Consider the following 72,089-nt stretch of genomic DNA (forward strand, 5'->3'; position numbering starts at 1 on the left):
GTTTTTCCCCATTTCAAATATACATTGTTTTTAGTTTCCACATAGTACATGATTTACTTAGTTATTTTTCAGTAAGCTTGTTATATGCTAGTCTCAGGGTTGACTTGGGGTCACTCGTGATCCTAGGTCCCGTGTTACGTCTACGGAGCAGCATCGTGGCGTGATAATATATACATATATATATATATATATTATTATATAGTAAACATTTTTGTTTCAAGCTTTATCTTTATTATTATTATTATTATTTTGGTTTAATTTCATTCCTTATTTATTAATAAAATATAATTTGAACCCTTACTATATATGAATAAGTATAAATAATTTATAGTTAGTTGATATATGTTCGTTTGATCTCTTTACTTATGAATATATAGAACTACATAATTACTTTATATTTAGGGTGATATACTTCTCAAATTAATTCAAATATATAGATGGAAAAATTACTTGTATGGGTACATTTTGATAAATAATTACTTATGTTTGTGATACTTTTTAATTATTACAATTTATAGTGATACATAGAAATACTATAATAAATCTACATTATGTATTAAAGAGAAGTATTATGCAATATATATGTATTATAACTATTTTAAAAAAAATTATATTATTCTTGTTTAGTAAGAAATTGACACTCTATATTATAAATATACTAAAATAGGTGATAAATGTATTGTCTATCAATAAAACTTGTATTATATGTGTTCTATAAATTATTCTCTGTAATATGTATTAAAAGTATATTATAAATATATTAAAAGTGATCAAGTAAAACAAATGTTATTGCTATAAATGGTAAATATTTTTCAATATAGTATATTTATGTAAGTTTCCTATATATATTTCTTATAGGAAGAAACCAAATCAAACATGTTAATCAATTCAAAATGAAATATATTGTGTCACATACATCAAAGAATGTTGAAAATCTTACGGAAAATACATTCTCCATGAGTACATGTATGATATTCACGAAAGCTTGGGGTGTGTCAGAGACTTTCCTTAAGGATATTTCACTGTATATAGGTGTATCCCCCACGATTCAATAAACATTTCTAGTAGAATAAATAAAATAAAAATAATCATAAAAAAGTCTTTTATAAAGTAAATACATGACATATGTTTTCTCGTAATTTAACGTCAAAGGTCCTTGAAAGAATAAACCCATACTATACTTTCTACCATGAAATTAATTCATTATGCCTTTTTATGTGTAGAATAATTACTTTTTTTAAATCTACATACACTTTCAATTTCATTTATATTATATAGTAAATGGAGATGAGATGAAAATAAATACATGAAATATGGCTCAAGGAGTTAGAAAAGTTGTCTATGGTTTTGTCAAACCTAATCAATTAAGTCAAAATCATTTTTATATTAAGAAATTCATCAATTAAAGAAAAAGATCAAATTTTAAATTTAAAAAAAAACACAATTTCTTTTCTTGGATAGTGATACTTTAATCTCTTACTTTTAACTAATATTATTAATTTTTGTCAATGTGAATTTTTTTTTATCCATGTTGAATGTCATATAGCAATGTTTTGTTTCAATGAAAGAGAGATTAGTGTATTACACACATTACTGAGGTGTGATTTTTCAAATAATTTTGTAATAGTTTAGGTATGAAACTTCAAAAAAGGATAATCTTTAATATGTAGGAAAACATTTTTCAAATACTATTTTTCAACTTTTTTCATATTCGACTGGTAAGAATTTTTCAAACATGGGTTGTGGTGCCATGGTGAGACTAGAGCATCAAGTTCGAGCCTTGGGTATGAAGAAAATATTATTAGGAGTGCCACCCCTATATGGGCCCTTTAGTACTTCAATGTAGGCTCTAGATACCGAGTGGAAATCCTAAAAAATGATTGGTGAGAATGATTTGGAAAGAATGATCCTTAAAAATGAAAAAGTAAAAAGAAGAGAAAAACTCTTCTAATTTAAGTAGGTAAAACAACTGACATACCACATTTATTAAGTCCTCCACAACCTCGAACACACCTCATCCTACCCTTACCCTTGTATTCCCCACTACACCCCTACCCGGCCCCAACCTCATTTCCAATAGGATTATATACAGATAAATTTAAGATAATATTTTTTACTTACATATCGATCAAAAGAACTTACTTATTTCCGTTCATTTGGAACACACCCAAAGAGGTATAATGTAGTACCAACAGACCCAAAATGTTATTCCAAAATATATCATCAAAGGGTACATAAGGTTAGAAGCTAATTGAATATATACATTTTTTTCGTTAAGCCTTCTAATTAAATACATAATTTTGAAAACTACTAAATTATGGTACATAATTATTAATGTAATACCACATATGCTAGAATTACCAAAATACATATTTCAGAAGTTGTAGGTGCCACGGAAGGGCACCACCCACAGACCGTAGAGGACCCATGGTCCGTCCTAGTTGTATGTGTTTTACCACCGGCAGCCTCTCCTAGAAAATGCCTAGGAAAATCAGTTTAGGGTCAGCCCACACCAGGACATACGAACCGTAGGTTAGGCCACAGTCTGTGGTCTAGGGCCGTGGGTCAGACCCCAACTTTCAGTCCCAGAACCCCCATCGACGGTTGGCAGTACAGACCGTTGGTCCATCCATGGTCCGTCAATCTTGTCCGTCGGTGACCCCCGACAACTTTTATATCAGGTGTCGTTTGGTCTTTCCCTATGTGGGTAACCCCTAAACTATGTGGTTTTGTGAGTTTTAGCCAAGTAACTAAATTAGAACTTACCCTAGCCAACTCATTCTCCAAAAATTCATCAAATTGATGGAAAAGAAGGAGAGAGAGTCCACCAAGCCCTAGTCCAAGAATACAGGAATGTTTCATCTGTTCTAGCCCCGAAATCAAAATATTTCTCCATGAAATTCATCACCAGGTATGTGGGATTTCACTAGTGGGTTCATCTCACCCATTAGGTTCCTAGAATCCAGACAGATTCTTGATTCTCTACACCATGCTTAGACCTAGGGTTTCTAGAATTTCAAATTTATGTTATGATTCAATAGTTAGACTAATCCAAATAGGATTATCATGTTTCCGTGGAATTATTTCTCATTTCTTGCTTGAAACTCAAAACCCTAGTTGTTTAGATTCGTTTAGTTCATGAATTACACTTGCTATGTCAATTTATTCAGTTATACATGCCCCAGTTAAGAATGTTTCATTATCAATATATTAATGTTGCATTTTTAGTTAGAATGTCAGTATTTTTGAGTTATTCGGTATTACAAAAATTCAGTCATAATGTTTTAATCACATAATCAGTTGGGAGTAGGCTTCATACCAAGTGGACTAAGGGTCAGTCACCCTCATAGTCCTAGAACTAGGTGCCCCCATAGGTAAGTCCCCTCTGTGGGAATTATACATAGAGATCACGCCAGTCATCCCTCTATACCCTTGGCAAGCTATATTGGGTCCTTTCTATGGGGTGTATACATCGAACTTTACATTTAGCTCATGTGGTTTTATGTCGGTTATTAGTAGCTCCCACAGACAGACTATAGTGTATAGACCAGGTTATCTGTTAAAGTTCAATATTCAATTTTAATATGTTATTATAAACTTGATCACTTCACTTTGTTAGCTCATATTCAGCACGTTTATCATCATTTTTATGTTTATCTTATATCATTGATTTGTATGCTCTATTTCAGTTATGTTATATTGTTCAGTTTTATTCTATTATGCATGATCAGTACCTTCAAGTACTAATGCATACTCTGCACTACATCTTTTTGTGATGTAGGTTCAGGTCCTCAGTATCCATATCATGCATATATCGATGCCCGATCTCCAATTAAGCAACATCAATGATGAGTCCTCATTCTTTAAGGATGAGTGACATGTTATCTTTCCGTTTTCAGTCATCTAGTTTCAGTTTTTCTAAAGTTAGCTGGGACATGTCACAACATTTCTAGTCAGTAGAGTCTTTTATTATGACATAGTTTAGATTCAACTTTAGTATTTGAGTTATAGTTCATTATCTTAAAATCTTGTTCAGTTATATATATTCACACTTAGAATGGTTATTCCCCATCATTTCATTTTACGATATGTTTCTAGCTTACGGACAGTATGTCTATTATGTTTAAAATTTTTAAGTATGTTTATGATATGCCAACAGGGTTAGCTTGGGGCCACTACTGATCGTAGGTCCCGTGTCTGTGTCCTAAGGGTAGCTTCGGGGCGAGACAAACTTAGTATCAGAGCACTAGGTTTAAGAGTCCTAAGATGTCTAAAAAGCCACATTAAGTAGAGACCTTTTCTTCGGTGTAAAGTGCACCACATCTAATGAGAGGGAGGATACAAAGTGTTTTAAGATGCTAGTTGTACGAATGCTAGTTGTAGATCAGTGGCTATCAGGGTTCGTTATTTTTTTAAGATGAGTCTGCCTGAGTTTTTGGGGTCACAAATTGGTGAGGATCCCTAAAACTTCATAGATGAGGTGAAGAAGTTCTTTGGAGTGACGCAAGTGACTAGAAATGATAGGGTGGAGTTAGCATCCTACCAGCTTAAGGATGTAGCTCACATCTGGTTTACTCATGGAAAAAAAAAATAGGGGTACCGATGCAATTCCTATCACTTGGGAGTTCTTTAATCAGACTTTTCTGGACAGGTTCTTCCCAAAAGGGTTAAGGGAGCATGTCGGTCCAAGAGTATGGACTCAAGGTCACCTAACACTCTAGGTATGCTCCTCACATGGTTGCAAATTCCAGGGCTCAAATGAACAAGTTTCTCTATGGGGTATCCGACTTACTAAAAACATAGTGTAGAAATGCTATGGTGCAGGAAAATAAGAACATCTCTAGGCTCATGACTCATGCTCACCAGGTTGAGGGAGATAAGCTTAGGGAACATGCTAAGGATAATGAGAAGGCTAGGATAGGAAACTATGAGCATTCTCAACAGAAATAAGGTTGAGGAAATCACTCGGAGTTTCAGAAAAAGTCTTTAGCTCCAGCAGCTTCATTAGCTAGTGTTCCATCTTCAAGATTTTGACAGAATCATATAAGTAGGGCATCAGTCTCTAAGTCTCACGGGAGTATTTTAGGCACCAGAACCTACCCAACTTGTCCAAAGTGTAGTCGGAACCATCTGGGCAAGTGTCTTGTAGGAAAGGAAGGATGTTTTACATCTGGTCAGTCTGGCCACAGGTTGAAAAATTGACCTTCTTCTAAACAGGGTCAATGAGGCAATAATGGTAGGGCTTTGTCTACAACTTTAGCAGCACTAGTAGGTCGCCCAACTCAATAGGGTAACTCATTTAGAACAGGTGGTGGCCAGCGCCAAAATAGGTTGTATGCTCTTCAGGCTCACCAGGATCAAGAAGATTCTCTTGATGTGGTCACTGGTATGTTACGAGTCTTTTACTTAGATGGTTATACTTTGTTAGATTCAGGAGCTAGTCTTTCCTTTGTAACTCCATATGTAGCAGTCAACTTCGATACTAGTCCAGAAACTCTTTCAAAACCCTTCTAAATCTCTACTCCAGTCGGTAACCCAGCTAGCTATAGCTAGATAGGTATACAAAATTTATCCTGTCACAATCTCTTAGAAATTCACCTCAGTAGTTTTTGTTGAGTTAGAAATGGTAGACTTCGATTTCATTCTAGGCATGGATTGGTTACATTCCAGTTAAGCTTCACTCGATTATAGAACTAGGATAGTTCGTTTTCAGTTTCCATACTAGCCAAACTTAGAATTGAAGGGTAGTAGCTTAGCGCCTATGGGTCGATTAATTTCTTACCTTAAGGCCAGAAAGATGATCTCTAAGGGTTATCTCTATCATCTAGTTCGGGTTAAGGATTCAAGCTCCGAAACCCCAACTCTTGAGTCAGTTCCAGCTGTTAATGAGTTCCTTGAAATGTTTCCATAAGATATTCCCAGAGTTCATCCTGAAAGAGAAATCGACATTGGAATTGATCTCCTTCTAGATACCTAGCCAATTTCTACCCCTCCTTACAAAATGTCACCAACTGAGCTTAAGGAATTGAAACAATAGCTGAAAGACCTTCTAGATAAAGGCTTCATAAAACCTTGTATTTCCCCATATGGTGCACCAGTGTTGCTCGTGAAAAAAAAAGATGGGTCTCTTAGGATGTGCATTCTTTATAGACAGTTTAACAAGGTCACAATATAGAATAAGTAGCCTATCCCCAGGATTGATGAGTTGTTCAACCAACTTCAGGGTTCTAGTCATTTCTAAAAGATAGACCTCAGGTCTGGTTATCATCAGCTCAGAGTCTAAGATAAGGACATTCCGAAAAATGCCTTCAGAACTCGGTATAGTCATTATGAATATGTAGTTATGTCATTTGGACTAACCAATGTTCCTGATGCTTTTATGGATTTGATGAACAATGTGTTCAAACATTATTTGGACGTGTTCGTTGTCATCCTTATTGATTATATCCTCATTTACCTAGGAATGAGGAAGAACATGCGACTCATTTCAGGGTTGTCCTGCAAACTCTCAAAGATTGCCAGTTATTTGCTAGGTTTAGCAAGTGTGAGTTTTTGTTGCGATATTTTGCTTTCCTTTGGCATATAGTGTCTAGTGAAGGGATCCAAGTTGATTTTCAGAAAATAAAAGCAGTGAAACAATGGCCCAGACCTACCTCTTCTACAACTATTACTCAGTTAGCTCATATTCTGCATGTTTAGCATATTCTTCATGTTTATCTTATATCATTGATCAGTATGCTCTATTTCAGTTATGTTATATTATTCAGTTTTATTCTATTTTGCATGATCAGTACCTTCAAGCACTGATGCATACTCTACGCTACATCTTTTTGTAATGTAGGTTCAAGTCTTCAACATCCATATCACGCATAGATCGGTGCCTGATCTCTAGTTCAACAACATCAATGGTGAGTCCTCATTCTTTGAGCACGAGTGATATGTTATCTTTCCATTTTCAGTCTTTTAGTTTCAGTTTTTCTATAGCTGGGTACATGTCACAACATCTCTAGTTAGTAGAGGCAATTCTTATGACATAGTTTAGATTTAACTTTAGTATTTGAGTTATAATTCATTGTCTTAAAATCTCGTTCAGTTATGTATAGTCACTGTTAGAATTGGTTATTCCCCATCATTTTATTTTACGATATGTTTCTAGCTTACGGACAGTATGTCTAGTATGTTTTAAATCTTTAAGTATGTTTATGATATGTCAGCAGGGTTAGCTTGGGGTCACTCGTGATCGTAGGTCCCGTGTCTGTATACTAGGGGTAGTTTCTGGGCATGACAAACTTAGTACAGACCACTAGGTTTAAGAGTCCTAAGATCTCTTGAAAGTCGCATTAGATAGAGACCTTTTCTTGGATATGAAGTGCACCACATCTAATGAGAGGGAGGAAACAAAGTGTTTTTGGAAAAATTCACTTTCTTGATATTCTTATCGTGCGTAAAGTATGATCTCTTTCTAATCCATCGTTATGCGTTTCAGATTAGTCTTCCTCATAGAGTTTACAGAAGGAATGTGAATGCATGCAACGCTAACGCATCTCCTCCAGTCCTACATCATGTTGTTTCGAATGGTGAGTTTCGAAATGCCATTCAACTTTTGGCTCAAAGTGTGACTAACCATAACAACCAATAGGTTCTAGTTCCTACAAATGCTAGTTGTAGATCAGTGGTAGCCAGGGTTCGTTATTTTTTAGGATGAATCTGCCTGAGTTATTGGGGTCATAGATTGGTGAGGATCCCCAAAACTTCATAGATAAGGTGAAGAAGTTCTTTGGAGTGATGCAAGTTACTAGAAATGATAGGGTGGAGTTAGCATCCTACTAGCTTAAGGATGTAGCTCACATTTGTTTTACTCAATGGAAAGAAAATAGGGGTACCGATGCAATTCCTATCACTTGGGAGTTCTTTAATCAAACATTTCTGGACAGGTTTTTCCCAAGAAGGTTGAGGGAGCATGTCGGTCCAAGGTTGCATGTCGGTCCAAGAGTATGGACTCAAGTTCACCTAACACTCAAGGTATGATCCTCACATGGTTGCAAATTCCAGGGCTCAAATTAACAAGTTTCTATATGGGGTATCTGACATAGTAAAAACATTGTGTAGAAATGCTATGTTGCTGGAAAATATGAACATCTCTTGGCTCATGACTCATGCTCAGCAGGTTCAGGGAGATAAGCTTAGGGAACATGCTAAGGATAATTAAAAGGCTAGGACAAAAAACTATGAGCATTCTCATCAGAAATCGCTCGGAGTTTCGGCAAAATTCTATATCTCCAACACCTTCATCAGCTAGTGTTCCATCTTCCAGATTTCGACAGGATCAGAAAGGTAGGGCAACAGGCTCTAAGTCTCACGGGAGTATTTCAGGAACCAGAACCTACCCAACTTGTCCAAAGTGTGGTAGGAACCATCCAGGCGAGTGTCTTGCAGGAAAGTAATGATGTTTTGGGTATGGTCATTATGGCCACAGGTTGAAAAATTGACCTTCTTCTAAACAGGGTCAATGAGGTAATAATGGTAGGGCTCTGTCTACAACTTCAGCAACACCAGCAGGTCGCCCAACTCAATAGGGTAACTCATTTCGAACAGGTGGCGGTCAACGCCAAAATAGGTTGTATGCTCTTCAGGCTCACCAGGATCAAGAAGATTCTCCTGATGTGGTCACTGGTACGTTACGAGTCTTTTACTTAGATGGTTATACTTTGTTAGATTCAGGAGCTACTCTTTCATTTGTAACTCCACATGTAGCAGTCAACTTCGATGTTTGTCCAGAAACTCTTCCAGAACCCTTCTCAGTCTCTACTCCAGTCGGTGAACCAGTTATAGCTAGACAGGTCTAGAAAAATTATCCTGTCACAGTCTCTCAGAAATTCACCTCAGCAGATCTTGTTGAGTCAGAAATGGTAGACTTCGATATCATTCTAGGCATGGATTGGTTACATTCATCTTATGCCTCAGTCGATTGTAGAACTAGGATTATTTGTTTTCAGTTTTCAGACTAACCAATCATAAAATGGAAGGGTAGTAGCTTAGCGCCTATGGGTCGATTAATTTCTCACCTTAAGGCCAGAAAGATGATATCTAAGGTTTAGCTCTATCATCAAGTTCAGGTTAACGATTCAAGCTTCAAAACCCCAACTCTTGAGTTAGTTCCACTAGTTAATGAGTTCCTTGAAGTGTTTCCAGAAGATCTTCCCAGAGTTCCTCCCGAAAGGGAAATCGTCTTTGCGATATGTTGCTTTCCTTGGGCATATAGTGTCTAGTGTAGGGATCCAAGTGGATTTTCAGAAAATAGAAGTAGTGAAATAATGGCCCAGACCTACCTCTCCTACAGATATTAGAATTTTCTTGGGTTTAGTTGGTTATTACTCAGTTAGCTCATATTCAGCATGTTTAGCATATTTTTCATGTTTATCTTATATCATTGATCAGTATGCTCTATTTCTGTTATGTTATATTATTCACCTTTATTCTATCCTATATGCTCAGTACCTTCAAGTAATGACGCATACTCTGCGCTACATCTTCTGGTGATGTAGGTTCAGGACCTCAGCATCCAGATCACGCATAGATCAGTTCTTGATCTTTAGCTCAGTAGCATTAGTGGTCAGTCCTGATTCTTTAAGGATGAGTTACATATTATCTTTCCGTTTTCACTCTTTTAGTTTCAGTTTGGTTAGAGTTAGCTGGGGACATGCTACAACATCTCTAGTCAACAAAGCCATTTATTAAGACATAGTTTAGATTCACCTTTAGTAATTGAGTTATAGTTCATTGTCTTAAACTCTTGCTCAGTTATATATATTATGACTTAGATTGGGTATTCCCCAGCATTTCATTTTATCACATGTTTCTATCTTTCGCACACAATGTCTATTATGTTGAATTTTTTTAAGTATTCTTATGATATGCCAATAGGGTTAGCTTGGGGTCACTCGTGATCTTAGGTCCCATGTCCGCGTCCTTGGGGTAGCTTCAGGGCATGACAATTAAAAGGACATGACTTTGTGCAATAACGTTGTTTGTATCTTCTCAAATCAGTGCATAGTTTATCATCAAGAAATCCCCCACGGAATGTTGTCCTCCATTTTGTCACGACCTAGGGGTACACCCTAGATGTTACTAGGCGTATAGAACCCCGAAAGAATCCATACAAGATCCTTAGTCATCATAACATAAGAAATAGAACAATAAGAGTAAAACAACAATTAAGACCAAAACAGTTTTATAGAAAAATAGAAGTCTAACTCATGTCTCAACATAACCATCTATTATCATCAAATGAAAGTTGGTATATCCCATATATCATGTTCAAAAAGAAAATACGAAGGTGAAACTACAATAAGGAAAGTCCGTCCCCGAACCATGAGGACTCACCAAGTTCGGAATGAAATCAAAGTCCAAGCTCTAGCCACTAGAAGGGAAACTCTGCTTGTCGGACCCTACATTTGGGAAAAATCTTTGCAAGAGTATGTGTTAGTACAAGAGTTCACGAAGTATGATAGGTATGAATAAAAACATTTAAAACATGTTGTCACGCCTCAAATTCCATTAAGGCAGACAGGCACTCGATGCCCTAACGGCCCGAGAGAACCAACATGTGACATGTGCTTACTATGCATGTAACTATGAATGTTTTGTGACAACTTCACGAGGGACACAACGATATGAACCGACATAAGTAGACCCAAAACTTATATACAAGACTTGGCCATTGAGGCCACAACTGGATAAGATGCAACTGAACCATATACATAAGTCTACAAAGCCTCTAAAAGATAGAAACCCTTAGAGTAGGTCGGGACAGACCCCGCCTTACCCCTAGCTACGATATAATACCAAAATGAGTCTACCAAGGGCTCAGTAAAGCTCCGAAGCAATCTGGAGCTCACCAAAAGTAGCTGAGTGTCGTATGCTTCTACTGAGGAGGTCTACTAGTGAGAGTACCTGTGCCTGCAGCATGAAATGCAGCGTCCCCCGCGAGGGACGTCAATACGAAAAGTGTACTGAATATGTAAGGCAACTACATATATAAAAATAAGAGTTCAAACGAAACCAGGTATCAACGTATAAGTGCATAAATCAGAATAGGAGGCTGCCTCTGTTAACTCTGGTGGGGTCGTGTATGTTACATTCTTGTCTTTACCTTTATGTGTGTTATGCTCTTTATAACGCATGTGATATAAGTGACCAGCTGATCAGTGGTAGAAGAGGATGACCCATGCTAGGCATTTTAACCCCTGGGATGCGGTCCTCAACATTGCACAAATCGGGATCGGCCCATGCTAGGCTTTCTCCCCTGAGCTGCCACCCTTCTATACCCATTGGGATCGGCCCATGCTACGCTTTCGCCCCTGAGCTGCCACCCATAGTTATACATATTGCTTCACTTAGATTCTTTAATCTTTGAGATTGTTGTTTTGGTGGTCACAATCATTTTTGAGATTTGGAAATACGAAACAGTAGTAGGAGACATGAAAATAATACTTTAGGACAATAGCTACTATATAAGGAGCTATGTAACATTAATGCATTACTTGAGAGCTTGAATGACACAATTGACTTCAATTGACTATAGAGTACTGAACGTGTAACTAAGTAATTATGTACACTTAGGAGGGGGGGATATTGGTAGCTATTTGGATATCGTACATTGCCACTATGTTTCCTTTACTAGGAATAGAACTTAGGAAATTCACTTATTGACATTAATCGCAAGTATCAGATTTCATGCCAAGGAATATGGAATCGAATCACCCTACATACCTTATTTTCTGACCAATACCACTGTCACAATTCAACCTCCCTTCATGGATGCTAATCTACAATATAAGTCACAATTAAGCTAATGTCAGCAGCTAATCAAGGCCCTAAAAATAGTAGTTAACACTTGACGGAAAGTAGGCCCATACAACCCTTGCACCAATGGTGAACCACCACACCCTTCTTCTATACATTAATACAACTTCATACATCCTTTTCCAAGATACCCAAACAGCCCCCAACAACAATATACATAAGGCAGCCACTATCAATCCCTAAAAAAATTTCAGCATAATAGGAAATTATTAACTCAAATATTTATCACCATCTATTAGTTCTTGATAAATATATACAAAATTCCCACCCCAAATCTGTATTTAAAGAGAGGAAAAAATGGGCAGTAGTCTTACCTTAGTTTCTAGGAACTTATCCTCTAAAGTTGTACTCCAAGAACTGAAACTCTCCTTCAAAATTTTACTTGAAAATGGGGCAATACTTAAGGAACCAAGGTTTTCTAGGGCTGCTGATTGAAGCCAAGAGAGACCAAGAGAGAAACTTAAGAAATCTGAAAATTTTGCAAGTTAAAAATGAAGCAAAAGATATAATCTTTATCCCTTTAAAAAGGAGGTGTAATGGCCGAATTTCTTGACTAATTTTGGCCATATATTGTCAAGTAGGTGACCCACCTACTTGGCCCCACCTACTTGGCCTTTTAACTTGGGCTTTTGGGAACTTCAACACTTGCTGGGCCCTACTCCTAATTATCCCTCTATTTATGTCAATTTGGGCCATAATTAATGCAAGTAGGTGGTCCACCTATTTGGACTTTTCACTTGGGCCTTTTTGGGCTTAAGACTATTGGGCCTTGGCTGTCCATTTTTCCCTTATCCTTCTACTCAACTTGGGCCAAATTAATACAAGTGGTAGTGCATTTGGCCCAATTACCACTTTACTACCTCTAGTTTAAATACTTCCGTCGGAGCTAACTTGCAGTACACATGCTGAAACGTGCAAGGTGTTACATCACCTTGCAAGCTAGCTAGTTTAAACCAACACTAATCATATAAGAAGCACGGTCCCTCACCTATACTATAAGGCTATGTCAAGTATCACGTGAATAGAACTAGCATACGCATAATACATGTTGTTACACATGCTAAAAAGGGTATTTCATTTTATGATATGGAATTTACCAAGTTTAAACATCATAATAGAAATAGTTGGAAAATATAGGTCATAACTTCATGGTCAATGCAAGCTAAATCATCCTTAAGCCTATGAACACATATGAAATACTTCTTTAAGTAACCGTAGTTCATTAATCATCTTGTTGTGGACCAATTAGCCTTAACCGACATAGAGACCATGTGAGCTAAAACATGATCACCCAGTGTCTCCCACACCGAAAAGGGTTGCTCTACTTGACTACGGTAGAACCATGAACTTCTATCTTAAAGAGGATCCACTATCTAATCATCCTATGGGGGCACATAGGTTATGTCATAAGGAGATTGCTACTACAAACATGACCTCTACAAATGGGAGAGCTTCCATCTCATTAGATTTCTTCTAGAAACCCGACCTCTACTAATGGTAGATCTTCCATCTCAAGATCAATATCCACTCTGTACTAAGCATAATTCACACAGAATAGTATTTTCTTACTTATTCTCATTATCCATGAAAAGATATGTCATGTTGTCAATCCAAGCTAGTTCATTAGGATAGCTCTTATTCATTGATTCAATTAGGTGAGAATAGCCTAGCAACCTAAGAATCCTTTCTATGTGATAAAACCTTTCACATCATGGTTGTAAGTGTTTTATGAGAATAATATTTCAACAACTTACAACAACAACAACGTTGGCACTATACTCTCAAAGCACCCTTAAAACATCCACATAGGTTTAATAAGATCATGCACAAATTCATACTTTGCCCTTTCAAGTTCAAAGCTACTTTCAATCACAAAATCTAGAATTCTAGCATTAGATAGGGATTTCATCATAATTTCATGTAATCCTATTACTTCATGCCTTAGATTATAAAACTCATCTTTCATAATCAACAACTCAACTCTATGAGAACACTATTTGGAAAACATGGGGTTTACATGGGTTCATAGGGGAAAATCATAAAAGAATTATAAATCATCTATTCATGCATTTTTAAACATAACTCAATCATTAAGATTAATAATCGAAAGAACCCATGATATTTGAGGAAAACCCTAGCTTATTGGGAAATTCTACCATTTGACATAGAGGAATTTGGGGACTCTATGGGTGGAAGCAACCCATGGATAAAAGCTACCATGCCTCAAGTCCAATTGCCTATCTTCAATGGAGAATTTCGATCCTTAGCTTCAAACCCTAATTGAATCTTGTTCTTCTTCAAGTTATAGAGAGAGAATATTTGAGAGGAGATTTTGGTTTTCTTTTGGAATTTAGGAAGAATGAATTAAATGGGGTGAATTCGGCGTGTAAAAAGGCTTATATAGGGGTTCTAAATATAGGCAAAACAACATAGTATATGAATTAATTAATTAGGAAAAGACCCAACTACCCCTAAATATAACTGACAGATGACCATCCACGGACCCCAATCGACAGACTGTGGTCTTACCCACTGCCCATCCTAGTGGACCGTTGGTCATTGTCAGAAACTTTCATTTCGAGGATTCGAACCATGGACCCCCAACCCCGAACCGTGGTCTGACCAGCGGTCCATTGGTCAGGTTGTTTTCTAGACCTTCTAGATTTCTGAGGAGGGCTATCCACGGACCACACCTACAGTTTGTGGTCCCATCCATGAGCCATAGGTGGTCCTCGTGGTTTGGTTCCTGCAGAACTTGTAAAGCTGCAATGTGCCCCTTTTTGGATACGTAGTGTTACAATATCTCCCCCTTGCGACCCTTCGTCCTCGAATGAGATTTAAACTGGCTCTAAAAGAGTAGGAGAGTAACTAACAAGCCAACCTATGATGTAATGCATAATACCAAGGAGGAACTATCGACTCCAAGCTAAGACGTTCTCAAACATCACATGAGGGTAAATCTATCTCTCACAACCCAATATGTATGTAATGCACATAAATAGGGAGGAAACATCAACTCCAAACTCATCATATTTGAATGCATCAAAAAGGAAGTAGGAATGATATCTAGCAACCCAATATGCATGAAATTCAAAATTTCCCATATCTAAGGAGGAACTACCTTCTCCAAACTAATGCATCCTCAAAGAGAATAACTAATGCATGTTCAACTATAATCTCATGAAGCCTATAGGCAATTTATACCCAATGCACAACAACATGAGGAGAAATAAATCATACATGTCATTTCTATCAAAGCTTAAGCTTTTACATAAACATGCATAATCATAAGGAAATCATGGAAACATATAAATCACACATGGCTCCCTACACATAAAACAACCCAAGAGGAACTCATTACCTCAAGCTAGAGTAGGAGTAGAAGGAAAGAGATGAGGATATCGGGACTTCATATGGGACTCGGCCTCCCAAGTAGCACCCTCAACTAAATGATTCCTCCATAACACCTTCACGGAGGAAACTTCCTTGTTTCTCAACTTTCGACTTGCCGACCAAAAATCTCAATCGGTACCTCCTCATAAGCAAGATTCTCTTTAACCTCCAAACCTTGTAAGGAAACTATGGATGTTGGATCCCCAACACATTTCTTCAACATAGAGACATGGAAAACCAGATGCAAGGATGCAAACTCATTTGGAAAATCTAGCTCATATGAAACCTTGACAACACGCCTCAAAATCTCATATGGGCCTACAAAAAGGGGACTAAGCTTCTCTTTCTTTCCAAACGTCATAACTCCTTTCACGTGTGAGATTTTCAAATAAACTCAATCATGAACCTCATATTCAAGATCCCTTTTTCTAACATCGGCATAAGACTTTTTCCAACTTTGGGATATTCTCAACCTCTCTCTAATAAGTCGAATCTTTTCTATGGCCTCATGCACCAATTCCAGACCTATGAGAGCAACTTCACCTACCTCAAACCATTCTATAGGATATATATACCTCCTACCATAGAGATCTTCAAATGGAGCCATATATCTATACCTTAGTGATAAGTGGTAATATAGGAAAACTCAATTAACGGCAAATGGTCATCCCAAAAATCCTTAAAATCAAATGATCATCCAAAAATCCCTTAAAATCGATCACACAAGCCCTCAACATGTCTTCCAATGTATGAATAGTATGCTCCGCTTGCCCATCGATTTGGGGATGAAAAGTTGTTCTAAGCTTAACTTTTGTACCAAGACCCTTTTTGGAATGACTTCCAAAACTTTGAAGTAAATTGGGTACCACGATCGAAAATTATGGACAATGGTACTCCATGTAGCCTTACTATCTCTCTCAAATACAACTTAGCATATTTTTCCACTAAATAGGTAACTTTAACGTGAATGAAATGAGCAGATGTAGTCATTCGATCCACTATCACCCAAATCGAGTCATGTTGTCACCGAGTACGTGGGAACCCTACAATAAAGTCCATATTCAAATCTTCCCACTTCCAAGTAGGAATACCAATGTCTTGGGATAATTCTCCTGGTTTCTGATTCTCAACCTTCACTTGTTGACAATGAGGACACTTAGCCACAAATCCTGCATTATCCTTCTTCACCCCATTCCACCAATATATCTCCCATAAATCAGGAGACATCTTGGTGGCTCCCAGGTGAATAGAATACCGAGAACTATGCGCTTCTGCCAAAATATGTGCATTCAAGTCATCAATATCCCAAACACATAACCAACCTTTGTATCTAAGTACCCCATCAACCCCTTCGAGAAAGCCTAAACGGACTTTTTGAGCACTGCCTCTTTCAATTCCACTAAAATTGGATCCGTACCTTGCATATCCTTCACATCCCTCACAAAAGATGATTCAGACCCATTATGAACCATGACACCACCCTTGGGGAATCCCCTAGTTGGAGACCTAATCAAGCCATATTTCCAACCAATTCTTTCTTTTCATCATCAACATAAGCAACACTAGCCATTGATAGTCGACTAAAAGCATCCGCTACCGCATTTGCTTTACCGGGGTGATAAATGACAGTCATGTCATAATCATTCAATAATTCTTGCCACCTTCTTTGGCGAAGATTCAAGTCCTTTTGACTAAACAAATATTGGAAGATCTTATGATCGATAAAAACATCAACATGAACCTCATACAAATAATTTCTCCATATCTCTAAGGCAAAAACAACTGCCGCTAATTCAAGGTCGTGGGTGGGATAATTCTTCTCGTGGACTTTAAGTTGCCTCAAAGCATAGATAATAACTTTACCATTTTGCATAACCACACATCCCAACCCAACTCTAGAGGCATCACAATACACCACAAAGCCATTCGTACCTTCCGGTAATGTCAATAGCGGAGCGGACATAAGTAACTCTTGGAAATTTTTCTCACAAGCTTCCGACCATATGAATTTGGCCTTTTTATAGTCAAAGGTGAAGCAATGGAGGAAAAACCCTCAACAAATCATCTATAGTAATTGGCCAAACAAAAAAATCTTCTAATATTAGAAGGAGTTAGAGGTCTAGGCCAACTCTTGTCACATCCTTCTTTATAGGATCTACCTCAATACCCTTGCTTGACATTATATGCCCAAGAAAAGCTATGGACCCTAACAAAAATTCACATTTCCTAAATTTGCAAAAAGTAGTTGGTCCTTAAGAATTTGCAACACGATCCTCAAATGATCAATATGCTCTTTCTCATATTTTGAATAGATTAAAATATCATCGATAAACACAATTACGAACATATCGAGGTATTGTCTAAACACCCTATTCAACAAATGCATAAACGTCGCCGGAGGATTAGTAAACCAAAAAGACATTACAAAAAACTCATAATGAACATACCAAGTTTGAAAAGCTATCTTTGGAATATCATCATCTTTTACCATCAATTGGTTATAATTTGAACGAAGATCGATTTAAAAGAAATAACAAGCCCCTTGAAGTTGGTCAAACAAGTCGTCATTCATTGGAAGATGATATTTGCTTTTGATAGTCACCTTGTTCAACTCTCTATAGTCGATGCACATACGGAGGGAACCATCTTATTCCTTACAAAAAACTGAGCACCCCATGGAGAGATACTCGGTCAGATGAATCCCTTATCAAACAAATCATTTAATTGATCTTTAGACTTCTTAACTTCTGCCGGAGCCATTCTATAGAAGGAATAGAGATAGGTTCTATATTTGGGAGAAGGTCAATACCGAAGTCTACTTCCCACTCGGGAGGAATACCAGGCAAATCATTGGGGAAATCGTCCAGAAACTCTTTAACTATGGGGAATGACTCAAGAGTAGGGATTTCAGAATCTATTTCCCTTACCCTAACAAGATTGTAAAAGAACCCTTTCGAAATCATTTTTCTAGCTTTTGGTAAGGACACAATTTGACCTCTAGGCCTAGAATTTACCCCCTTCCACTCAAGGATAGGATTATTTGGAAAAAAAACTTACCACTCGAGTCCTACAATCTATGGAAGCATAGAAAGAATGCAACCAATCCATCCCAAGAATGACATCAAAGTCTACCATGTGAATTTCTACCAAGTGTACAACGGTAACTCTATGGGATAAGGATATGAGTCACTTTCTATAGACCCTCTTAGACACCACAGAATCTCCAACATGAGTAGAGATAGAAAAAGGTTCTAACAATATTTCGGGGAGCATATCAAACTTCATGAACACATAAGGTGTTACAAAGGGGAAATTAGCCTCGGGATCAAGCAAAGCATACACATCATGTCGATTAACTTTTAACATACCAGTCACTACATCTGGAGAGCTCTCTTGGTCACTTTAGGCTTGGAGAGCATAAAGGCGGTTTTACTTTGGAGCATTGGAATTTGAACAACTAGGAGGAGCTTGATTGCCTTCCCTTCCTTTTGCCTCAAGCATTGGGCAATCTCTCATTTTGGGTCCACTCTTCCCATAACTAAAGCATCCATCGGTGACAGCTAGGCCCTTACCATCATGTTTCTTCCCACATTTAGCACATGTCGACCTAGCCAAACAAGAGCCATATTCATTACCTCCTTGAGATTTGGGTTAGAGACCCTACCCTGGTTAAAATAGGTGGAGCACTAGAGGAATATTGACCGGAAAACCCTTGATGAAACTTAGGACAACCATGTCCATCGGATCTAGTAAGTGAGAAATTACCATTACCGATCTTCGCCCTATTTACCTCTATAGGCCTCTCTTTGAGTTTCTCTTCTTCAATTTGTTGTGCATGCACCATGAGACGAGAGATGTCCATGTCACCAATGAGAATGGTAGTACGGTACTCTTTAACCACCCTTTCGAACACACCTGATAAAAACTTACTCATGCTAGCCCTTGAATCCGCAACTATTGTTGGAGCATATTTGGATAATTGAGTGATCTTTAGAGCATACTCCCTCCCACTCATACTTACTTGATGAAGGTTAATGGACTCTAGAACCTTTGCTTCCCTCATATCATGGGGAAATAATCTATCAAAGAAAGCAGATTTGAACATTTCCCACTCAATAGGACCCGCTTCCAACGTCTAGCCTCTTTCCATTGATTGTACCACACTTGAGCAACACTTTTCAATTGATAGGTGGACAATTCCGCCCTCTCCCCCGAAGTCACTCCCATGATAGAAAGTATCTTATAGACCTCATCAATAAACTCTTGATGACCTTCCTCAATTGTCGAGCCATGAAATTATGCAGGGTTCATCCTCTTAAAATTCCTCACTCTTGAAGCCTCCGTACCCACACTTGGATTCACGGGGACTACCCTTTCTCTATTATCTTGAGCCATCATGGCTTGGGCCAAAAATTGAAAAGCCGATCTAAACTCTGTATTTTGTAACTTGTTGGGCCAAGGGGTCCAGCGGAGCTTGAGGAGGAGCTTGGGGATGAGCTTCTTGTTCCACGTTCTCCCTCACATTCCTTCTAGTATAAGCCCTTCAAGTAGACATATCCTATAGAGCATAGGATAAGGATTAGGAGAGAGACTTAGTATAGTTAAAATCTATGGCATGAGTTTAGAGTAATGAAAGAAGTGGAGTTTCCTAATCATCTTGTCGCCTCTTATTCATAAATGTGGTGCGCTTCATACTCAGGAACAAGACTCTACTAGACGTGGCTTATGAAACATCCTAGGAAAATTCTAAATCTTGTGCTCTGATTACCAAGTTTGTCACGACCCAAGGGTACTCTGTAATTACTCGGAAAATGATAGGTTAAGCTAGAGCCTCATCATGTGAGTTAGTGTGACTTTAGGTTGATGTCTAGGCTGTTTTAGGACTTAAATGGATCAAGGTTGAAGCCTAGGGTGAAAGCAATGGCCTAGACTAGCAAGTTACAGTGACAGAAACCTTGTTCTTAAAAGGGATGTTTGGTGATGGGGGTACTTTATCGCCCAAAGGGTTGGGCGAGTCAACCGTGGGCTCTTATGATCGCCTAGTGGGATACCCCATTGGACTAGGTGCTGGACCAAAGGGTGAGCTAAGCCCTAGCTAACCAAAAAGTTTGGCATGTCGCTCATTCACCCCTCTAGATCGCCTAGTGGACTGCCAAAATTATGAGATCACTGGAAATTTGGGTGAGCCAACGGTGCACTTGGCGAGTCGCCCAGTGCCCTTGGTGAGCATAAGGGTCCAAAGGGCGGGCTTAGACAGGCAAGGGGTGAATTTTTAAGTTTTAACTTTGTGGGTCCTTAGTTCGTTTCTTAAGTTGACTCCTCCTTATTCTATTCATTTCCTAGCAATTATAAGACCTTTTTAGACTTGAATCTTTCAATTAAGTCACTCCAAATAAAATGAAAAGAAAACCCCACCTCCTCTCAAATATTTCTCTCACTAGAAATCCTCCATAAGAGAAGAAGAAGAAGGGAGCTATTTGAAGCTAGGGTTTGGTGGTTCTTCATCAAATTGCTCAGGGGAATTTTAGCAAAGGTATGGTGATCCTTCATCTAAGGTTATCTTTCACCCAAGAGTCAATTTCAAAGAAGTTTTAAAACTTTTCAAATTTATGAAAAACCTAGGGTTTTAACTCAATCTCATGGGTTTTTTTTCCAAATGATTTCAAATGGTTACTGAAGTCATACTATGATTGTATTACTGTTTAATTGATGATTTATGATGAAAATACTCTATGAACCGATGATTTCTGTCAATTCCTAAATTGTGCCTTTATGAAGTGGGTTTATTCATTATGAAAGCTTATGATTGAAATATGTCTAAATTGATTGGGTTATTGAATATTATCATTATATATACCTTAATTATGGTAAATTGTTAGTGTATTGATGATTCTAGATTCATGGCATTGAAGGTAAGTTATGAACTAATTACATGTTGAAGTAGAGTTGTGCTAGAGATGTTGATCCACTTGAAAGGTGGAGGTTTTTACTATGTATGATTATGATATGAAGGATATGCATGTGATTTCAATGATAGAATGATGAACATGTATACAATGTAATTGTGTTATTGTTGATATTATATTCTCATTGACACTCATGAATGATGGTGATAGAATGTGAAGGGTTTCTATAAGGTAATGTTCTAACTTGAATTGGTAGGCTTAGGCATCCTTTCTTGTATAGTGAATGTGTCTTGAGTTGATGAAGATGAATCGATAGGCTATGGCATTCCTTTCAAAAATGAGTAATGAATGAGGCTTGATTTTATAAATATGAATCGATAGGCTATGGAATTCCTTTCATATGTGAATAATTAATGTGTCTTGACTTGATGGATATGAATTGATAGGCTTAAGGCATTCTTTTCATAAATGATCTAATGTAATGAAGACTCTAGAATCTATTCGCTAATGGCATTCCTTTCTTAATGAGTCAATGTACCATGAATCGATAGGCTTATGGCATTCTTTTCATGAGTATAAGAATGAAATGAGGGACCGTAAATTGATAGGCTTATGGAGTTCTTTTCATGAGGACTCTAGAGCTATCCTTGAATGTTCCATGGATCGATAGGCCTACAACATTCCTTCCTTAGGTAATGATGTATCATGGGTCAATATGCCTATGTCATTCCTCTCTAGTACACTAATGTAATGTGAATAAAATAATCTATGGTAATGTAGGCTAAGCACCGAGTGGATATGGTTAGATGGATATTCTCCCAATGTTAGGTTAGAGTTCCAAGGAACATCTTCCTATCCCATAACTATGTTCCCACATAGGATATTTAGCCAACGGATTCGATCCGAGATAATGTTACCATTCTACCTTAGGCAAGTAGAAAAACCCTTTTACAGTGTGGGGCTATATGACACCAGATTTTATATCTAGCTTGCATGGTCTTTGTCGGTAAAACTCTTATTCCCATCATGTCAGATGTGCATTATAGTTTCTTGAGAGGTTCTATGAAGTGTAGGTGGTAGTATGGGATTCCATCTATGCAATTACATTGCAGGAGTAGGCTTTGATAGGGTCATAATGAGTTATCTAAGTCTTCATGACTAATGTATGAAAGTCCTCTAAATGAAGTTATTGAAGAATGTTGACTCTTAAATGCTTAATGTGATATGCATTCTATATTTGGGTTATATTATGAATTATTTTCACTTGTCATGCTTTATGAAATGTTATGTCTCTCATGTATGGATATGGTGTAAAGGTGAAAGGGAATGAATGGTAAGTTCACTTTTGGCGACCTTAATGTGGTACCTTGGTGTGGATGGTGGTATGGGATGTTATACATGCACTGCACAAGGTATATCATGAGGGTTACTTGAGGTGAAGCTAATGGTTTACATGTTTATATCGTCTAAATGTGATATTAGGCTATTGTATATGATATTTCTAAAAGTGGCATAATGCATGGTTTCTAACTAAAATGTCCTTTTTAAAGCATGTTTTTGCATGGTCATCATACTTAGTACATTTTTGTGTGCTAACCCATATTTCTTCATGTTTTTATTACAAGTGTAGGTTCTGGCAAGTGATTGATTTCCCTAGTTAAAGCTTGGAATAGAGTTCCTCCAAGACATCTGATGGTATGTTCTCATAGATCGAGGACAAGGACTTTTTATGTTTCTAGTTCTTTCATATTTTAAGACTATTGTTAAGACTTCGATTGTAAAGGGTCGTGACCTTATTTTGTTTCTAGTATGTTGTTAAGATGGACATGTGAGACTTACACTTCTATTGTGTCTTTTGAATGATTTTAAATGAGCATTTTTCATAGTTTGATTTTAATAAGTTTTTAATTTGGCACTATTTCTATGTATCGAATTTAATGAATGTTGAGAGGCTTGTACAAGATACCCTTCGGGGTAAAGTACGCAGTGTCAAATTCGGGGCCTACTCTCGGGTCGTTAGAAACTTGGTATCAGAGCACAAGATTTTGGAAATGGTTTTTAGGGTTTATATCTCACAAGCCACGTTTAATAGAGTCTTGTTCATCGGCGTGAGTTGTGACACATCTATGAGCAAGAGGCTATAGGATGTTAGAAAGTTAAACGTCTTTCATTATTCATGAAGTCGTACCTTAGAGTTTAGCTCTATAAGCGTCCTTTTCCTAATACTTTTCTTGTGTTTGCATGATATGAATACAAGAGAAAACCCAATGAGAGTGGAAAAAGAGATTCTGAACGAGGGAGTTCCTCCCTAAGGTCCTCAAGATTCTCAAGGTGGCCAAGTTCCTCAAGAGAATGAAGTTCTGGTGGATCCCTCGGCCATTACCAATGAAGAGATTAGGATGTCTTTTCTAACCCTAGCTCAAGCCATGACGGCTCAAGTTAACCAAGATGTGGAGTCTAGGGTGGCTAATGAGAGTACTGTGGCCTCAAGGTTGAGAGAATTTGTGAGGATGAATCATGTGATATTCCTTGGTTCAAGTGTGGGAGAGGATCCCCAAGAATTCTTGGATGAAGTATGGAAGATGACAATGCTATATGGGTAACTTCTAGGGAGAAAGCGGAGTTAGCTTCCTATCATTTGTAAGAGGTGGCCCAAGTGTGGTTCACTCAATGGAAAAGCAATAGGCCTTTAGAAGCGGGTCCTATAGAATAGGAGGAGTTGAAGGGAGCATTCCTTGGTAGGTACTTTCCCCGTGAGAAGAGGAAGTGTTAGATTGAGGAGTTTATCAATTTTAAGCAAGGTATCATAAGTGTGAAAGAGTACTCTTTGAAATTTACTCTCTTGTCTAAGTTCGATCCATCCTTAGTGTCTAACCCTAGGGATGAGATGAGTAGGTATGTGATGGGTATGTCCAACCTAGTTGAGGAAGAGTGCCATACAGTGATGCTCCATAATGATATGGATATTTCAAGGCTTATAGTGTATACTCAATCTATTGAGGAGTCCAAGCTTAAGAGGAAGAGTAGGGAGTTGAAGAGGGGTAGGTCCGATGAGAAAGGTCAACCTAGGTTCAAGAAGAAAGATCCTAACCAAGATTCTTCTAGTGCTCGTAAGGCAAATAAGGACAAAGGTGATGAATCTCAATTTTCTAAACGTCTTTGCACCACTAGTGGGAAGAGACATCATGGGATGTGGCTAGCCGGTACTACTGGCGGTTATGGTTGTGGAAAGCATGATTACTAAGTTAGAAATTGTCCTTCTTTTGCAGCTAGAGGAAGGGAGGCCAAACAAGCTTCTTATATTGGCCCGGATCCTGGTGCTTCATAAAAGAACCGTTTCTATGCACCTCAAGCCAAAGAGGGAAAATGAGTTAATTCAGATGAAGGTACCGGTAAGCTATAGTTCCTTTTTGTTCTAATGAGGTCCTTATGTTGTTTTCATGATTAGCCTTAGTTGGGTTTACCTTTAAGTGGGGGATGGTACGTTGAATAGTAAAGTTGTTGAGAGTGTTGATATCATTGTCTCTTTCTTTCTATAAGTTAAAGAACACTCCGCACTTTTGCTAGTGTGCAATGATCATCACAAGAGACTCAATTTGATACTATGCTAGTGATTACGAGATGCAAAGAGTTCACATATTGTCTATACAACTTCATTAGGCCTCATCATATCTGAGTATTCATGTTTGTTCGATTATAAGCACTATTCAAGTCATCGGTTTTGATAAAAAACTGAGACTTAAATTTTGCAAAAGAACAGCCACGTTTAACACATGAGGGGTGGCAAAAATGTGCGAAAAATTCAAAAAATTTTGGAAGGGTCAAAATCATTTTGCAATGTCAAATAAAAGGCTCGTAAGGTCAAATATCCACATAAACAGATAAAACACAGATTTTTAAAGCGGAACAACCCAAATATATACACAAAACATAACTATCAACACAAAAGGTGTGGGTCTCACCCCACCACAAGTAAAAAGTATTTGTCCTCAAATGCAAATAATAGTATCAACAGTAAAAATATAATTAGACAAAGAGAGAGGTAAAAAAGGGTTCTGTCTATGCAGTCTTTCTCTCTGTCAGGGTCTCAGTAGCTGGTGTAGCAGTTTGTATATGGGCATCAGTGCCCGAATTAACCTCAAATGGAATAGCAATGCCAGATCCACTAGGAGCTGTTGTGGACTTCTCAGTCGGCAATGTTTGGATCACCGGCTGCACAAATGTCTCTATAAGATCTGACAAGTCTGTGAATATGCCCTCATCTCTACTCTCTTGTGTCTCCTCAGCATGAAATGATATCAACTCCTCGTTGGTCTCTGCATCCGACTCTGTATGTGCTGCACCATCCCCCTGAACATCTTTGGTGGTCTCAGGAGCATCCTGATCATCTACCCTCTCTAATAATGAAGTAAAGTTAGTAGACTTAAGAGAGTCTATGTTCTTCCTCAAACTCGCAATCTCGGCTTTTAAAGCCGTCACCTCAGAGGCCTCCCTCTGTCTACTCTCACAAGCAATGACTCTTACTATCCACACATCAACAAAAGTCTGAAGGGGGGTAAGTGCTGCTAGTATGGCCCTATCGATCATCTTCGGAACAAACATCTCCAGTCGAGTGGCTCTCACATCAGATGAATAAGCCAACTAACCCATTTTCAGGATCATTGCCTGAGTGATCCTGGCAGGCTGGGAGGATGAGAAAGCACCTGGAGCTTATGAGGAAGAGCAAGAAAGAGCTAGTATACCTGGGGGCTCAGAGGCGGGAGTAGGCAAAGATGCCTCTGCTGGTAATGAGTCAATATTGAACTATGGAGAAGTGTCTGCTGGAGCTGCTCTCCTCCTGTCAACCTCCTTTAGAGTGAAGTCGGCCTCGATATGCCGGATGTCCGTAGAAGATGAAGGGATGCCCTCTATATCATTCGCAGAATCACGGGGTACTCTGGCATGCCGACATAACTCAGTGATCATGATGGGGAATGGGAGAGAGGTAAGTCTCTGCTTGGCTCTCATGGCCATCTCATGCGAAGTCAGCAGTCCTAGATCAATCCGCTTCCTAGCAATGATAGAACCAAGGCAAGCCACCTTAGGATGGCTCAGAATAGACTCGTTCTGGGATGGGATGATAGTGTTGCTAATGAAGCCAAACAAGAACCTAGAGGTGATGTTCATGTCCCTCTTCTCAATAGGAGCGCTTGCATCAATCCACCTTGGGGTGGTATCAGAAATCATCGAAGCCAACCAACCCTTCAAGTCAACCAATGACTGAATAATTGGCAACCCCTCATAAGGGTGTGCAGAGGGTAGCGGTCTACCTAATACAACATTATTATGCGCGCTGTGACACTCCACCTCCTTGCCTCTGACCATGACAGACTTCACTCGTTGAAACTCATTTGCCTTCTTCTTGTTCTAAGGCACCAACTCCGCATAAGCAGTGTAAAACTCTCATACCCGGGAGGGAATGTAGGGGTCTCGGGGCCGTGTGAACTGCTCAAATCCATGGTATCAAAGAGTTTCAAGCACATCAGGATGCTTGCCTTCTAGGCCCTCCATGGATAGTAACTTCTCCTCTATGATGGTTTTTAAACCATCACCTTTCAATTTGTTTAACAACCTCGGTGGAGGAACTATAGGAAGTGCAGGAGTTACTGAGGGTGACTGGGCTATCATTGAGTCTGTAGTCGGAGGAGTGGCAGTTGAGGGAGTACTGGCTGCTGTGGACTAAGATCTGGCCTGTAGCGCATCCCTTCAGTTGATCAGAGACTGTTTATCCTCCGGTTCAGAGAAATCTGGCTCAATAGCTGCTACATTATTTTCTATATGGTTTTTTCATTTGCCTTTATCTCCTGGTGGGAGATCTTGCTTTCATTTCTGTGAAGGATGTGATCCTCCTTCATTTATCATAGTTCCCTTTAACTTTTTCTGAGGTGGCTCGACTAGATTGGTGCGTACCATATATGCAAAAGATCGAAAAGAAACTCAAATGCAAGCACAAAAAAGTTATTGCAGACAGACTCACCGATCCAATCGGTGAGTCGGAAACCTCTTTGGCCAGTTTAGTCGAGCTCCCCGAAGGGATTGGTTCAACAATTAAGGCAAGTCGGCAATGGTAAGGTACTTCTGGCAACTCGCCGACTACTTTCGGCGAGCATGGGTTTTGTCGCCAAAAGTTACAGTGCATGAGGGTTCTAGGGATGCAAATTAAGGGCGATAGGAATACTTTCGGCGAGTCGCCGAGTGTTCTCAGCGCCCACAGATTTTTCACCAAAAATTATAGAATCAAATATCAATCAAGGCACCAAATCATCAATGAGATGGGGACATTAGGCAAACTGCCGAGTCATTCGGCGAGTTTGACTTAGCTCGCCAATTGACCCAACATGCCTATTTTCGACCAATCTTCTCGAATTCAATCCCACAACCCTCAAAAATCAAATCAAAGTATGCACTCATGGAATTCAAACAAGACCCATACTACCCTTCACCCCAGGGTACTCAGGTTTCTCCTAGATTTGCCGCATTTGGCCATTTGACGATATTTGCTCTTAAGAGCGACATCACCCGCTCTATCATTGAGAAAATTTTCGACATTCTAGCCCAAACGTGAGCCACTCAGACTACACCCAATCAATCTAAGAATACGCAATAATGACCAACTCATTAAAAAGCACAAAGGTTACAAGCATTTGACAGTCAAACCATACGGGGATGATTTCTTTCAAATTATAAAAGGCAATTAAGGATTCTAATCGTACCAGAGAGACCCATCACACATCAATACAATACTATTACTGCAAAAGAGTTCAAAATTTTCAACAATAAACTCAGGGTTTGGGAACCAACCTTTGATGTTGATTAAATTGTGATTGAAAAGCTAGGCGGCAAAGTATTCCAACTTCGAGCAAAAATCAACAAACTAAAATGCTAGTAAAGGGCTAAAATAAGGAACATACTACCTTAGTGTGAATTCAGAAGGTTTAAGAGTGAGGGAAAGTGAAGAATTTCAAATTTGAAGTTTCTTGGCCATTATAAACCTTCTAGTTCATGCCTGTTCGGTGACGTTAGTCGGATTCGGCGATTCGCCGAGTGATCACTATCCCGCCGATTAAGAAAGTTCTTTTCAGTTTATTGGGGGTCAAGACGATGATATGTATCAAGGTCGTCTACATGGGCGGTGACACTCCGAACTGCTTCGTAAGTCCGTCGAGTTTTAGAGGCTCTGACTCAACCTTGAACTGAGCCAAATGGCGGGTCGAGTTGGGCCCACAGACCTCTGTGGCAATCTGCCGACTGACCATTTTCTCGCCAATCTACATTTTCTGAACACTTCCCGCATTTAAACCTACATAATCAACACGCTATTAATTCTAAATGAAAAATAAAGCAATTAGAACCTTGGGTTGCCTCCCAGGAAGGGCATTATTTAACGTCATTACACGACACGAGTCTTCGCTCACTCCCCATTTGTTGGATTGTCCCTAGTGCTACTAGGTAACCCCAATAGTTCATTTGAGTGAATAGGAAGCCCAACATAATTCAGGAGTGTCCTGATAAGCTGGATCGGTCTAGAGTGAGAGCCAACCATTTGATTCAACACTTCAATATTCTTTGTCATCTCTTCCAACATTCGATCTTGTTCGGTGATCTTTTGGAGAATGATTTGAAGTGTGTCCTCGACACGATTGTTCTCTCTGTCTCTAGACTCTTCCTCTCGTGAGGAGGTATGTACCTCCCTTGACTCTTGCACTGGTTTTCCACCTCTGTTATTTTGGTGGACAACTCGTTCCGCTGAGTTACCACTATGCTTAACTCGGAGTTCCTTTCGACTTCTTGGCTCGTCTCAGCTGAGTTGTCACCATTTCCCCCAGCCATGCTTAGGGTACCTACCTACATCAACAAATTCAAAGGTAAAGAAAACTAAAGATAAGGTTAGTAAACTACTACTAAGAAAAACAAAAATTCTACTAATCTAATAATTCTCAAATAACACCACTCCTCGGCAGCAGCTCCATTTTGATGATTGCGTAATCAAGACACAACTTCTGATGAAAGTGTACGATCGTACAATAGTTTAGTAACCCAACCAAGGGTTGGGATCATCCCAAGAGAGTGGTTTTGAAAATTTATAGAAAAATAAAATTTCGTTCTAACTAGTCGTAGATAAATACATTAACGAGTAAAAACGTTGTAAGTTAAAGAGGGAGGGGGGGGGACACAAGAGTGTCCATTAACAATGGGGGTTTTTGTCACTAGTATGTAAAAATAGCAAAATCAACAAGGGTTTCTAAGTAATGAGAGGGGATCCTTGGGATGTGACGGGAATACGTGTTAAGCTAAATTATTGGGAACCTTCTTTTGATAGAAAAAGATTCATAGAGTAACTGTGACTAGGCTAGACTTTAAGGAGGATAAGCTCTCCTTCGAGGAATTTACCCCATTTCAAATGTGTTCCTCTCGAACTCCTATTTTCCACACGAAGACTAGCCTACGCCTTAACCCACTAATTCTCTCGAGCTGAGTGTGTGGACATGGGACTAGGGTTCACCTCTTGAGTTGAACCTCATGTCGACCCACTCACACTTGCTGTCAATCTAGTGGTCTTAGTTTTACGACCTCTCTCTTTCGCAAGCCAAAAACACATAAATAAACTTGTATTTGCAACTACAAATTCATTAAATTCATCCACAACCACTAAACGAAATCACATTTAAACTGCAAATATACTATTAGCAAGCAAGAACCAACAATGATCTTAACCCATATTCGCTAAATCATACCCCAAGAATTGGGGTTTTTAGCCACACATCAAGAGATAGAAATTTATACCTAAATTAGCTTGCATTCAAATAGGTATGAAGATTTAAGTCTTGTTACAGATCAAGAATGAAGAATCCAAGAGACCCAAGTCCAAATCCATGGAGATGAAACCCTCTTCTTCTTCAAGTCTTCAAAACACTCTCAAACTTAGAGCAAAAAATATCAAAAAGTACTATTCTCTAAGCCAAGATAATAATAATTGATCCACACTAAAACTAAAACTCTAACTAGTATTTATAGTTATCACAGATTTGTGCTGCAGCGGATCGTTTGGCGTCATTAGTCGGAATCACCGATTCACCCTTTGGTGTAATTCATCAAGTGGACTCAGCGATCCTCAGGCATTTATTTCTTCATTCTTTTCAGCCTTGTCGTTCCTTTTGCCGATGTGGGTGTTCATGCTCTTCTTAAAACTTTAAATAACTGAAATTTAAGGGTTTTCATCAGATATTGAGATAAAATAAACATTTGAGGACACAATTTCTATTAGAATATAGCCTTGTTGTCTCGAGTTTAAATGAGAAGAAATTTGACTCATTTGGGTCTCCAACTGCTTGATAGAGACGGAATGAGAGGTCATCGTCTGGGTCACTTCCATCACCATTTATCCTTGGCATTCAACACCTTCAAGGTCTGTAACTTTGGGCGATCTAGCACTGCATCGCGGAACTACTCGATGATCCACTGACTGCTACTTTCCATCGCCGACTTGATTTCTTCCCTCAGGGCTTGGCACACTAGAACTTTAGGCGGTCAAATAGCCATTCGGCTATTTGCCAAGTGAACATGGTGATCACCAGACTGCCTTTCTTCATCCTTTTAACCTGTTTTGTTCCTCAATCCATAAACCTAAAAATCAAGGGTTTTACATCAGTTATTGGCATAAAATAAGCATTTGAGGAAACTAATTCTTTATAAACAAAGCCCTAAATGAGTCCAAATCTCAAACTCATCATCTCTCCAACCCTCATCACTATTCCAACCTTGATTACCACCCAGTCTTGAGGAGTTTGCACGGTTAATCTTGGTCATGCCATCAAGAAGTTGGGCTGCAATCATATACGGCTGCTGCATTAAACCTTCAGGAGAAAGTTGATTTGTCACTCCCTTGTTCACTGAGTCAAGGCTTCAGTAGAAGTATTGTAGTGGTACATAATCAGGAAGTCCATGAGTGAGGCATTGCAATACCATCTTCTTGAACCTTAGCCAAGTCTCATGGATTGGCTCACCCTCCAAATGCTTGAAGCTTTGAATGTTGTCCTTGAGCCTCATCAACTTCGAAGGAGGGAAAAATCGCACGTGGAATGCGATAATAAGTTCTTCCCATGAAGTGATAGACTCTCTTGTTAACTCAACTAATCACTTGCACGCTTCTCCTATTAGAGAAAGTGGGAACAACCTCAATCAAACCAATTCTTGAGAGATGTTTTTGAAGGAGAACGGTCCAAAAACATCAACAAAATTTCTGATGTGCTCATGAGGGTCTTCATGAGCCAGCCCACGAAACAAACCCTTAAGTTGGAGGAGCGGCAACATGGTGCTTGTGAGGTGAATCATCGCATTTTATTCAGTTGGAGGCAGAAAAATGCCCCCAACACCACCCATTTTGACTGGGTCGTTGATGTTCGGGTCATTGACGTCATTGAGATTACCGACATCATGTTGGAGCCCCACTTGGCTACCATTGCTACCATTAACGCTCATTTCCTCTATTTTCAACAGAAACACAAAAAAAAAACTAAAAGTAAGTAGATTCAACTATAACTAACAAGAATACAATTAAACTTCACTAAAAGAATTCCAAACAACACCACTCCCCGGCTGCGGCGCCATTTTGATTTAATGTTTCAAGCACACCTCATCATATTCTAGGTGTTCAACTATGATAAATTAATATAAAACCCAACTAAATGAGTTGGGTTGAATCCCACATGGAGCGGTACATGCTTCAGATGCAATTAGGAAATATAAATGCGGTCAAATCAGTCATGGGAATAAAAATTATCGAATAAAAACATTATTCAAATCAGGGGGTGAAACGACTGTAAAATGGGGGTTTTAGTATTGATTATCTACTACAAACAACAGTCACAACTATACGAGTTAACAATAATGAGACGGGTTCTTGGGATGTGATTGATTATAGGCTAATATATACATATGGGTAATTGCAATTATTAGTGAATAGCTAGATATTAGTGAGTAAGCTAGGCTATAATGGAGGTAATTTTCTTCCGAACTATATACCCCGAATCAAGTTGATTTCTCCCGAACATCAACAAACATGAAAAATAAGAGTAGCCCACACCTTAATCCATTCACTCTCTTGAGATGAATGTTTGGGAAAGGATTTAGGATTCACTCTGTCGAGTTGAACCTAGGTCAACCCAATACCCACAAACCATCAATCAAAAACCTTAGTTCTAAAACCTCTCTCTCGAGCAAGCCAAGAACACAAAGGTAGAACTGTATGTGCGACTAAAATTCTTAAATTAAGCCACAATTAATGATTGAACTCACTTTTAAATAGAATTTAAACTAACAATTAGCAATACCCATAAGCTAAATCAGCCCATAATCACATAATCACACTTCAAAAATTGGGGTTTTAGCTAGACATTATAAAAAGATAAAAACAATTACCAAATTGAGTTTCCATCCACTAGGTAAGAGTCGTTTTGTCTTTACAAAGTTCCAAATTGATGAATCTCAAAAACCCACTTCCAATTTCTCAAAAGTGAATTTCTTTAATCCCTCAAAACTAAGGAAAACTAGAGAAAACTGTATGCTCAAAACATCAAAATAGATTATTCTAAAGATTTTTTGATACTAAATTAAATATTCAAAAATGTATTTATAGTCGCTGAAAATAAGCTACGAAAGATCATTCGGTGAAGTAAGAGCCCGTTTGGATTGACTTAAAAAAAGTAACTTTTTAAAGTGCTGGAACTTATTTTTAAAATAAGTAGTTATGTGTTTGGATAAAAGTGCTGCAGTTGAAAAAAAAGTTATTGATGTGTTTGGCAAATAAGTGCTGGTAAACACTTTTTTTTATCAAAATGTCTGAAATACCCTTTAAGTTGTTCACATGATAAAAAGTTGATTAATTTAAGGTTTTTATACTTAAAAAAAAAATTTAAAACAAAATTAATTTATGTTTTACATCCATAAGTAATAATATTTTTCTATCATTCACATATTTCTTTACCACCTTATAAGAGGAATATAAATTCATATTTCAGAAATAATAATAATAATAATAATAAAAAATAAAATAAATAAAAAATAAAATAATAATAATAATAATAATAATAGTAATAGTAATAATAATAAAATAATAAAATAATAAAATAATAATAATTATAAAATAATAATAATTATTATAATAATAGTAATCGTAATAGTAATAATAATATAATAATAATAATATTTATATTTATAATAATAATAATAATTATAATAATAAAATAATAATAATAATAGTAATAGTAATAGTAATAATTATTATTATAATAATAATACACATAATAATAATATAATAATAATTATTATTATTATAATAATAATAAACATAATAATAATAATAATAATAATAAAAATAATAATAGTAATAGTAATAATAATAATAATAATAATAATAATAATAGTAATAGTAATAGTAATAATAATAATAATAATAATAATAATAATAATATAATAATAATAATAATTCAATATGGGCAATTTGGAAATTGTATAAAAGAATTAAGGGCAAAAAGGTAATATACTTGGTCAACATAAAAGGGTTTTTAAGTTAAAAAAAAAAAGAAGCTCCCATCCCCTAGCTTTTAGCTTTTGGCTTAAAATAAGTCATTTTTGACTTAAAATAAGTCACTTTGATAATTGACAAACACTCTAATAAGTCAAAAACTAGCTTTTAAGCCAGTTTGACCAGCTTAAAAGCCCATCCAAACAGGCTCTAAGTCGGGCTCGCCGAACCACTCGGCGAGCCGTTCTTTGGTCTTTTCAATCACCTTTCTGCCTTGGGATTTAACATCCTTAAGGTTAGTAACTTTGGCTGATCTATCTTGGCTTTGCGGAATCACTCACCAATCCACCAACTGCTCATTTTCATCCCCAACTTGGTTCTTTCCTTCAGGGCTTGGCACACTGGAAGTTTAGGCGGTCTGATAAGCCACTCGGCGACACACCAAGTGATCTTGGCGATCCTTAGGCTCGCCCATCTTTGTTTCTTCAGCTTGTTTTATTCCAATTTTCCTGTTAGCGTCCTTACTTTGTTCCTCAATCCATATTCCTAAAAATCAAGGATTTAGCATCAGTTATTGGTACAAAATAAGCATATAAGGACACTAAATCTATATAAACAATGCCCTAAATGAGTCCAAATCTTGGACTCATCATGCATGACTTCCATAGTCATCAAAATTGTATAGACCTCATCGATAAACTCTTGAGGATCTTCCTCAATTTTAGATACATGAAACTCCAGAGGATTCATACTTGTGAAGTCCTTTACTCTTGAAGCCGCCAAATTAACGTTTGAGCTTGTGGGAACCATATCCTCCGTATTTTTTTGTGATTAACGTCTCTAGTACATTGCATCAAATTCTAGGTGTAAACGATCGTTAACTAGTATAAAACCCAACAAAGAGTTGGGGTCGAACCCACAGGGACCAGTATGTGTTCAAATTCAAATACAAAGTGCAAAGGTAGTCTAAGCGGTTATAGGAATAAAAATTGTTGAAAATATACAAAAAAATTAAAGGGGTGATAGGGAATATCAAATGAGGGGTTTGGTTTTGCAATGAACAGCTGAAACAAGGATGAAAACAAGGGGAAACAATAATATTAAGAGAAATTCTCGGGATGTGATTTTGTATAAGATAATTACACTATATGGGTAATTGAAATTTAACAATAATTTGCTGAAAAATTGTGGGTTGGGTGGACTTTATGTGAAATAGCATTCTCTCGAACAACTATTACGGTTTAGGTGATTTCTTTCGAAAATCAACAAGCTTAACAATCTAACCAGCCCACAACCTTAATGCATCCACTCTCTCGAGCTAGATGACTAGATTTAGGTTTAAGATTGACTCTCTCGGGCTGAAATCATATCACCCAATAACTACAAATCATTAATCAAAAGCCTTGGTTCTAAAACCTCTCTCCCAAGCAAGCCAAAAACTCAAAATTAGAATTGCATTTGCAACTACAATTCGTAGATTAAAACTCAGCTGATGATTAAACCCACATTAAAACAACAATTTCATCATCAAACAACAATACCCATAAGATAATTAAACCAATAAACACATGATCACACCCCTAGAATTGGGGTTTTAGCTACACATCATAAAAATAGAGAACCGATTACAAAATACATTAGCCATGATCAGGGTAAATGTTTCCAAGTCTTTACAATAGTCCAAATTGAGTAAATTAAAAAACCTACTTGCAAATCTTCAAGTGTGGGTCTCAAAAGCTTCAAAGTCTACAATGGAACTCAAAAACTAAAAGAAAACTCTATTGAATGATCGCATGTTGATGAATCTTCATTTCAAATTTCAATTTATAGTTACCCAATTTTTGGCCTGAAAACCCATTGGGCGAGATAAGTTAGGCTTCGTTGAATAGGTCGGTGATCCCCTGTTTGCTCCAATCCATCGCCGGTTCGCATCGGTTAGTTGTCCTCAAGGTTCTGTTACTTTAGGCGATGAAGGTGTCGGTGATTCATCGAATGCCTATTTCTCTTACTAACTTGGTTTTTCTCCTCAGGGCTAGCACGCAAGAGCTTTAGGCGAGCTAGAAGAGCCGCTCGGCGGTGCGCCGAGTGGTCTTGGCGATCACCTAGATCAGTTTTTTTCACTTCTTAAGCTTGTTTGCTTGTTTTTGCTCGGCAGTGTCCTTGCCTTGCTCCTTAGCCTTAAATATTGCAAATCTACACTTTAGCATCCATTCAGAACAGAAATTAGGCATTTGAGGACACTAAAATTATCAAAACAACTCCCTAAATGAGTCGAAATCTTAGACTCATCAACACCCCAACATAAATGTTTACCTGTCCTCAAGGAAAACTTAGGATTAATCAGTTCAACAATGATATCTACAAATAATGTTGCTCAAGATTCAACAAAAATGCACACAATAAGGTTCAAACTACACATACAATGCTCAATTGTGCACTCAAATATTGAAATTGTGACTCCCAATTATCAAGTGTACTCAAGCTCACAATACTTGCTTCAAATGCAAGTTCAAGCTCAACAAAGGTACTCAAATGCCCTCACAACAATGATGATTCCATAGTCACACAAAAATTCTCAAAAATCAAAAGTCCTAGAATCAAATACAACTCTCACACTCAAAAAAAGAATGAACACATGCATAACTTCATCCATAGGCTTGCCCTGATTTTCCAATCAACATTTGTTTCACCTCACTAAAGATTACAAAGGTCTTTTTAATACTTGGAACGGGGCTGAGTGTAAAGGTATGGTTATTTAGGCTTAGTGGCTTCTACCATCATGAAGTATGGCTTGAATAACACTCTTTCTCTTTCTCTTTTACATTCAAGCATGTTCAAAATCAACAACATTATTCGACTCAACATGAATCACCGATAGCCCATTTCTTTTGCAATTTTCACTACTTTATTTCACAACATATTCTCTTTTTAGTTATTTTATTTTCTTTTCATTTCTTTTATTTCCTTTTTTTACATGGAGGGGTTCCATATTATTTTTTAAATAATAGATCAAAGGGGAAGTTCTTCAAAATTCTTGACTTTCCTTCTTTTTCACCACACCCCCAACTTAGGATTTTGGCCTAAGTTGGCTATTAAAACAAACCACAACTTCATAAAGGTTATGGGTGATGGGCAAAAGAGGTCAAAGTTGCTTAAGTTTCGTAAAAAAAGGATAGGCTCAAAAGGGGCCAAGCAAGGTTCACACATTTCACAAGGTTGGCCACAAAGAGGTATATTGTTCAATTGGCTCACTCTTCAAAATTCTTGCCTAAGATCATTTCAATTGCTTGTTTTACTCAATCAATCGAACCAACATAGCAAGTTCTAGGTGTCATAAAGCACAATGTTCAAGACAACCTCACCACACAAGGCATTGGTACAGTTATCAAACAAGACTACATATTTTTCTAGCTAGTGTGCAATGTTCATCACAAGAGACTCATTCGACAACCGGCTAGTCACAATGAGATGCTAAAAGATCACATATTGCCTATGCAACTTAGTTTGCCTCATCGTAGCAGCACATTCATTTCGTACAATTAAGAGCACTATTCATGTCATCGGTAGTGACCACAACCAACACTCAAATTTGCATAAGAACAACCACAACCATACGCACAAGAGGAGGCATAACTTTTAAAATTGGTTCAAAGCCACTTTTAAATCAAAATAGTGGGCCACAAGCTAAAAACAACCGCAATACCATAATCAAGTCATATATATATAAACCAATGAGCTTCAATATTCACATCACAAAAACACAATATTCACAAAATAGGCCACAAGAGGTAGGTATGGAAATACATCACCCTGTCAACAAAAAGAAAGCAGTTGTCCTCAAATGCAACTAACAATAAAAATAGTCTAAAAAGTAACAGAGAGAAGGGAGGGGGAGATCGTCCTGCCAAGTTATGCCTGGGTGAAGACTGCATGTTTGTCACTCCATCTATCTGGGCATCAGTGCCCGGTGTCATATCATCCTTAGCTCCACTGGAGCTCACCATCGAAGTATCTCTCATAGAGGATTATCTAGTTGTCTCGTACATGGCACCCTCTATGTCAGCCAGGTCCTCATAAATAGCCTCCTCGCGTACACAAGGTTGCTCCTCATCTATCTCGGCCTCAGATTCAGTATCAGCAACATCAATCCTAATCTCATCTCTGATGGTAATCGGATGTCACAACCCGGGGTTACCCCCTAGGAGAAACATGGTGTTCTTGACCCCGAATATGTCTCATACAAACCCTTAGCATAATCATAACATAAAGACATAGAATAATTGTGGAAAATTTAAAACTTTTACAATCAAAGTCAACTTATTTTTCATAAACGAAAATAAGAATCTAGACTTGTCTCAATCACCATATAGTACAATAGAAAGTACAAATAGGGTCAAAGCCATTTACATCAATAAAATTCTCAAAAGTAGATAGTACAATAAAAGCTAGATTATGATAACATCTTGTCCTCAGACTTGAGGACTCTCCAAGCCTAGGGAATAGTCAACCCAAACTTCACTTGAAAAAAGTAGTATGTCTCAACGACCGGAACCTACACTCATATAATGTAGAAAATATGGGTTAGCACAAATAATGTACTAAGTATGGAAGCCATGCACAAAAATCATTAAAACATGCATAAAAGGGACATTTAGTTGATATCATGCATTGATCAAGTTTAAAAGTCATAATGCACATTTATGAAGAAATATAAGTCAAACCAACATATAAGCAACCCAAAGCCATACTAGTACAATACAAAGGTAAGATCCCATAACCCTACCAAATGCTAAGTATCACATTTAGGCCACCAACAACATATATATCTTACTTTTCCTTATTCATAGCCAATATACATAAGTAAGGAGTCATTCATGTTTATAACTTGTAACAAGTGAAGTCAACCTTAACATTCATACATACCTTACATACATAATCCATAATTCTTCATAACATAAGACAACCTCACCATAACCCCTCTTAAAGTCTATTTGTGCAATGCATAAGTGAACTCCCATATCCCCACTCATACTAAGTAGTACCTCTTAAGAAGTCATAATTAAAGTCCATGTTCCTATTATAATTCATATTCATATCATATAGGGAAAATAATACTAAATGACATAGACCATGTTAGCTACATTGAATCCAGTGTTCTACCCCCACACCGAAAAAAGGTGTCCTACGTGCCTAAGGTAGAACTTTCATAATAGCATTTAGGTGGATCCACTAGCTAAAGATCTACGTGGGCACATAGTTATGGGATAAGGATATTGCTACTAGAAACCTGGACTTTCTAATGTAAAAGGTTTCAATCTCCTGAGACAACATACATTGGGAAGCCGGACTTTCTAAAGTAAAAGCTTCCATCTCATTTTTTTATCCACTCGGTGCTAAGTATAAATCCCTTTAGAAGTCATATTAGACCTTTACTTAAGTTCTTATCCATGAAAGAATGCACTAGGAACTCAAACCAATATACATCATAATAGCTAATAGATTCATTAGGTGAGAATGTCCTTTTAACCTTAGAATCATCAACATGTGAGTAAACCTTTCACATCATATTCATAGTGTGTTCATGAGAATGGCCTTTCAATAAACACAACAAGCTTATCATAAATATACATACATACTTCATGCATAATCAAGTGTAAGGGTATAGGGAAGAAGGATCTTGCATCAATACCACAATTACACAATAGTCATAGGATCATCACTATCTAAGTGAATCACGTGTTCATAACAATCTTCATCAAAATACACAAACCCTAGTTATTTCCCTTCAAGGCTAGGAATCAAGATCAACCCTAATTTCTAGAATTACAACACTAGAACGGGGAATTTCATCATTCAACAACTTAATAAACATAAACATAATCAATCAAGACACACCTTAGTTGACAATTTGGGAAGAAGGGGAATCGTGGGTCCAAGGGATATATTCATCAAAACCCAACAATAATCCATTAATCCAACCATAAATCATCATAATTATTCATAATAAACCATAATTAAACAATTGAAATCGTTTTGGAAGAAGACCCATGACAAGATTGAAACCCTAGGTTTTGGAAGTCTTAAATACATACTTTGAAGGGGCTCCTTGGGGGATAGCTACCGAAGAATGAAAAGCATCCATACCATAGCTTGATTTCCACAATAAATTGGAGAAGAAAAGCTATTTATTGAACCCCTTGCTTGACCTTGACCTTGCTTTTCAATAGAGTCTTAGAGAGAGAATATTTTGAGAGGAAAGTTGGTTATGTTTGAGTCTTGTGAGTTATGAGGTGTTAAGTGGAGTTTAATGACTTAGGAGTATTTATATAGGTCTAAAATAACTAATAATAACCGTACAAACCCTTACTTAATTAATTAGGAATTAATGAAAATGTTTCACCCTTGGTCGAATCAATGAAACCCCCACCTACGGTCTGTAGGTGGGGTGATGCGCCAAACTAGTAACTCTTGGTTTTCATTAGAGAAGGGGGAGGACCAGGGGAGAAATGGGGAGACTAAGTCTCGACCCACGACCCGTATCTACGGGGCGTGGGTCCACCTACGTAGCGTGGGTGCCCATTTAAAGAGTCAAGCTGTTTTGACAGCTTTTGGGGCAGTCCCTTGACCCTCCTCCAGGACCCTTTGGGGGTCCTTGGGGGGGCCATGCCTTGACGTTTAGGCACTAGGACCTTAGTACTAACTTCGGGAATTTATTTTAGGATTCAAATCTTTATGTTAATCCTATTTAGGCTACTAGTTTACATGTTAGTCTCTAGCTTAGGTCATTATAACTTTTTTTAAATACAGCTGCAGGTACAAGCCAACGAGTTAGTGAAAAACATAAGAATTCAAACTTAAACCAGTTATTCAAAAAACCATTTACCCCGAGGCTAACACCAAAAAACACATTAACTATAGAACCACAAACTTCTACATTTGCGGATAGCCTACACCATGACAAAAGAACATATAACCATATTACGCGAACCTATATACTATTTTTCGGTGCGGAACTGGTAGTTGAGAGATTCATGGAAGTGGTAGTGTGGTAGGTTGTAGTGTGGTAGGTGCGTAATTTATTTTAAAGATTTTATTACAATATTCTTTTGCTAAGTGTCTTAATCTTGATATTTGTGGTGCGGAATTCATGGTAAAATGAAATAATATTTATTGTAATATTCTTCCAATAGTTATTTTAATCTGAGTATTTCATTAACATTATTTATGATATATTCTAGATATAACATATCTTGGGTTCTTTGGTACATATATAAATTTTCCTTCATTAATTGTTCTAATAGTTTTATATCTTTCATAGATTCTGTCCAATATCGTAAATATTCGTAGTTTATTTTAATCTGAATTTATTTCTAAATTATACCATTCTATTCTTTCGAGGTCTAAATCATGTAGGTCTATTTCATACCATTCTTGGTTTAATATATCTTCTTATTCGTTATCATTAAATATTTTTTCCCATATTATTCTTCTTAATTCAATTATTTCTATATTTTAAAGTACATATAAGATTAAAGTTTCGTAGTTTTTTATTATTTCATCATGCACATATGTAGTCATGTTCTATATCATGCAGGTTTTTTGTTTTTATTCCTTCCTATCATATTCATAATTGATTAAATTCATATTAGATCATTATGAACTAGATTATATGTTTATCATGTTCTCCTGTCACTACTAGAATCGTACTTTAGCGGATACTTCCTTCTTATCAGCGCCTCAACCTTGTTTACTCCCCTAAACGGCTTCCTCGCCTACCGGTTTCAACATTAGGATGGCGTAATATAGAAGTTTTCTCCTTGTTTCCAGTGTGCTAATAAACTAGAAATCATGATTCAAATAATTCTAATACATAATAACTAACATAAATTTATTCAATCATATATATGATATTCAGGAACATATGAAATTAATTCTGCATATTTTTTGAACAATATACCTTTGCCTCTTGCTTAGCCATGCTATCTGAAATATCTGATTGGATTTCAGATTTTTTCATTAGTATTTTAAATATTTATCTTAGTTGAGAGAGTGTTTTTATGAAAGAGGATTTTTATTATCTTAGGCGTTGCCTGCCTTTTCATTTACATATGCCCTCCTTTATATAGAAAGGAAGTTCTTACTTTACAATCCTTCATAATACTAAACGTACCCCTACTACTGAATAATGTGCCTAATATATAATATAATATAGTATATCTTCTTCCTCAGTTTTAGTCTGAGTAGCTTTGTCGTGATAGGTAATCTGTAATAATATTCTTATCAGGTTTTATTATTTCAATTGTAAATGTAAAATTTAATATATTTAATATCAATCTCCTTATTTATTTTGTTGTTACCGAATCTTGTATTTTTCTTATTAGCCATCATTTTACTTGTGTATTATCTGTTCTTATAATAAATTTAGTTATATACAGTATATGGTTCAAATGATCATAAACATTTATATACCGAATATAATTCTTTCTGTAACACCCCGTATCCGAAAATAGAGATTTCAGATTTCTGGTGTTACAGGTGGCACTCACGGACACCATCCACGGACCATAGATGGACCGTCCTGCAGGTCCATGGTTCATGACAGAAAACTTCCCCAGAACTCAGTAAGAAAATTTGGCTAAGTCCCGACTCACGGACAGACTCACGGTCCGTAGATCAGACCACGGTCCGTGGTCTGTGTCCGTGGATTGAGACTTCCCTTACCCAGCCTCTGACACAAACTACGGTCCACCAGCACGGACCGTCATTCAATCCACGGTCCGTAGGTCTGACCGTAGATGAAGGTCAGCAGCTAGTTAGCTGAAAAATATTGATGGGTCAACTTCAGATGGTCATAACTCTTAGCAAAAAATGAATTATGTGTACCATGACATATGGTTAGATAGATAATCAAATTATCTTTCCAAATCCACCGAGTTTGCTAAATTCCAACCTCTGAGTAAAAAGTTATGCTCGTTTTAGTGAAGCCCTGTCGGGCAGACTCGACCTAGGACCTAATCGACGGATTGTAGGTCCATTCCGTCAGTCACTCCGACAGCAGTTAATTCAGGGGTCTTTTGGTCTTTTCCTATTTCATTTAACCCCTAAGATACATCGTTTAGACCCTAAATCATGAGGTTTTAATCAGTTTAAGCCTAGAAACATAACTAGAACTTACCTTAGTCTAAATCATTAATCGAACTCAGAAAATTAGAAGCAAGAGAGGAGAAAAAGGTAAAGAACCCTAGTTTAAGAACGCAACGAGGTTTCTTCAGTTCCAGCCCCGAAATTGAAAGATTTCTCCATGGAATTTGTCACCAGGTATGTGGGATTTTACTAGTGGGTTCCTTTCGCCCATTAGGTCCTTAGAACTCAGTCAGATTCTTGATTCCATGATTATGAACAGACCTAGGGTTTCTAGAATTTCAACAGATCCTCATGAATTAGTTATTTAAATGCTCCAAATCAGATTATCATGTTATTGCTCAGTTTCTTACATAAATTTCAGAACCCTAGCTATGTATTTCATTAGTTCTTGAATTACACATGCTAGGTCAGATATTTCAGTTATTCAGATATACATGCTCCAGTTTTATGCCACATTATTAGTATATTTCAGCATAAACGCTATTTTGAGTTATAAATCTTGAGAAGCTTTTCTTTAAGACAACACTTGAGTTTTAAACTGAGTTTTTGAGATAGAGCTTCTAAACCATGATTAGTATGACAATTGAGTAGGTCATCAATGTATGAATAGTATGGTATCTAGATATACCATCAATGTTTATGCAGTATGACTTCCCAAGTCATCAATGATCATAGTATAATATGATGTTGAATTGTTTTCAAAAAAGGGGGTTTTCAAGTATGAGTATCTACATGTCAGTATTTTGAGTTATTCAGTATTTCAGTCATAATATATTCAGTTATACATGCCTCAGTTTATGAATGCATCATTATCAGATTAATTGTTGCATTCTCAGTTTGCATGTTTAGTTTCGAGCTATCAGTATTTACAGAAACTCAGTCATAATGTGTTAACCACTTAATCTACTGGGAGTAGCATAATACCGAGTTGGACTAGGGTTTCAGCGTACCCATATAGTCCCAGAACTACGAGCCACGTAGGTGTAAGTCCCCTCTGTGGGCAACACCAGTTTAGTGATACCTCTGGCAGGGTATATTGGGTCCTCTCGATGGGGCGTATACATCGAACTCCACATTTAGCTCATGTGGTTTTATGTCGGTTATTAGTAGCTCCCACAGTTCAGTTAGACTTTATTGCATTGACCATATTTCAGTACAGTCAGTATTCAGTCTCAGCATGTTATAAATTTGGTCATTGCATCAGTTAGCTTAGTATTCAGTATTTTCAGTATCTATATCATGTCCAGATGATTTCATTGCTTCATTACTTTGTTCAGCTATATGTTATTTCAGCTTTACTCTGTCCTGCATGCTCAGTACCTTTCAAGTACTGACGCATACGTGCGCTACATCTTCTCGTGATGTAGGTTCAGGTTCTCAGTATCCAGATCGCGCTTAGATCGGTTCCCGATCTCCAGTTCAGCAACATCAGTGGTGAGTCCTCATTCTTCGAGGACTAGTGACATGTTTATCTTTATCGCTTTTAGTCTTTAGTTTCAGTTTTGCTAGATCTAGTTGGGCTTGTCCCAGCATTTCTAGTCAGTTAGATGTTATTTCAGACATAGTTAGATTCAGCTTTAGTATTGAGTTAATAACTTCCTTGTATTAAACTCTTAGATTTGATATATCTCAGTTATAGTATATGGGTATTCCCCATCTTTTTCATTTTTTTTATGATTTAGCTTCCGCATCAGTTTATTATCTTTAGTATGCTCATGATCATGCCAGCAGGGTTAGCTTGGGATCACTTGTGGTCCTAGGTCCCGTGTCCGCGTCTCGGGGTAGCTCGGGGCGTGAAAAACTTGGTATCACAGCACTAGGTTTAAGTGTCCTAGGATGTCTGAAAAGCCGCACTAAGTAGAGTCTTTTTCATGGGTATGAAGTGCACCACATCTAATGAGAGGGAGGCTATGAATTGTTTTAGGAAAACTTCACTTTCTTGATATTCTATCGTGCGTTGGTATGATCTCCTTTCTAATCCATCGTTATGTTCTTAAGATCATGCCTCCCTGTAAAGCTAACGCTAGGAATGCTAACGCAATTCCTCTAGTCCCAGACCATGAGGTTAAGAATGAGGACTTTCAGAATGCAATCCAACTATTGGCTCAGAGTATGACCAACAAGAACAATCAGCAGGTTCCAGTTCCTACTAATAGAAATGGTGGATCAGTGGCAGCTAGAGTTTGAGATTTTGTTAAGGATGAATCCGCCTGAGTTTTAGGGTCACAAGTTGGTGAAGACCCACAAAACTTCATTGATGAGGTTTAGAAAATCTTTGGAGTGATGCAAGTGACTGATAATGGTAGGGTTGAGTTGGCATCCTACCAGCTTAAGGATGTGGCTCACATATGGTACACTCAGTGGAAAGATTCAGAGGCTACTTTATCTTTTATGACTCCCTATATAGCAGTAATCTTAGATGTCAGTCCAGAAACTCTTTCAGAACCCTTCTCAGTGTCTACTCCAGTCAGTCACTCAGTTATAGCTAGACGGGTATACATAAATTGCCCTGTCACAGTCTCTCAGAAAGTCACCTCAGCAGATCTTGTAGATAGAAATGGTAGACTTCGATGTCATTCTAGGCATGGATTGATTACATTCCTCTTATGCCTCAGTCAATTGTAGAACTAGGATTGTTCATTTTCAGTTTCTAGACGAACCAATCCTAGAATGGAAGGGTAGTAGCTTAGCGCCTATGGGTCGATTCATTTCTTACCTTGAGGCCAGAAAGATGATCTCTAAGGGTTATCTCTATCATCTAGTTCGGGTTAAGGATTCTAGTTCTGAATCCCCAACTCTTGAGTCAGTTCCTGTAGTCAATGAGTTTCCAGAATATCTTCCCGGAGTTCCTCCCGAAAGGGAAATCAACTTTGGAATAGATCTCCTTCTAGATACCCAGCCTATCTCTATCCCTCCTTACAGAATGGATCCAGCTGAGCTTAAGGAATTGTAAGAGTAATTGAAAGACCTTCTAGATAAGGGCTTCATCAGACCCAATATTTCGCCATGGGGTGCACCAGTGTTGTTCGAGAAGAAGAAAGATGGTTTTCTCAGAATGTGTATTGACTATAGGCAGTTGAACAAAGTCACAATCAAGAATAAGTATCATATCCCCAGGATTGATGACTTGTTTGACCAACTTCAGGGTGCTAGTCATTTCTCAAAGATAGACCTCAGATCAGGTTATCATCAGCTTAGAGTCAGAGATAGTGACATTCCGAAGACAGCCTTCAGAACTCGGTATGGTCATTATGAATTTGTAGTCATGTCATTTGGACTAACCAATGCTCCTGCAACTTTCATGGATTTGATGAACAGAGTGTTCAAGCAGTACTTGGACTTGTTCGTTATCGTCTTTATTGATGATATCCTCATTTACTCTAGGAATAAGGAAGAACATGCGAGTCATTTGAGACTTGTTCTGCCAACTCTCAAAGATAGCCAGTTATTTGCAAAATTTGGTAAGTGCGAGTTTTGGTTACAATCAGTTGCTTTCCTTGGGCATATTGTGTCTAGCGAAGGAATTCAAGTAAATTCCCAGAAGATAGAAGCAGTGAAACAATGGCCCAGACCTACCTCTGCTACAGATATTAGAACTTTCTTGGGTCTAGCGGGCTATTACAGACGGTTTGTGGAAGGATTTTCATCTATAGCCTCTCCATTGACTAAGTTAACTCAGAAAAAAGCTTAAGTTCCAATGGTCAGATGATTGTGAGAAAAGTTTTGCAAAACTGAAAACTAGGTTGACTACAACATTTGTCTTGACTCTACCAGAGGGTTCAGATGGTTATGTGATCTATTGTGATGCATCTAGGGTCGGCCTAGGTTGTGTGTTGATGCAGCGAGGTAAGGTTATAGCTTATACTTCCAGACAACTTAAGGTACATAAGAAGAATTATCCAACTCATGACCTTGAGCTTGCAGCAGTGGTGTTTGCACTCAAGATTTGGAGACACTACTTGAATGGTGTTCATGTAGATGTGTTCACAGACCATAAGAGCCTTCAGAATGTATTCACCCAGAAAGAGTTGAATCTTAGCCAGAGAACGTGGCTTGAGTTCCTCAAAGATTATGATATGATTGTGCATTACCATCCGGGTAAGGCGAATGTAGTAGCAGATGCTCTTAGCAGATAATCCATGGGTAGTGTAGCACATGTTGAGGAAGAAAGGACAGAGTTAGCAAAGGATGTTCACAGACTTGCTCGCCTAGGAGTTCTTCTTATGAGCATATCAGGTGGTGGTGTAACGGTTCAGAATGGGGCAGAATGTTCTTTAGTAGTAGAAGTTAAGGAAAGGCAAGACAGTGATCCAATATTGCTAGAGCTTAAGGGTGCAGTCCAAATCAGAGAGTGGAGGTTTTCTCCTAAGGGGGAGATGGTGTACTTCGCTATCAAGGTAGATTGTGCGTTCTGGATGTGGGTGAATTGAGACAGCATATTCTCACAGAAGCCCATAATTCCAGATATTCTATTCATCCAGGCAGAGAAATATTTGAGAGAGTTATTCTTTTTGGTGAATTGAGAGAATGATTTTATATAGGGAAATTTGGGGGTTAAAATACTTATATAGGGGTCTTAATGAAGGGGAAAAACGACATAGTATAGGAGTTAGTTTGTTAGGAAAACACCTAACTACCCCTGAAAAATAATTGCCAGCCATGATCCACGGCGACAAGTCGACCCACCATGGACAAACTGACGGTCCTTCCTGCACGGTCATCAATTGTGGTCAGGAAGTCGAAATTAGGGTCTTGGACCACGGTCCTGAACCACAGACCGTGGTCCCACCAGTGGTCCGTTGGTTTGGGTCGTGGTTCCTCCCTTTTTGAACCCCTTTTTGGGAGTTAGAGTCGAACCCAAAGGGAGCAGTACATGTTCAAATTCAGTTATGAGGTACAAATGTTATCTAAACATCTATAGGAATGGAAATTATCATAAAAGGCATATTAACAAGTCTAAAGGGGTGACAACAAATGTCAGATGGGCTTTTGGTTGGTAATTAGCAGCTACAACGCAATCAAACAGTAATGAAATAACAATAAAGAAAGAATTCTCATGATGTGATCAATTATAGGCAAATTTCTCTATATGGGTAAATGAAACAACTAATAAATAACTAAATATCAGTGGGTAGGCTAGACTATGATTGAAATAGTTTTCTCCCGAACAACTATCACGTTCCAAGTGACTTCTTTCGCACATCAACAAGCTTAACAAAATAAGAACAACCACAACCTTAATACATTCGCTTTTTCGAGCAGGATGATTAGAACTAGGTTTAGGATTCACTCTCTCGAGCTGAACCCATATCAACTCAATGCCTACATTCTATTAATCAAAAGCTTTCGTTCAAAAACCTCTCTCAAGCAAGCTAAGCTCGGAATTAGAACTACATTTGCAACTACAATTCATATATTAAAACACAGCTAACGATTAAATCCACTTTAGTATAGAATTTAAACTAGCAATTAACAATACCCATAAGCTAATTCAACTTATAATTGCATAATCACACCCCAAGAATTGGGGTTTTAGCCGCACATCATAAAAATAGGGAAACGGTTACCAAATACATTAACCATGATCGTGATAAATGCTCCCTAGTCTTTACAATGGTTCAAATTGAAGAAATTTAGAGATCCACTTACAAATCCTCAAAATTGATCCTCGAAATGCTTCATATTTTACAATGGAACTTTATAACTCAAAAGAAAAATCTTCTCAATGATAGCAAGATACTCAATTAATAGTTTGAAATTTAATTTATAGTTGACCAAAATATGGCCTGAAAGGCCACTAGCTGAGATAAGTCGGGCTCGCTTAGTGGATCGACGATCCGCCAATTGTCCACTTCCATCGCAACTTTGTATTGGGCTTTAGCATCTAAGGTTCCTTAACCTTGGGCGATCCATTTTTTCATCGTGGAACCGATAAGTGATTCGCCGACTTTGTTTCTTTCCTCAGGGCTAGCACACTAGTACTTTAGGTGGGCTGAAGAGCCACTCGGTGAGTCGTGTAGTTGTCTTGGTGATCACCAGGATCACCTTGCTTCACTTCATCTTGTTATGCTTTTTTTTTTTGCGTCTTAGTAGGGGTGTCAAATGGGCTGGTTGGGTTAAAATTGGAGATATTAAAATGGGTTGAAATAGAAATCGTGTCGAGTCTTGACCCTCCCAAGTTTACTTTGGGCTCAATGGGCTAAAAAATGGGTTGGGTCTTAACCCGCCCAATTTGACTCAATTAATCTCAATAATTTTAACATAGTGATGTCTAACTTTTATAATCACAATTCTAATTTCAGCTCAAGATTTTTTTTAAAAAAAGTAACAAATGAATAGATAAATCCTAAAAGATGTTAAATAGATAATAATTCATACCTTTAATATAGGAACATATCTTAGTAAGGAGTTTTAAAACGGGTTAAATTGAATATTGAATTGGGCTCAATTAAGGATTCTCTTAAAATGGGTAAGGCTTGAATGGGTTGAGATTGAACCCAATTCAAATTATCTTGAGCCCAACCCTTAAAATTTTGGGCGGGTTATGTATGTTTGGGTTCATTTTTTACACCCCTACCTGTTAGTGTCCTTACCTTTCTCCTTAGCTCACATACCTTAAAATCAAGGCTTTAACATCAGTTTATAGCATAAATTAGGCATTTGAGGACCTTAAAACTATCTAAGCAAAGCCCTAAATGAGTTCAAATATCAGACTCATCAACACCCCAACTTAAATGAGTTCAAATATCGGACTCATCAACACCCCAACTTAAACTTTTTCATGTCCTCAAGTAAAACTCAAGATCAGTAGTTCAATAACGATGTCTCAAGTAGTGTTGCATAAGACTCAACATGAATGGACAAAAAAAATGTTCAAACTACAGATACAATGCCGAATTGTGCACTCAAAGATTTAAATTGTGACTCACCATTATTAAAGATGCTCAGGTTCACCATACTTGCTTCAAATGCAAGTTCGAGCTCAACAAAGGTACTAAAATGCCCTAACAATGAAGATGATTCCATATTCACACAAAATTCATCAACAATTTAAAGTCCCGGAATCATATGCAACTCTCACACTCACACAGATGAACACATGCATGACTCCAACCATAGGTTTCCTTTATTTTTCAATGAACATTTGTTTTAGCTCACTCAAGATCACAAAGGTTGTTTCAAGGCTTGTAACGGGGTTGAGTGTAAAGGTATGGTCATTTAGGATTAGTGGCTTCCACATTCATGAATTATAGTCTGAACATCACTTTCCTCCTTTTCTTTAACATTTCAAACCTGCTCATAATGCACCCTATTATTCAACTTCATATGAACCACCAGATACCACATTTCATTTGCAATTTTCACTACTTTATTTTACAACTTTTTCGGTTTGTTTCTTTCTTTCTTCTTTTTCATTTCCTTTCTATTTTCTATTTTTTTTACATGGAGGGGTTCCATCTTTTTCAAAATAATCACACAAAGGGGGATTTCTTACCGTTCTTGACTATCCTTCTCTTCTCACTATAACCCCAACTTAGGCTTTTGGCGTATGTTGGCTATTCAAATGAACCATAATTCATGAAAGTTGTGGGTGAATGGATAAAGAGAGGTCAAAATTTCTCAAGTTTCTTCCAAGAAAAATGGGTAAGGCTCAAAAGGTCCCAAGCATGGTTCAGACATCTCACAAGATTGGCCACAAAAAGGTATATTGTCGAATTAGTTCACTCTTTAAAATTCTTGCCTAAGCTCATTTCAATTGCTTGCATCACTCAATCAACTGGACCAACGGGGAAATTTCTAGGTGTCATTACAGAAAGTGTTCAAAGTTATCTCATCACACAAGGCATTGGTACCAATATCAAACAAGTCTCCACACTTTCTAGCTACCGTGCAATGCTTATCACAAGAGAGTCATTCGACACGAGGTGCTCAAAGTTCACATATTGCCTATGTAACTTCGTTTACCTTCTCGTAGTCGCACATTCATTTTGTTCGATTAGGAGCACTATTCAAGTCATCGGTATTGACCACAGCAAACACTAAAATTTGCACAAGAATAACAACAATCACACACAAAAGAGGTGGCAAAATTTTAAAATTAGGTTCAAACCATTTTCATTCAAAAGATTGGACACCAAGCTTAAAACATCAGCAATATCAAAATTCACAACACAGTTCATCAACAAAGATATATATATATATATATATATATATATAAATCAAATAAGCCCAATATTCACAAAATAATCACAGGAGGTAGGTATGGAAATACCTCACCCTACCCTACAAAAATAAGCAGTTGTCCTCAAATGCAACTAAACAATAACAAAGTATATAAAGATAACAAAAATGGAGGGAAAAAGTCATCCTGCCAGGCTAAGCCTTGGGAGAAGTCTGCATCTCGGCTGCTTTATCTGTCTGGGCATCAGTGCCCGAGGTCACACTCTTGTCAACCTTGGCTCCACTAGATCCCACCATTGATATGTCCCGTATAGATGGCTATCTAGCTGTCTCAAACATGGCAGCCTCTAGGTCCAGCAGATCCTCATAAACAGCCTCCTCACGCTCATCAAGTTTCTCCTCATCCGTCTCGGCCTCAGACTCAGCAACAACTACATCAACCCTAATCTCCTCTGTGGTAGTAGTCAGAGGCACCTCAACACAGGCTGGAAGATCTACACTCGAGTCATTTGGGATCCTAACCATCCCAAATGAAGAAGTAATGTCTGTGGACTTTAGATGATCCACATCCTTCTTCTGCTCAGAAACATATTCTTTCAAAGTCGTCACCACATCAGTGTCACCTATCCCTCTCTCACACACCTCTACTCTCGCAATGAGGGTATTAATAGCAGCCCTGAGAGGTGTCATTGCAGTGGAAATAACTCTCTCAATCAATATGGGAACCTCGGCCTCTAGTCGGGAAGTACGAACATTGTCAGAATGGGCAATGATTGCAATCTTGAGCGGCATGGACTAGGTGATCGGAGGCGTGGAGGCAGTAGTACCAACATCAGATCTAGGGGGTGGGAAAGCAACAGAAGGGCCAGGAATGTCGGAAGGAGTGTAGCTAGTAGTACCTGAAGGCCCAAAGGTCGGAGTAGGAACGACTACTTTTGCAGGTAATGTATCGATATAAATCTCCGGGGATGTGTCCATTGGAGTTGCTCTCCTCATATCAGCCCCGTCTCGTCTGTACTCGTCCTCTACACACCGGATGTCTGTACTCGTCCTGCTAGATGATTAATCCTAAATCAAGCCACTTCCTAGCATTGATAGACCCAAGGCAGGGCGCCTTTGTGTGGAATAGAATGGACTTATTCTACGAAGGCATAATCGAGTTTTTTATGATTCCAAACCAATATCTAGCAGCTACATTAAGGTCCTTCTTCAATATAGGTGCTCCGGCATCAATCCACCTCGGGGTGGTGTCATAAAACAAGGGGGCTAACCAACCCTTCAGGTCATCCAGAGTCTTTGTAGTAATCATACTCTGGTACTCGTGCACTAAATATGTAGTCCTCTTAGATACGACGTCTATATCATCGCTGCTGCATCTAAATCTCCTCCCTAGGACCATTTCAAACTAACTGGCCTGAAAGCACTAACCTTCTTCTTCCCCTGAGGCACCAAGTCACTATAGGCAGCATAGAACTCCCAAACCCATATAGGAATTTATGGGCCACTGGACCTTGTGAGGACCTCGAATCTGTGGAACTAGAGAGTGTCCCACACTGCTCGATGTAGGTCCACTACACCATCTGTGGACAATCTCTTTTCCCCCAAGATGGTCCTCGATCCATCGGCCTTAAGCAGTTGAGTACCAAGGGAGGAGGACCCTAGACTAGTGGCACTGGAACCACTGTCTGTGTTAGAGGAGGCACTGGAGCTGAACTGGAGGGGTCGGCTCTGGAATCCTTGACAGATCATTACAAGCTTCGGAGCGAAGCTCAACTCTCCGGGCATGCAATAGCTGGTCATCCTCAAGATCAAAAAAAGAAGCTTGAGAATCATAAGACCCTCCCTCACTGGAGTTGGACTCCGGTGTCTCAGCGATGGGAGCTTTCCCCTTTCCCTGGCCTCCCTTCGGTGGTAATGTCTTGCCCTTAGCCTTGGAAGTAGTTGTTTTCTCATTGATTACAACACCCCGTGGCCGCTTGCGGGACGGCATGCCACTATCATTAAAATTTGTTCTAGCCATTCCTGCAAATCACATAGAAAAAACGTTAGAAAGAGTCCAAGAAAAGCTATAGAAAATAGGTTGTAGAAAGACTCACCGAACCGTTCGGTGAGTCGCCGAGTCACTTTGGCGAGAAAGATGGGGATTGCTGAAAGTACCAGCTCAAAAATTTTAGAAACTCAAGACATGTCGGTGATGTTCAGTGCCATTCACAGAATAACAGACACCAATCGATGAGCTAGAAGTGTCTCACCGAAAGTTACAGTGTATTTTAGGGATTAGGGGCGCAGAAAGGCCGATCAAGAAGGCTTTCGGCGAGTCACCAAGTATACTTGGCGAGCTCAGAAATCTCTTGCAGAATTTTATAGAACAAACTGAACCAAAATTGTAAATTAAGGGAGATCTTTGGAAGAGTTTGGCGAACCGCCGAACCACTCGGCAATTTCGACATAGCTCGCCAAACCGCCCAATGTGCTAATTTTCGACCTCAAACATTAAAATCAAGCTCGCATCCCCAGGTTCAAAATTAAACACATACACCATTCAATAAAGGCTAGACCCATACTACCCATGCCCTCGGGGTGCTCAGACTTTCCCAGATTTGGCCAAAATTGGCCATTCGACGACTTTTACCAATAAGAATGACGTCAAACACTCCATTTTTGGGAAAATTAAGTAATTTAGGATAATTTCTGGTTACTAAACTTCACTCCACTAGAACCATCATATTAACACCGCAACCCAACAATTTAGACTCAATTTTACAAGCAACAACACGGGAAACAATCAATTTAAGGCAATTCGGCACACATTTTAGTTCATTACAGGCAATGTAACAATTAAACACGATTATAATCAACTACCCAACAATCATTAATAAAAAATTTACCTATTCCATTTGATTTCAACCATATTATTAAACAACGGGGTTCGAAAAATCAACCTTAATGCCGAATTCAAGATTTGTATAGCTAGGCAGCAAAGTTCCACAATTCTGATTAACCATTTCAAAAAAAGAGAGGGTAAAAACAATAAAATATGAAAGATCAAAAGTTGGATGAGAGGGTACGAGAGTTAAAAATAGGAGAAGATGTAGGATTTTAAAATTTTAAACCGTCTGGCCTTTTAAACCTTTCAGTTCACGACACCTTTGGATGAGAAAGTAGTGCTCGCCGAACCACTCAGTGATACATCGAGTGGTATTTTACCTCGCCGAATTTTACAGAACTCCCAACAATTTGGGGGTTCAAATGGCGAACAAAGTCAGGCTCGCAGATCAGTTCAGTGAGTTGCTAAATGAATATATAGCCCACCGAGTTTTATAGAGTTCCCCTTCAAGACTTGTGGTTCCAGTGACGGTCTAAGTCAGGGCTCGCCAACCTATTTGGCGTGTCACCGACTGGACTTTGTCTCGGCAAACAACTCATTTTCCAACACTTTTCACATTTCAACCTGCACCCATTATTCAAAATCAAAAACCAAAGCATTAAAAACTTGGGTTGCCTCCCAAGAAGTGCCTTAGTTAACATCGTGGCATGATGAAAATACCAATTTACAGATCATATTTAGGGTTTGCCAAGGTATCACTTGGTAGGCACCATATTGTCCTTTGATTCAAATTAGAAGAAATTTGACCTATTTGGGTCTCCAACTGCTTGATTTTCACGGAATGGGAGGTGACCGTTTGATAAAGCGTAGAGACATCCTCCTTCATCTCTTTCAAAACTTTGTCCGACCATTCAATTTTGTCTAGAATACGTGAGAGCATGTCTTCCGTATGGATATTTTTAGACTAATTGGGCTTTTGTCACTTATGGGGCGGGACGTACCTGTCTTTGTCCCCCTCTCATTCCTTCAGAGTGGTGTTACGATCACATCAATCTCTGTCATAGTCTCTCAATCCCTAATCTCTATTCCAACCCAGATTTCCACCTAGCCTTGGATAGTTCGAACGATAACCTCTTCCTTGATTAGGAAGGAAGTTCACTTCCTCATTATAAAGTGCTTCAAAATGAGCTTCTTCGGGGTTTGCTCCACCAACACCCACACCATTAACAATCTTCATACCACTGCCCATCACATTTTTCCCAAGATGTCTAGCTGGGTCATCATTTTGGCCATGTTTTTGTCCATCTCTTGATATTTTTCGGTTGGCTCTTTTGTCATTCTAAAGGTGAGAGGAGAAACTTGGTTTTCACGAGTATACTATGCTCTGTTTATGTTGGTCACTCCATCAAGGAGTTGAGACGCTACTTCATAGGGTTATTGCATAATACCTCCAGGAACAAGTTGATCAACAACTCAAGGCTCCTATAGAGGTACTGCTGCAATATATGATTTGGCAGCCTATGGGTTGGACATTGAAGTACCAACTTATTAAACCTCAGCCACGTCTCATGGATAGGTTCACCTTCCAAGCGTTTGAAACCTTGGATACTATCCCTAAGTGTCATCATCTTTGATGGCGAAATAATCACACATGGAATGTTGTTGTAACCTCATCCTTAGATGATGGAATCCATTAGCAACTCAGCCAACCATTTACTAGCCTCACCTATTAAAGATAATGATAACAACCTGAGATGGACTGATTCTTGTGATACGTTTTTGAATGAGAACGGACCACAAACGTCCACAAAGTTCCTACTATGCTAATGTTGATCTTCGTAAGCCAATCCTCCAAATAATCCCTTCATTTGGAGGAGCTGTAGCATAGTGCTAGTTACATGGAAGATGACATTCCTTTGAATTAGAGGTAGACGTATTGCAGCCACACAACCCAATAGAATTGGGTCATTCACATTTGTGTCATTTACATCATTGAGGTTCCCAATATAATATTAGTAGCCCACCTGGCTACCATTATTCCCGTTTACGCTCATCTCTTCCTCTGTTCAATACAAGCAACACAAAACAAAATCTAAAGTAAGTCGATTACCCTACAATGAAAAAGATCACAATTCAAATTCAATAAAAGAATTTCAAACAACACCACACCCTGGCAGCGACGCCATTTTGATTAATGTTTCCATCACACCACTTCAAATTCTAGGTGCAAACGATCGTTAAGGAGTATAAAACCCAACGAAGTGTTGAGGTAGAACCCACAGGGAGTGGTAAATGTTCAAATTCAGTTATGAGGTACAAATGTGATCTAAACATCTATAGAAATGGAAATTATTGGAAAAGACATATTAGCAAGTCTAAAGGGGTGACAGTGAATGTCAGATGGCAGTTTTAGTTTGCAGTTAGTACCTACAACGCAATCAAACAATGATGAAATAATAATAAAAAAGGAATTCTCAGGATGTGATCGATTATAGACAAATTTATCTATATGGATAATTGAAACTATTAGTAAATAGCTAAATATGAGTGGGTAGGCTGGACTATGATTGAAATAGTTTTCTCTCTAAAAAATATCACGTTTCAAGTGATTTCATTCAAACATCAACAAGCTTAACAAAATAAGAACAGCCCCCAACCTTAATACATCCTCTCTTTAGAGCAGGATGAGTAGAACTAGGTTTGGGATTCACTTTCTCAAGCTGGACCCATATCAACCCAATGTCTACAAACTATTAATCAAAAGTTTTGCTTCAAAAACCTTTATTTCAAGCAAGCTAAGAACTCATAATTAGAACTTCATTTGTAACTACAATTCATAGATTAAAACACAACTAATGATTAAACCTACTTCAATATAGCATTTAAGCTAGTATTTAACAAAACCCATAAGCTAATGCAACCTATAATAACATAATCACACCCCAAGAATTGGGGTTTTAGCCATACATCATAAAAATAGGGAAAGAATTACCAAATACATTAGCCATGATCAGGGTAAATGCTCTATAACACTACGAAAACTAGTAGACTAAACTAGAGTTTAACATGAGGGTTAGAGTCATACGTCTCCATACCTAAAAATATAGGGTTTTATATTAGAACGTCAGGGTACGACCCCCAAGGACCAACAAGGGTCCTTGAGGAGGACCCTTGGAGGCTGCTTGAGAAGTGACCAACGGAGGGCACCCATGCCTCGTAGGTCAGGCCACGCCTTGTGGGTGAGGGGCGTAGGTCAACATTGAAAAATCAAGCCTCAGAAGCCCGACCCACGGTTCACCAGAACACCACGTGGGTCACCCACAAGCAGTGGTCGTGGGTGAGGCCTGAAACTGCCTTTGGACAGTTACACATAGGGGAATTATGGGGTTTTCCAGTGTTAGTTAATATTAAGTGACATAGTTTAACACTAAATTAGACTAACTATATAATGTTTCTAAGTCCGTAAATTAAGTCATCTTCCTCATAATTCCAAATCCTTATAGAATAACCCAAACCCTCTTCAAAAAATCTCTCTCTAGAATTCCATGAAGAAAAAGAAGGAAGGTAAAAATAGGGTTGAAGGAGCAAGGGTTTCTACTCAATTTATTTGGAATTCATAGCTAAGGTATGGTAGCTCTTCATCCATGGAGTCCCTTAAAAACTCAATTTCAAAGATAGAAAGTCCCCAAAAGCTAGTGTTTGACTCCAAGTCATGGATTCCTTTTTTAAATAATTCTACTAATTTAATTACTTTGTATTATGATTAAATTGATGATTTATTATGGTTTTATGTTGAAATCTCCCAAGAATCCATGAAATCCCCATATTCCTAATTTATGATCTTATGATGTGAGTGAATTGTGGAAAGAAAGTATTATGAGATTATGCTTATAGTAATTGATCTAATTGAATTATGTTATTATCCATGTCTAATGTAGTAATTCTAGATGTGTTGATGGAATATGATCTATGGTCGTTGAAGGGCAAAGTATGAGAATTAAGTTTATTCTTTATGAACATTTTGAGAGTAAAGTGATTATGATTATGATCTAGTTGTTGTGTTGCTAGAAGGTTATCCTCATGTACACACTTATGTATGAATATGATATTATGTGAAAGGTTTTCTCACAATATGATGATTCTAAGGTTGAAAGGCTATTCTAACCTATTGAATCTATGAGCTATAGTATGAATTGTGTTGGATTGAGTGTCAAGGCATTCTTCCACGAATATGAACATAAGTGAAGACTTAATATATAATCTTTGGAAATTAATGCTTAGCACCGAGTGGATATGAATATGAGATGGAAGCTTCTACGATAGTTGAGTCCGGCTTCCCAATGAAAGCTTTTACACTACTTTAGTCCAGCTTTCCAAATGGGTTCCTTCTACCATAGTTGAGTCAAGGTTCCCAAAGGTATGTATATCATGAGATGGAAACCTTCTTCCTTAGTTGAGTCTGGGTTTCTAGTAGCAATCTCTTTATCCCATAAACTATTTGCCCACATACGTAGTTAGCTAGTGGATCAACCTAAGCTAAGAGTATGGTTCTACCTTAGGTAAGTAGGACAACCCCTTTTCGACGTGTGGTACACCTTTGATTCAATGGTAAGCTCACATGGTCTATGTCGGTTAAGGCTTATTCCCCATTATGATAGTATGAACAAGAAAATGATTTAAGAACTATAGATACTCAAGAAACTTTACTTAGTATGGGTGGAATTATGGGATCTTATTCATGCATTGCACAAGTATGCTTTGAGGGTAGGTATGATATGTGTCCTCTTATGATATGATGATATATGAGTTGAGTATGCTTATGACTTATGTTTTTCCATTATCTTCAAAAACGGTTGTTTTAACTTAGCAATTGGCATGCATTCTACTAAAATATCCCTTTTAGCATGTTTTCATGATTTGATGCATGGCTATCATATGTAGTGCATTCTTGTACTAACCCATATTTTCCTACATTTTCTGTCCGGTTCTCAAGGTGGTCCTCATTGTGGCTAGAGCTTGGATTTTCTCATTTCTCCTTGCATGTTGGTGAGTCCTTATGATTCGAGGACGGATATCTTCATTTAGTAGTTTTATTCTTGTATTTGACTTTCGGATTATGTTGTATAGGCTATGACCCTCTTTGATTCAAGCATTCTAATAGATGGCTAATTGAGACAAGTCTAGACTTCCGCTTTACTTTATGAAAATTTTGGACTTATAATGTATTTATACTTTTTATTGTTCTATGCTTATGTTATGATATGCTAAGTGTCTTACATGGTGTCTTCCGGGGTTCTATGTGCCTTGTTACGTCTAGAGGGTACCATTGGGTCATGACATGCTTCCAAGTCTTTACAATGGTCCAAATTGAAGAAATTTAGAAACCCACTTGCAAATCCTCAAAATTGAGCCTCAAAAGGCTTCAAAGTTTACAATGGAACTCTAAAATTCAAAAGAAAACTCTTCTCAATGAGAGCAAGATACTCAATTTACAGTTGAAAATTCAATTTATAGTTGCCAACATATGGCCTGAAAGGCCATTGGACGAGATAAGTCGGGCTCACTGAGCGGATCGGCGATCCGCCGATTGTCCTCTTCCATCGCCACTTTGCCTTGACCTTCAGCATCTAAGGTCCTATAACTTTGGGTGATCCATTTTGTCATCGTGGAACTGATTGGCGATTCACCGACTCCCCATTCATGTTGCCCACTTTGTTTCATCCCTCAGGGTTGGCACACTGGTTCTTTAGGCGGGATGAAGAGCCACTCGGCGAGTCTCCAAGTTGTCTTGGCGATAACCAATATCGCCTTTCTTCACTTCCTCAGCTTGTTATGCTCAGTTTTGCCTATTAGTTTGCTTACCTTACTCCTTATCTCACATACATAAAAATCAAGGCTTTACCATCAGTTTATAGCATAAATTAGGAATTTGAGGAGACTAAAACAATCAAAGCAAATCCCTAAATGTGTCCAAATCTCGGACTCATCACACACCTATGGTCCGTGATTGTTACGACCCATGGGTACACACCATAGATGTAACATGGCATACTTGACCCCAAAAGTGTCGCATATATGACACTTAGAATATCATAACATAAGATAATAGAAAAGTGTGGGAATTTAAAATATGTTTCCATACAATCGAAGTCTTTCATAAAATCAAGTGGAATCTATAACTCTTTATCTCAAACCATCTAATACAACTTTGAATAACTATTGGGACATAGCCCATACAATATTCTAAAACATAAAAGAAAGACATAAAGGAAAATTGTGGTTTTATCATCGATGCTATGAGGACTCACCAAGTCTTCAACTCCTTGCACTTCTAGAAACCTATCTTCAAGAATGGAACTCAAAATAACCGAACCCAACATTTGATAAGAATGTAGGAAAGAATATGCGTTAGTACAAAAGTACTAAATATGATAGCTAGCATAACATCATAAGAGCATAACATAAGGATTAGTCAACATAAGACATAAGCCACAATCATAAGAGATAATAGCATATTCATAAACATAATTTCCAACATAGACATAATGTAAGCATTAGTCATCATAAATCATAGTCCTTAAACAAAGTCAATACTTAGGCCTTCATATCATAAGAAAACCACATCATAAGTAACCTCCAAGTATACTTGTGCAATGCATGGATAGGATCCCATAATCTCGTACATGCTAAGTATCCCTTTTGGTCATCATAATCATAGTTACCATCTTATGGTCTCATCCTTAACTTAATTAATCATAGACAAGGGAATCTTAACCTTTAGTCAACATATCAAGGATGGAAACTATAGCAACAATCAGAGCTAAGAATACATCACATAAGAAAACACGTCATAATTAGCTTGAAGTCATACTTGTGCAATGTATGGATACGACCCCATAATCCTACCCATACTAAGTACCACTTTAGGCTTTCATGTATATTGATCATCTCTTTTATCTCATATCTAGCTCATTGTGAAGGGCAAGGGGAATCACCTCAAGTCATACATATCATGGAATCATAAATGACAAGGGGAGTCACCTCAAGTCATGCATGTATTGGAAGGGCTTTCCAAACTACAATCCAAACTAGTCATGCTCATATTACTCTTTATGTATGCTTATGACATGGGAAATCACCTCTCTAAGTCTATCATAAGGGACAATGGGTATTCACCTCTCTATGTCTATCATATAGGCCAAATGGGTATTCACCTCTTACTTTACATGTATAGTCCTAGGTATTCGCCTTCATACTATTTTAGGGAAACATAGGTATTCTCCTCCATGTCCCACCACTATATGATATAGGTATTCGCCTCCACATAATTACATAAGGATCATAGGTATTCACCTCCATGAAGTGATAGAATCACTAGAGTCATGATGATTTCCATGCCTAATGTAGAATTCTAGATATGGTATTATGTATGAACATGATATGATATGGAAGGTTCTCTCACATAGAATGATTCTAGGTTGAAAGATGTGGTTATCTAAAATGAATATAAGTCCAAGGACTATGAAATGTGATGAGGCTTGTCATGATTCCCTTAAAGACCTTTGTATGAGAGGGATGTGAGGTGACTTCCCTTATCCCTAAATAGATAGTCATGAGTAGATTACCCATGACATGATATGAGAAGTATGTGGTGACTACCTTTAAAATATGACTTCTATAGTAAGGCAAGAGGTGAATAACCCTTAGCCTTTATGTACAATCTATGACTCATAAGGTAGGTTATGTAGGTAATGGCCTTCCACCATAAGTTTACCAATAAATCATCTATTCTCAAATATATTTAACTCTTAAAGCCTAAATATACATAATTCATCATATTAGCTTTACTCTCAAATCCCTACTGATCAACATTTATAACTACAATCCTTACCCTCAAAGCTTTACTTCTACAATCATCATACATACCTAGATTTCAAAGCATTCTAATCACATGCTTCATTTTTATGTGATTCTAGTCATAAGTCATCATAAAGGTTCAAATTCAAGCTTTACTAGTCATGATCCACCATATATACTATAATCTAATTCAATTCATGTCTACATGCTTTTATTCTTGACCAATTACTACTCTCTAAATCTTCAATTTCGCTCTTTAAGACACATACCCACATTTCTTCAATTTCTTAAATTACCTAGGGTTAGCCATGGATAACATATAATATCTTCATAATAACATAATTAATTACTAAATCAATCATAAAAAAGTACTATCTACACAATTGCAATCATACTCAAAACTTCCAATAATATAGGAAGAAACCCTAACTAGAATTGGGGTTCATCTCCAATATTTGGGGGAAATCTAGGGCTCTCCATGGATGAATAAGCTATCATACTTTGATTATAAATCACTCACAAAGCTTGAAACAATGGAGGAATTTGACATAGCTTTCATCTCTTCTTCTTTTTCTTCTTCTTCTTCTTCTTTATTTTCTATAGAGAGAATTTCTTGAAGGGAATTGGATTCATTGGTGAATTGAAAATAATGATTTGGATCCATGTATTTAGGGGTCTATTAGCTTTATAAAGGTGGTCTAATTACTAATAAAATGACACCACTTAATAAGACACTAATTCTAGAGTATTCCCTAAGCACAAAACTTAACCGCCTTAAAAGAGTGCACTGCCTCACCCACGAGACCCTGACCCATGGGCCGTTGGTGGACCCACGAGCTGTGCAGATCTTCTGTGGGTGGTGATCTGCAGCTCAACTTTTGGGATCTTGGACCACGACCCCATCCACGAGGTGTGCTTTTGGGGTCTTGGACCACGACCCCATCCACGAGGTGTGCATCCCCCTACGGGGCGTGGGTCCGCAATCATGGGTGGTCTATCTTTTGGGCAGATTTTGGTTAGTTTCTAGGGTCCTCTTCAAGGACCCTTGGTTGGTGCTTGGGGAGTCGTACCTTGACGTTTAACCCCTATAGCTTTCATTCTAAGTACGGGAAATCATTTTTACAACTCTAACCCTCACGTAAAACTCTAAAACCCTCACATAAGGATCTAGTTTAGCCTACTAGTTTCCGGGTGTTACAATATCTCCCCCTTGGGAACATTCGTCTTTGAATGACACTCTAGGCACTTCTTAAGGTCAGAACTCTAGACTAGAAACCCAACATGCATGCAACACATCTAAATGCACACCATTAAGGAGGAAAGCTTCAACTCCAAACTAAACTTATTCAATGCAATACAAGGAAGTAGGAACAACATCTAATAACCCCAAAATGCATGAAATTCTCATAACTAGTCATGTTCAAGGAGAAACTACCTTCTCATAGCCATAACATTCCCAACATACACTCATGGAGCTCATATGCAATTTTCTCTCAAATATCATTCATTCAAGGAGGAATCTCTCAACTCTAACTAACGCATGCTCATATATTCATCTCATGAAGTCAAATAGGAAACTGATAGTTAATGCAGAACAACATGAGGAAATAATCATGCAAATTCATTTTCTTTTAAATCACAAGCTTTCCTGAACATGCATCATAAAAAGAAATCATGGCAACACATAATCACACAATGACCTTTCTATCTAGGCACACTATCTCCACCCTTGGGAGTAAGCCTATACGAACTCTTCTAAACATCATTCATACTAAAGACAACTTCAAATTCTAACATATCAAGTAACAAAAGATAAGTAATGCAGAATCTAATAAAGCATAAAACACATACCGGTAGCAACATAAGGAGGTCACTCTTGTCCACCTCTTGCTTGGAGAGCTTAAGACCTATTATTCTTTGGAGCACTCCCTCCCAAACCAATTGGACCGCCGGTAGGGTAGGGTTCAGACCTACAACGACTATTTTCTTAATTTATAGCAACCTTAGGGAAATGTCTTATCTTGTGGCCCAACTCACCATACCCAAAACAAACATTAGAACCCGCTAGGCATTCACCCTTATTCCTTCTATTACACTTACTACACCCCGTAAACACAACCCCACTACTATCTCCTTGTGGCTTAGGGTTAGGCACCACTTTTTTGTTGAACTTAGGAGTGTTTGAAGGAATTTTCCCGAGGAACTTTTGTCTAAACCTAGGGCGACCATGTCCATTGGACTCATCATAAAAGGACTTATCATCATCCATTCTAGACCTCTTTCTCTCCCTAGAACTCTCTTTCTTGAGATTTGACTCCTCAATTTGTTAGGAGAAAACCATAAGACATGAGATATCCATATCACCAATAAGCATTGCCGTACGATATTCTTTTTTTACTAAGTCGGACACTCCCATCATAAACTTATTCATCTTAGCCCTTGAACCTATCACTAAAGTTGGAGCATACTTGGATAGTTAGGTAAATTTCAAGGCATACTCCTTAATACTCATACAACCTTGCTTAAGGTTAATAATCTCTTGCATCTTAGCCTCCCTCAACTCTAGGGGAAAGAACCTATCAAGAAATGCCGACTTTAACGCCTCCCACTCTATGGGACCCACTCCTACCGGTCTATTCTCCTTCCATTGACCGTAACATATTTGTGCTACCCCTGTGAATTGATAAGAGGTTCACTCCACTATCTCTACCAAAGCCACCCCAATGATATCAAGAACCTTATAAACCTCATATATAAGCCCTTTAGGATCTTCCTCCACTTTGGAGACATGAAACTCCGAAGGGTTCATCGTCATAAACTCCCTCACTCTAAAAGCCGCAAAATTCACATTAGGATTCACCGGATCAACCACTTCCCTATTCACTTGCACCATCACGGCTTGAGCCAACATTCGGAAAGCCGGCCTAAACTCCGCATGAGTAACATTCTCAACTAGAGGATCAACCGGAACTTAAGGAGGAGCTTGGGGAGGAACCTCATGATCCACATTTTCTTTCTCATTTACCCTTGTATTAGCCATGCCTTGAAAACCATAAGGCACAAATTAGGAGAAGGATCTAATAGAGTTAAACTCTATGGCACGACTTAGAGAATGAAGAAGTGAAGTTTCCTAAACATCCAATAGCCTCCTATTCATAAATGTGGAGCGCTTCACATATATGAACAAGACTCTACTACACTTGGCTTGAGACATCCTAGAACCATTCTAAACCTTGTGCTCTGATTACCAAGTTTGTCATAACCCAGGGGTACAACCTAGATGTAACATGGAGTACTTGACCCCGAATGGGTCGCATACAGGCCATTCAGTACATCATAACATAAGATAGTAGAAAAGTGCAAAAATTTAAAACATTTTTCCATACAATAAAAGTCTTTCATAAAAGCAAGCGGAAGTCTATAACTCTTTCTCTCAAACCATCTAATAGAACGTTGAATAACTCTTGGGACATATCCCATACAATAGTCTACAACAAAAAAGAAATACATAATGGAAAATGGTGGCTTTATCGTCGATGCTATGAGGACTCACCAAGTCTTCAACTCCTTGCACTTCTAGAAATCTATCTTCAAGAATGGAAATCAAAATCACCGAACCTTATATTTGATAAGAATGTAGGCAGGAGTATGCGCTAGTACAAAAGTACTAAATATGATAGCTATCATAACATTATTAGAGCATAACATAAGGATTATTCAACAGAAGTCCTAAACCACAATCATAAGATATAATAACATACTCATAATCATAATTTCCAACATAGACATAATGTTAGCATTAGTCATCATCAAGCATAGTCCAAATACAAAATCAATACTTAGGCCTTCATATCATAAGAAAAACAACTTCATAAGTAACCTCCATGTATTATTGTGGAATGCATGGATAGGATCCCATAATCCCAAACATGCTATGTATCCCATTTGTTCATCATAATCATACTTACCATCTTATGGTCACATCCTTAACTTAATTCATCGTAGACAAGGGAATCTTCACCTTTAGTCAACATACCAGGAATGACAACTATAACAACAATCCAAGCTAAGCATACATCATATAAAAGAACACTTCATAATTAGCTTCAAGTCATACTTGTGCAATGCATGGATAAGACCTCATAATCCTACCCATACTAAGTACCACTTTAGGATTTCATGCATATTGATCATCTGTTTGATCTCATATCTAGCCAATCATGAAAGACAAGGGGAATCATCTCAAGTCATACATATCATGGAATCATAAAGGACAAGAGGTGTCACTTCAAGTAATGCATGTATTGGAAGGGCCTTTCAAGCTACAATCAAAACTAGTTATGCTCATATTAGTCTTTACTTATGCTTATGACATGGGAACTCACCTCTCTATGTCTATCATAAGGACCAATGGGTATTCACCTCTTTATGTCAATCATGTAGGCCAAATGGATATTCACCTCTTACTTTACATGTATAGTTATAGGTATTCGCCTCCAGACTATTTTGGGGAAACATAGGTATTCGCCTCCATGTCAACATAAAGGCTAATGTGTATTCACCTCTTGCCTTACTATAGAAGTCATATTTTAAGGGTAGTCACCACACACTTCTCATAGCATGTCATGGGTAATCTCATCATGACTATCTATTTAGGAATAAGGGAAGTCACCTCACATCCCTCTCATATAACAGTCTTTAGGGAAATCACCAGAAGCCTCATCACATTTCATAGTCATTGGACTTAGATTTATTTTAGGTGAGCACGCCTTTGAACCTAGAATCATTCTATGTGATAGAACCTTTCCTATCATATCATGTTCATGCATAATACCATATCTAGAATTCTACATTAGGCATGGATATCATCATGACTCAAGTGATTCTATCACATCATACAATCTATCATTTATAAGGTAGGTTAGATAGGTAAAAGGCCTTCCACCATAAGTCTACCCATAAATCATATATTCTCATATATATTTAACTCTTAAAGCCTAAACATACATAATTCATCATATTAGCTTTACTCTCAAAGCCTTAGTGATCAACATTCATGACTACAAGCCTTAATCTCAAAGCTTTATTTCTACAATCATCATACATACCAAGATTTCAAGGCATTCTAATCACATGCTTCATTATTAAGTGATTCTCATCATAAGTCATCATAAAGGTTAAACTTCAAGGTTTACTAGTCATGATCCATCATATATAGTAAAATATAATTCAATTCATGTCAACATGCTTTTATTCATGAACAATTACTACTCATAACATCAATTCTAGAAGATCATCTCTAAGTCTTCAATTTCCCCCTTTCAGCCACAAACCCACATTTATTCAATTTCATCAATTAACTAGGGTTAGCCTTGGAAAACATATAATATTTTCATAATCACATAATCATTACTAAATCAATCATAAACAAGTCCTATCCACTCAATTTGAATCATACTCAACACTACCCATAATATAGGAAGAAACCCAAGCTAGAATTGGGGTTCATATACAATATTTGGGGGAAATCTAGGGGGCTCCATGGATGGAAGAATACATGGATGAATAAGCTATCGTACCTTGATTATGAAGCCCTCACAAAGCTTGCAATGATGGAGGAATTTTAGCTAGCTTGCTTCTCTACTTCTTCTTCTTTACTTTTTAGAGAGAGAATTTCTTGGAGGGGATTGGGTTCTTTGGTGAATTGAAAATATTGATTTGGATTCATGTATTTAGGGTATATTTGCTTTATATAGGTGGTCTAATTACTGATAAAGAGACACCACTTAATAACTAACTAATTATAGAATATTGCCTAACTCCAAAACTTAACCGACTTAAAGGAGTGCACTGCCTCACCCACGAGACCCCGACCCACGGGCCGTTGGTGGACCCATAGGCTGTACTAGTCCTCCGTGGGTGGTGGTATGCAGCTCCACTTTTGGGGTCTTGGGTCCACGAGGAGTGGATCCCCCTACGGGGTGTCTAGAGAGAACTCCACTTTTTGGATCAACTTTCACACGATCTGAAAAAAAATGGAAAAAACTCCATCTATGTGGGCTGTCTTTCTGGCAGATTTTGGGTAGTTTCTAGTGTCTCTTCAAGGACCCTTGGTTTGTCCTTGGGGAGTCATACCTTGACGTTTAACCCCTAAACCCTTCATTCTAAGTAAGGGAAGACATTTCTACGACTCGAACCCTCACTTCAAACTATAAACCCTTATATAAGTCTCTAGTTTAGACTACTAGTTTTCGGGTGTTACAGTGGTCCCATCCACAGACCATGGGTGGCCTTCGTGGGTCGACACCTGCAACATTCAATAGTCAGACATCTTTCCCTTTTCGGTATCCAGGGTGTTACAATATCTCCCTCTTGGGATCATTCATCCTCGAATGAGATTCAAGCTGGTAGGAAAAGAGTAGGAGAGAACTAACAACCGAACCTACAATGCAACTTCATCTAAATGCATATAACCAAGCAGGAACTACAAACTCCAAGTTAGGACATACTCAAAACATCATAAAAGGGGTGGAACTAAATCTACAGCCCATCATGCATGTAATACACATAACTGAAAAGGAAACCTCAACTCAAAGTAAAAATCATACTCAAATGCATATCTCCGAGGAGGAGAGTTCAACTCCAAGCTCAAGACATGCTTACAACATCATATCAAGTAGTCTACATGCAATTCATACTCAATGCACATAAACATATAAGAGTCAATCAAATAAACTCATTTTCTCAAAATTTAATTTTTTCATAAATCATGCATAATATGGAAATCATTGAAACATATAAGAAACATGAACTCAAAACAAAGAACAAACCATGAGGAACTCATTGCCTCAAGCTAGAGTTAGAGTAGACGGAAAAAGAAGAGGATATCGAGACATCATATCGGCCTCGGACTCCCAAGTAGCACCCTCAACTAATTCATTCCTCCACAACACTTTCACGAAAGCTACTTCCTTATTTCTCAACTTTATGACTTGCCGGTCTAAAATCTCAACCGGAATATCTTCATATAGAATATTCTCCTTAACTTCCAAACCTTCTAAGGGAACTATGGATTTCGGATCACCAACATATTTCTTCAACAAAGAGACATGAAAAACTAGATGCACCAATGCAAATTCATTAGGCAAAGCTAGTTCTTAAGCAACCTTACTAACACACTTAAAATCTGATATGGGCCTACATATCGGGGACTAAGCTTCCCTTGCTTACCAAACCTAATTACACCCTTTATGGGTGAAATTTTCAAGTAAACCTAATCATGAATATCAACTGAATATATCTTCTTCTTTCATCGGCCTATTACTTTTGTCAACTTTGAGTCGTTTTCAACCTTTCTCTAATAAGTCAAACTTTCTGTATGACCTCATATACCAACTCTTGACCTATGAGGGAGACTTTAACCACCTTAAACCAACCTATAGGAGATCTACACCTCCTACCATATAATGCTTCAAATGGAGCCATATCGAATCTCGAGTGATAGTTAATGTTATAGGGAAACTCAATCAATGGAAAATGGTCATCCCAATTTCCCTTAAAAGAAATCACACAAGCACTTAACATATATTCCAAAGTTTGGATAGTATGCTCCACTTGCCCATCGATTTGGGGATGAAAGGCCCTACTAAGATCAACCTGAGTACCAAGACCTTTATGGAAAGACTTCCAGAACTGAGAAGTGAATTGGGTACCACGATCGAAAATAATGGACAAAGGCACTCCATGCAACTTTACAATTTCTCTCAAGTACAACTTGGCATAGTCCTCCGCCGAATAGGAAACCTTGATGGGAATGAAATGAGTCGATTTCGTCATCCGATCTACTATAATTCAAATCGAGTCATATTATCATCGTGTGCTAGGCAAACCAACAATAAAGTCCATATTCAAATCTTCCCACTTCCAAGTAGAAATGCTAGTATCTTGGGATAAAGCTCTAGGTTTCTGATGCTCAACTTTCACCTGTTGACAATTAGGACACTTGGCCAAAATTTTTGCAATGTCCTTATTCATCCCATTCAACCAATAGACCTCCCGTATATCACGGTACATCTTGGTGGCTCTCGGGTGAATGTAGTTTGGGGTGGATCCAATGAGGAATATGGTTTAGACCTAAACTTAACTCACACCTATCTTTTTTTAGTCAAACTATTTCCGAGAAAACTAAACAGGGTGGTTTTTGTAAATAAAATAACAGATTGTTTATTTGAATCAATAAGTAACAAGTAAGAAAGATTCATAGTTTGAGATATAAATATAATATGCAAACTAGGGCACACTACTAGAAATAAGGCCTACGGCAACAGATTTTTTAGCAACGCTTAAGCAACTGTTACTATAGAGGGTCTATTGCAATGGTTTGAACCGTTGCTAAAAGGATTGGGTATTATTGCTACGACTAGGTAATAAATCTGTTGCCATTGTGTGAAAACCGCTGCAATAGACCTACATATTACAATGGTTGCCAGAACCGTTGTCATAAAGTCAACTATGACAACATTTAATGCGATTTATTTTCTATTGGAACGGTTATTAAATCCCTCCATAATTTCCCTCTCTTATTTTGGATGAACCGCCAAAAGATATTCATTGTATTTTATTTTTAACTAATTTTTTAAATACAATTTATTTTTCTCTTTATCAGATATTGATACAAACGAGGCAAACATTTGCTAAGCTTATTTCCCATCTCTTCAACTATCAGAACACAGAAGTTGTCATTGTTCTTCTCTTGAACCTAATTTTTCATCCATTCATAGCAAATCGATCGAATACAGAAGTTGGGGAGCATTGCAGGTAAGTTCTTCATTTCTCTCATTTTAGGACTAACATAAACCCATTTTTGATTTCGAATCTAAACCTATTTCTCTCTTCAAACCTCTTGTGAAATCTAAGGAAATGGAGGGTTGTATGTTTTCTTGTAAAATTTGAGAAATCTAGAGGTTTTTTTCTTCAACTGCTGGAGGTTCTCTTCTTCAATCTTTGAGGTTATAGCTGAAGAAACTACAAGTTTAGGCTTTTGAGATTTTATTCTTGAATCTCTTCTTTTGTGTTTAATCTTTGGGTGTGGTTAGTGTATTTGATGTATTTCTCTATTTGTGGGTTTTTCTTCATTAAATTGTAGTTATTGTGGGTTTAATGTTTTGCTGGAGTTATGATGAAATTGACTACTCTAGACCATATTTAACTTGACATTGATATTGAATTTCTTGTCCCTGAGTTATTCAATCGGATTTGAATACCTTTGCATTGATGAAGTCTTCATTGATTTCACCTCTCACTTGTGTAGGATGTCAAAAATACACTTTCATTATTGTAAAAGATTTACGTTAGAGCAACAAGAAGCAAGAGATACATTAACATAAAAATGGAATAAACTAAATTTTGCTACTGATTGGTACAAAAATTTACTACTGGTTCGAAAAGTGATCTTTTCTGTCAGTCATCACCATCCAAAGCATAACACCATCTACTCCGGCAAGCGCTTCCTGCGTCTGGCCGAGTCCGCCATTGTTGCTTGAGCTATAGCCATGGCTGTAACTTGTAAGTGCTCCTCTTTTTTTTCCTGCATTTCTCAGTTGTATTCTTTCTGGTTTATCGATGTATATGAGCTATTGTGAAGTTCCATAGGTGGATAGTCTCTTTGATATCATCATAATACTTTTGATTTTCCTCTTTTCTCCTTTACTGATTGCTTCTAATTGTTGAAGTACCTCTTTTTTTGGCTCCATTAAATTATCAAAAGTGCTATTGTTTAGGTCTATTTCCTGTTATAATAGAATGTAGCTTGTGTTGTGACTATTCTATAGTTGATCGTTCGTTGATGTCTTCTTAAAATGGACTTGTATATGCTCATGAATTATAAAATAATTATTCATCAACAAAAAGAGACCATGAATGTTCTGCCAAAAGCTATCAGATCAAGCATTGGACATTACCTGTTTTTACCAATAGTTCAAAATGTCAATCTGTTCCGAGGCGTTTCCAAGGACCTGCTTTTCCAACTGGTAATTTCTTGTTCTACATTGTTCTGATCCCCTTCTCACTCGGCGTATACAACGTATATTCAATGGTTAATTTCCTTCTTTTAAGGTTCCTGAAATGGAAGCTGAATACTATCCTTCCAAGGAAGATGTGATTTTACAGAATGAGTCTCAAACATATTTTTACATAATCGTCTCAGGAGCATTGGTAAGTTAATATTCTGGGAACAATTACTTGAAGTTAATATGTATACTATTGTAGGATCTTCTAGTAGATATCGATGGACGTGAACAAGTAAGTATAACACATTCAACAATCATTATATCATTTTCAAACACATTAGCCTTAA

General features: G+C 37.8%; 1 protein-coding gene across 1 annotated transcript in view; it reads left to right on the forward strand.

Moving 5' to 3' along the window:
* Positions 1-71,644: 71,644 nt before the first annotated feature.
* Positions 71,645-72,089, forward strand: part of LOC125821098 (potassium channel KAT1-like) — a 1,294-nt gene continuing 849 nt past the window's right edge. The window contains exons 1-3 of the mRNA XM_049500510.1: positions 71,645-71,763; positions 71,849-71,947; positions 72,002-72,034. Coding sequence (XP_049356467.1) covers positions 71,650-71,763; positions 71,849-71,947; positions 72,002-72,034 — 246 coding nt within the window. The 5' untranslated portion in view covers positions 71,645-71,649. The remainder of the gene's footprint in view (positions 71,764-71,848; positions 71,948-72,001; positions 72,035-72,089) is intronic.

The sequence above is a fragment of the Solanum verrucosum genome, unplaced genomic scaffold (genome assembly GCF_900185275.1).
Source record: "Solanum verrucosum unplaced genomic scaffold, falcon-dt-bn FXZP01000215.1, whole genome shotgun sequence".
NCBI lineage: Eukaryota > Viridiplantae > Streptophyta > Magnoliopsida > Solanales > Solanaceae > Solanum > Solanum verrucosum.